This window comes from Carassius carassius, chromosome 7 (assembly GCF_963082965.1).
Source record: "Carassius carassius chromosome 7, fCarCar2.1, whole genome shotgun sequence".
NCBI lineage: Eukaryota > Metazoa > Chordata > Actinopteri > Cypriniformes > Cyprinidae > Carassius > Carassius carassius.
Window position 1 is genome coordinate 28,073,172 of NC_081761.1, and position 61,547 is coordinate 28,134,718.

General features: G+C 37.4%; 4 protein-coding genes and 1 long non-coding RNA gene across 7 annotated transcripts; 2 read left to right on the forward strand and 3 right to left on the reverse strand.

Moving 5' to 3' along the window:
* The first annotated feature begins 1,643 nt into the window (after positions 1–1,643).
* On the forward strand, positions 1,644–12,990 carry slc43a1b (solute carrier family 43 member 1b). Its single transcript, XM_059554428.1, has 15 exons — positions 1,644–1,854; positions 5,404–5,561; positions 5,675–5,861; positions 6,013–6,068; positions 6,265–6,341; positions 8,982–9,074; positions 9,200–9,333; positions 9,459–9,610; positions 9,689–9,835; positions 10,119–10,154; positions 10,989–11,121; positions 11,213–11,342; positions 11,677–11,750; positions 12,138–12,261; positions 12,390–12,990. The coding sequence occupies exons 2-15, from the start codon at positions 5,408–5,410 to the stop codon at positions 12,579–12,581; spliced, it is 1,689 nt and encodes a 562-aa protein (XP_059410411.1). The 5' UTR covers positions 1,644–1,854; positions 5,404–5,407; the 3' UTR covers positions 12,582–12,990.
* A 607-nt stretch (positions 12,991–13,597) lies between these two features.
* LOC132143849 (mediator of RNA polymerase II transcription subunit 19-B) lies at positions 13,598–16,578 on the reverse strand. The gene is made up of 6 exons (XM_059554430.1): positions 16,258–16,578; positions 15,337–15,459; positions 15,023–15,156; positions 14,754–14,850; positions 14,577–14,671; positions 13,598–13,965 (listed from the first exon to the last, which is right to left on the reverse strand). Exons 1-6 carry the CDS (start codon positions 16,460–16,462, stop codon positions 13,900–13,902), a joined length of 720 nt encoding a protein of 239 aa, XP_059410413.1. The 5' UTR covers positions 16,463–16,578; the 3' UTR covers positions 13,598–13,899.
* Positions 16,579–16,892: 314 nt separating this feature from the next.
* Positions 16,893–21,923, forward strand: tmx2b (thioredoxin-related transmembrane protein 2b). Its single transcript, XM_059554429.1, has 8 exons — positions 16,893–17,236; positions 18,198–18,258; positions 18,603–18,716; positions 18,935–19,011; positions 19,429–19,535; positions 20,361–20,426; positions 20,507–20,636; positions 20,771–21,923. Exons 1-8 carry the CDS (start codon positions 17,048–17,050, stop codon positions 20,951–20,953), a joined length of 927 nt encoding a protein of 308 aa, XP_059410412.1. The 5' UTR covers positions 16,893–17,047; the 3' UTR covers positions 20,954–21,923.
* A 729-nt stretch (positions 21,924–22,652) lies between these two features.
* On the reverse strand, positions 22,653–40,503 carry zdhhc5a (zinc finger DHHC-type palmitoyltransferase 5a). Of its 3 annotated transcripts, none has more exons than XM_059554427.1 (11): positions 40,175–40,503; positions 38,028–38,149; positions 35,402–35,559; positions 34,970–35,142; positions 34,726–34,828; positions 34,268–34,359; positions 34,052–34,178; positions 30,396–30,513; positions 29,677–29,789; positions 27,177–28,060; positions 22,653–24,324 (listed from the first exon to the last, which is right to left on the reverse strand). In XM_059554427.1, exons 1-11 carry the CDS (start codon positions 40,327–40,329, stop codon positions 24,114–24,116), a joined length of 2,256 nt encoding a protein of 751 aa, XP_059410410.1. In that variant the 5' UTR covers positions 40,330–40,503; the 3' UTR covers positions 22,653–24,113. The 3 variants fall into 3 exon arrangements, 2 of the variants coding, with proteins under 2 accessions (XP_059410410.1, XP_059410409.1); XM_059554426.1 differs by having other exon boundaries at positions 27,177–28,108; XR_009434291.1 differs by having other exon boundaries at positions 24,184–24,324; positions 27,089–28,108.
* Positions 40,504–40,893: 390 nt separating this feature from the next.
* Positions 40,894–55,282, reverse strand: LOC132143134 (uncharacterized). The gene is made up of 2 exons (XR_009434198.1): positions 54,881–55,282; positions 40,894–41,851 (listed from the first exon to the last, which is right to left on the reverse strand). It is a non-coding gene; the product is annotated as an uncharacterized LOC132143134 (long non-coding RNA).
* Between the last annotated feature and the right edge of the window lie 6,265 nt (positions 55,283–61,547).

The window sequence follows — 61,547 nt, forward strand, 5'->3', positions numbered from 1 at the left end:
TTTCTTACTTTTTCCTGAAATCACCCATCTTGTATATGACAACTTATAATAATCTAGTTAATAAAAGGGTTAAAAATATTTTATAAAGTCTACAGGTGCTTCTCAATAGATTAGAATGTCGAGGAAAAGTTAATTTATTTCAGTAATTAAACTCAAATTGTGAAACTCATGTATTAAATAAATTCAATGCACACAGACTGAAGTAGTTTAAGCCTCTGGTTCTTTTAATTGTGATGATTTTTAATATTAGAATTATTATATTAGAATATGATGACATGCCAATCAGCTAATCAGCTCAAAACACCTGCAAAGGTTTCTTGAGCCTTCAATGTACAGTATAATGGTGAGTGATGTCAGAAAAATAAAGAAAGAAAACATACCTTGGTTTACAATATCTGCTCGGAAGATGCTAGCAGCTCTTTCCCCTCCCTGCTGATAGATGCCCACTAGCTCTTCTGATTTGGCCCAAACTTTGATCTCTGAACAGTGCCCGCCGTTTCCTCTACAGATGCACAAATCACTTTTGCACCATTTGTCACACAGATATGTGGCATAAAAGAGAAGGCGCTCAAAACTTGTCATTTGCAAGCGATAAACTGCTTTGAGACTCGTAGCAGCAGATTCACGCCGTTGTCGTTATACACTTGTGTTTGTGCTAGAAAAAGCATCCAAGAAAAAAAAAATATATATGTAATAAAACATTCTGCAAGTTTGCAAATACCATTTCAAGAATTCACATACTGATTTGCGGATGTACAAAATTTGTCTGTGACTTCACATTTTATATGCAGTGTGTGGATGTGTTTTGCACCATATTCATTGCAGCAATAGTAGCACAACATGTGAGCGTACCAGTTTCTTGATTTGTGACTCGTAGAATAGGATTTGTGCACCTGCAGTGGAGTAAAAGTTTGCAATTTTGTCTGTGACTTCAAATTTACTTGTAAACATTTGTGGCAATTCTCTACAACTACAAATTCCACTGTCACAGATGCTCAGTAGTTTTGCACCAAAAATACCTTCATACTATTGGCCTTACTATGAGCAGATTGAGGGACAATCAATGCATTGGAGAATACTGTACAGTGGACATAAATGAAAATAAACGAAGTTGCTTGTCAGGTTTCAATAACAAGCAACCATATGTTTCAAAATAAGCCTAGAAAACGCAACACGCAACCCAGGATTTTTTCACACAACTTTACAAGAAAAAATAATTAAAAGAGAGAAGCTCAAAGTCGCGTATAATATGAGGACTTGGTAACTCTTGCTTTGACAGTAGCTCGCCTGCTTTGATTTTTTTTTTTTTTCGATTTTTCAGTAAATCAAGCTAACGTTACTTTAGCCGTGAAGCGCAGGTCGTTAGAAGTTTTTGTAGTGTTAGCCTGATAATATTTTCAAGACCCAGCCAAGGTCCATCCACTTGGAGATTTCTCTCGCCACATGTCGTTAAACATTAATTATAACCCTCTCTGCAGCCAGGTAAGGCAACTTTCTTCGCTTATGCCCACATGAGGGCGCAGCTGACGCTGTGAATGATCTCCCAGGCCTCGGCACTCACAATCCAGTCGCGTGCGCTCTTTGGGAAACATCCATAAAATTGAGTTTGGTTTGGAAAGGTGGGGAGGGTCAATGTCGAGGGCCATTTATAGACAAAACGATCAGAGAGAGAGAAAGAGCATACAAAACTTGACATATCCTTTTTAGTTTCCACAAACGTGCAATAAGCCTACAACCTCGACTGCACGAAAAGAAAAACGCTCAATTATAGCAGCACTTAGCGCTGGAAAGGATAAGTAACACTGAGGAACCAGACACATGCCATTGCTATAAATAACAGTACATTAGACAGTGGTAAGTTCACTCTCTCCATGTTTTCAAGATTTTGGAAACTTGTCTCAAGAGACAAGTTAACAAATGAATGTCATGTTTTTATTTTATTTTTATTTTTTTAAACAATTTATTAAGATTTGCAAATGCATAGGCTACCTGACAACATTTTCCCCCTCCCTTAATCATTTAATTTTCTAAAACGATTGTACTTTTGTGGCATAAAGAAGCTTAATTTGTAAATGATAAAGTAAAAGATGTGATTGCATTTGATTTTTTAATCTTGAAATGTATATTTGAGATTATATTTTTATAATTTTGGGGCGTGCGTTTTAGAGCATGATGCATTCATTTATAAACACGTAAGATTACGCAGTCCAATGCAATAATGAAAATGACTATGTAGTATGCATTAAACTAACCTTTCTTACAATAGATAGGCAATTATTTATGGTCTCATGTGCGGGCGGTGTGCTTTTTACTTTAGGAAACTGAAGTGCGCACGTGCACTTACAGTGAGCTGCTGAGCACGCGGTAGCAGCTGCAGTCAGTGTGAAGGAAACAGCTGTGTGTGTGTTTGTGTTTGTGTATGTATGTGTGTGTGTTTGTGTGTGTGTGTGTGCGCGGAGGTTTTTGACCTTTCGAAACTGTTAATCTGTCTTGAGTGGAAGCTCCATTTACTTGGTAGCCTAAATCGTTGCACAGTTAATTTTTTTTTTTTTAAATGATTAATACAGAGGCCATATGGATCACTCTGATGGAGGAAAATAAATATCTCAACCTTTTGCAGTCCCTTGAGAAAAATCATTCGCTTTTCCTCAGAAAACGTTTCGTTCTTCTCGAAGTTCCTAGTGCACCTGAAAAGAGCGTGAAAGAGTCCAATTCAGCCCTTGCGGTGTTCTGGTGTTTAGGGCTCGCGCAGAACAACGAATTTGCATTTTTTTTGCTCTAGTATCGACAAATACACACAAAATATGTCAAAATACCCGTCTTGGAAAGTATGTTCGAAAAAACTTTCGAGTAGTATGTCTTCAGCGAAAGTAAACAGTTGAGAAAAAAATAGTATGTGTATTAATGTTTATCCAAGAAAAAGAAAGAAAGAAAATCACTCACTGCTCTTGACTGAATTACTTTGTAGTTTTAACAAGAATAAATGCACAGTCAAAACAACAATTATTCAGACACCATACATATATATATATATTATATATATATATATATATATATATATATATATATATAATTTTTTTACTAGTAGGTGCAGGACACTATGAAATTGCTAAAAAAAATTAATTACTAATGTGACCTTTTCACACCACAGACTGAACAGAATTAAGCATATGTTAATATTGTCATATTAACAGTTGTATGAAGTTTTGGTGTATTGTAATCCATTACAAATCTTTCTATCAAAGTTATCTGACATTTTCAAGATTAATTTGTTCTGACAGTTTAACACTGAGTTGTTGTCATATTTTATTACCATTTTCTAAACCATAGCAAATAAACTGTGATAATGTGAGAAATGTTGAAGGTGTCTGAATAAATTTTGGTTTGATTATATATTTAATTTTTACAGTGAAGACTATGCAGTGCTATTTTACATTTAATTATTCGGTTTCTGTACCTGGACACTTACAAACTTGAAAAAACTCAAACATTGTGTTAATAGCACAAATAAATAAATAGAATGTACATAAAAATTAAACTATTTCAAACAGGGCCCACTGTACACCCTGCAACGGGGCCCCGCAAACCCCAGCTACGGCACTGCTTATTATTATTATTATTATCATTAGTTTTTTTTTATGCCAAATTTCACTACGTTTCTTGTCATCCTGTAAAACCTGTTAAAAAAACGTTTCGTAGCCTTATTTTAGAAATCCCGGAGGGAGCATGGGAAATCTATGGAAGCACATTTCCATCACTGAATAAAAAAAGAAAAAAGGAAATTGCGACTTTTTATCTCACAAGTCTGACTTTTTTTCCCAATTGTGAGATTTTTTTTGGGGAAAAGACTGATATGTTCTCAGAATTGCTAGTTTGTATCACTCAATTCTGAGAAAAAAAAAGTCAGAATTGCGAGATAATAGTCAGAACTGTGAGGGGGGAAATCGCAATTTTGAATTTTTTTGAGACCCACATAACAACAAAAAACAGGCTACAGAAGTTGTGCTTCTCATCAACACTTAGCCTATGTGTGTAAGTTATGAAGAGTAATTTAAATAACAGCTTTTACGTAGCTTTCACATGTGTCATGAGCTTGATGGTTGCAGTTCAGTAAGTGATGGGTACTCATCGTATAACAAAAGATTCTCTGATAGATTCAGCGAGTTCTTTCAATGAAATATTCATCAGACTGATCCAAATCATTAACTCCTAAATATGAGTCTTTTTGTGCAATTCATTACAACTACATACTCTTAATAGTTGCTGGTCACATTGTATAGAGGGGTGGCAATCTCATATGTGTGGTGTTTCACGTCACGTCACTAATGAACTTTATGTGCTTCTTATTATTGCAGATGTGCTGTATATCAGTAAAAAGTGCACTCTTGCTTAACAGGGAACTGTGTTTTTCTGTTCCAATAAATGTTAGTGTAGAAACAGTTCATACATTGACTGCCTTTCTACTATTCTCCGATATGTCTGTCGATAATATTCAGTTAGGAGTTTGTAGTTAGATTGGGAAGTTATTACATTGTTTTATACAATGAATTACAGTATTTGTCTGACATTTCTCTTCATTCTAGTGGTAATGATACAGATACACTTTACAGCAGGATCCAACTCCATATCACAGCAATGTTTATTCTATGTGTTGGTTAAATCTGGTGTGCCATGAAGGTCTGTGACTATTTCTGGTGTCAGCAGGACAGGGGGTGTGTGGACATGTGCTCTATGCGTAATAAAAAATACCTTGACCTGTTTTATCCATGTGATGAGGCCAAGTAGAAAAAGCTGCGTTCAAAACATAAACTGATATAAATCACGTGTAAATTCACAGAATTTTTTTTTCAACCGAGATACTTGAGCAATCATTTGCATTCTGTCCTAAATCATGGTCTCCCATCTCATTTTGCAACATACTGTAGACATGCTGTTCAAGAATGTACTGAACAAAGAGGACAAGTCTTGACATATATTTGTAACAGTCCTTCCCTCCCCTGAATTCTTCTCATTTCGGCTGTTCACACTCAAGCAATAGATGAATAAACCTCAGTGTCCTGAATGAGTGCAAGTTCATGGTGTGAAAGGGTGTCTGTTCATAAATTCGTACATTAACTGTTGTGGTCTTCTGTACATATTCAGGCATGAATAAGTCTCAGATGCAGGCAGGATTTTTTTTTTTTTTTTTTTGAAGGGGTTGGGTATAAATTTGGTATAAAGTAGGGTCTCAAAGACATGGAGAAAAGTGTCAAATTTTCACTTCCAGTTTTATATTTTATGTTTGCATTTAAATGGATTTAAGTGTTCAAATGTTTTGTGTTGTGTCCTAATGGTCCAAGCCTGAATTGTTGTATTAACATCATGTAGAATTTATCCATTCTTTTGGTTTCTTTCATTCTCCAGTGCAATGACTCCGCCGCTCTCACAGGCCTACAGGAGGCGCTGGTGGATGGCTGTCACATCAATCATAGAAAACCTGCTCTTCTCTGCTGTATTGCTGGGTTGGGGCTCCCTTCTTATCATGCTGAAGAATGAGGGCTTCTACTCGCACCTGTGTACAGGTACATGATTAGAAGATATCCACACTGACAGACAAAGTCTTGTTCAGAGCAGTTTTATAAAATGGCAACATGCAGAGGTTTAATGTTTCTAATTCTTCCTGTGATACTATTAGAGAATGTCACAGAGACTCACACTAATGTGAGTTTGACGGAACGGACGGTTTGGCTGAGCTGTATTGAGCAGGAGGAGATTCTGAATCTGGGCTTTACGATTGGCTCGTTCATCATCAGTGCAGCCACTCTGCCGCTGGGTATTCTGATGGACAAGTTTGGACCACGTCCAATCAGATTGTTTGGCAGGTGAGAGACATACAGATATTAGTATGAAGCCAGATTTCGGTAAAGTTTTCAACTCTAGAAGGTCAGAATTACAGCCTACTTTCAATACTACTCATGCCCTGCAACCCACATCTTGGTCACTTCCACCAACTCTGTTTTATGACTCTTGTAGTTCGTTCTTTGCCTTATCCATGGTTTTGATTGCAGTGGCATCTTATGATCCAAAAGGTCAGTGTTAAGCCACATTTAATGGTTTCAGGTGTTCCACAGCCAGAACCAAAATACTATATACAGCATGTACAGTAGAAGTATAATGAAACTATATATACATACAGACCCATAGCTAAATTATTCCAAATTAGTTAATCTATATATTTAAAGTTTTATAAGCAAAGAAGGCATTGTTTCTTCTTTGCATTCACAGTGTTATCAGCTATCATATTTATTGCTGTGTCCATGAATGGGTTCGGAGGAATCTGTCTAACCTTCACTTCACTCACAGTAAGACACCTGTTCTATATTCTGAAGTCCTATTGAAGTTTTAATGTATTTGGGGTCAGTTTAATCATTTTTTCAGTGGGTGGTGGTCATGTTGACATTCAACTCTCTATTGTTGTTAAAATGTGTGTGTGTGTGTGTGTGTCTATAACACTACTATTAAAAAAGGTTGTTGTTTTTTAATTGATTTAATATATATATATATATATATATATATATATATATATATATATATATATATATATATATATATATATATATTACTACAATTTAAAATAACTGTTTTCCATTTGAATATATTTTAAAATACATTTTATTCCTGCAGTGGCAAGAATTTTCAGCATCATCACTTCAATGTAACATGATCAATCAGAAATATTTCTCATATGCTGATTTGCTGCTCAAGAAACATTTTTTATTTTTATGAATGCTGAAATAATGTTGTCATAATGTTTGTGAAAACTGCACTACACTACCATTTAAAAGTTAGAAGTGAATCAGATTAAAAAAATAAATAAATAAAATAATAATAATAATAATACTTTTATCCAGCAAGGATACATTTCTATTAAATACTGTTCTTTAGAATTTTCTATTCATCAAAAAATTGTGGGAAAAAAAATAAATGTATAGATTTTCACATAACGAATAAGCTGCATAAACTGTTCAGCATTGAACACTGAAAATCCAGCTTCTGATAGCTTTTGCCATGACAGGAAGAAATTCCATTTTAAAATATATTAAAATAGAAAACAGTGATTTTAAATAATATATTTTTCTATATTAATATAAGTTTGTGTGTACATCTGAAAGTTGTTGGAATAATCTCTGTATGCATGTCTGTGGACATGTGTAAGGGGAAATGCACTTCCCGTGTTGCTGGTCACTTCAGTGCTGCACATGTTTTCCATCCCCTCGCTCTACAGTCTGGCATGCCGATCTCAGCCAATCACAGCACAGATCTGTCTTCACGCCCTCTACTCCTCCAAGCCCACTGTCTCCCAACCTAACATGCACTGTCCTTGCTTTCCCCTCACGTGTCCCCCTTATTTTTATTCTACCTAGAATGTATTATAAATGTTCTAAGATGAATTCATATACGGAGTGTATTATGTAATTCAATTCATGTATCCTAGTATTTATGTTATCCCAAAGTTCACAACCAATTTAAAACTTGTTAGTATACAATTAAAATGATCAATTTACAGTAATCCAACATAGATCTGAACATATTATTTATATATATATATAAACAACGGAAATTACAAGATTTACAAATCTGGATTTGACTGGATGATAAAAAGAGGATATTAAAGCAGAAACAGTTTGTTTCTTGTTGTGCTTGACTTGTAGATATGATACATTATTTGCCAGTTAGATCATTTTGTCTTAAAAACATGCAAACATTGCCACAATGTCCCCTTTTTAGTTTATCAAGTGCACTGATCTTTTCCACCCTCCTCTTTCTGTCCTCTTGTGTCTGTGATCTTTGTGTGTTTACTGTCCGGACTGTCAAATTTCATAGTTGCATATTGGCACACACACACACACACACACACACACATATACACATACACAAACACATACGGAGTTGAACTTAGATAAAAAACCTGAATCATGAATTTTATATGAGCTCTGCATGTAATGTATATGAACCGTGTGTATAATATAATGAAACGAGCAAACTACTGTTTGAATAGTTTTAGATAGAGCATGGCATTTCACCCTGAAGGACATGTCAGCTTCCTGAAAGTATTTCATTTCAGCAACCTATTCATGTGCTAAAATATTACGTTTATATTTAAGAGATGGCAATGAACTGTCTGTGTTTGCGTCAGTCTGAATAGCGACATCTATGTTTGTGTGTGTGTGTGTGTGTGTGTGTGTATGTGTTTATCTGCTTGGAGTGGTAGAGCATTGTTGGTACAACAGCACAGGAGTATGCGTAGCTCAGCATTTGATCATCCCCACAAATATATTATGCTATGCTGAATGATTTAAATAAATCAGAGCTAATTATACACTCAGAAAAAAATGGTACAAAACTATCACTCTTTCAAAAGGTATTTACTTTTAAAGTACTAATAAGTACCTTTAAGATACTAATATTTACTATTTATTGTTAAATAAGGTACAAAGATATACCCTAATAACAAACGAGTGGAACATATTCCTGATTTTTAATCACGTATCTCAGCCTGTGAATGTCTGCATGTATGTAATGAAATATAATTTTATGTTATATAATAAATATAATTACATATTAAACAACTATATTTTTATAGTATTAGTAGTTATAATTTAAAAAAAATATATATATATATATATATATATATATATATATTCATAATAATATTATTTTATTTTTGCATATCATTTATTTAATGTACTACTTGTATAATAAAAGCAATTATGTATAATAATTATATTTAAATAATAAATCAATTAAATTCTGCATGTATTTATTATGTAGACTATAACATCACTGCAGGAGGAGTTATGTCTTCGCTTATGTGTGGCTGAAGGCTGTTTTTAACTTCCAGCTAATCATGCTCTCTAGTGGCAATAGACAAACATTACAGTTTGAATACATACATTCATACATTTATTTATGCTTCTTTTCTTCATTTTTGATTTTCTCAGTTGCCAAATATGTTTGGAAATGTGCGGTCTACGATTCTTTCGCTCATGATTGGCTCGTACGCCTCCTCTGCTGTCACCTTTCCAGGAGTCAAGGTAGAGATTGTTTAATTAAGCTACAAACAAGTTCAAGCAACTTAACTGTATTTAGACATTCTGCACAAATGTGTTTGTCTTGCAGTGCAGCATATGAACATGACTCTTTCTGCCTTGTCCTCTAGCTGATCTATGATCTGGGTGTCTCATTTTCGGTTATATTCTGGGTATGGGCTGGGTTTGCCTGCCTCGTCTTCCTTAACTGCTTTATTAACTGGCCGGGAGAATCTTTTCCTGGCCCTGAGGACATCAGATACACGTCAGTACATGTCAAATACATACACTGTATGCCTAAAAAAATGATAAGACCTAAACATCACATACAAAAGATTTGTCTATTGTTGTAAAACCGTGCATTAATTTCTGTTCCTCTTGATTTCACAGTACAATGGTGAAGTTGAGAAGTGAAGTAGCGGACCAAAAGATGACTGAAGAAAGTTCTTTCACTCAGGAGACTTCAAAAGAGCAAGAGGCGACCAAACAGCAACCATCCACAGATGAAGCTCCCAGCGATGGACCAGCTGCTCAGAGCCAGGGCAAGTCTCACAAACACACCAAATGATGGAGAGTCTGATAATAAAATAATCTTTATGTTGTCAATGTTCGGACAGCAGGATCTCCTCCCTTTATCCGTTCTGTGTGCTCACCTATTTTCCTGTGGAGCATCATCACCATGGCGATGACACAGCTCCGTCTCATTTTTTTCATGGGTGCCATGAATAAGATGCTGGAGTTCCTCGTTACCCACGGTGACCCTAATCGTGAGCATCAGCTGAACATTTCAATAATTTGTTTTGAATGAAATAAAAAAATATGGAAGAAAATGATTCTGTTCTTTAAAATGTGTTTTCATAACTTTGCTTATGGACAGATGGGAAAATGTAATGACACAAGCCTAAAGGCGTTTGCTATAGTTTTGCAGAAGCATGTGTTAGTGGTGGGTGTTTGTAAGTGAGTAGTAAAGTTAGTGGTTTAAATTGTCTTTATATTGCATTATTATATTATATATTATTTATATTGCACTTCCTGTTTGTGTCTGTTTAGCCTCAGAGGAGTTGGTGAAGGAGGCAGAGGAGAAAGGTGAGAAAAGTCATATTATTTTTGGTTTGTAACAAACATACTACATACAAACATACAAACAAACACACTTAAAGGGACAGTTCACCAACATGGGAAAATTCTTCATTGACTCACTATCTACTTGTTCCAAAACCTGTATGAATTTCTTTCTTCTGTCGAACACAGAATGAGATGTTTTGAAGAACGTCTGTAAACAAACAGTGACTTTCATTTGGATTGGAAATCAATGGCTACCATCAATTGTCTGGTTACCAACATTCTTCAAAACATTTTATTTTGTGTTAAACTCAATAAAAAATTCAATGCAAGTAACTCAATACAGGTTTGGAACAAGTGAATGGTTAGTTAATGATGACAGAATTTTTGGCTGAACTGTCCCTTTAATGTATCATATTATATTAAAAAACTAAATATCAAACCAGGGAGAAATTTGAAGGAAGATAGCTCAACCAAGCGAACCTTGACCTTGACACCAGTTGGTAAAAATTGTAAAATGTCTCGCTAAAGTTAAATTACTTCTGATAAAATAAAATTTAGTTTCATTTATTTTGTTTAATATGTAATGTATCAGTATAAGTATCAAGCAGTCCAATATCAGAAATATATGGCAACAGTATTCAGGGAAGTGCTTGTATAGTGAGTGGAATATGAAGTGTGTGTGTGTGTGTGTGTGTGTGTGTGTGTGTACTGGTATATATTTATATTGAAGACACAAATGTGTATAATGACATGGGTACAACAATGTCAACATGGTTTATAAGGACACTTCCTCTTTATGCCAGTGGAGAGTCCCAGTAAACCACAAATGCAAGTGTGTGTGTGTGTGTGTTATAGTGAATCTCTACTCGTCCATCTTTGGCACTCTTCAGCTGCTCTGCCTGGTTTCCTGTCCTCTGATTGGCTACATCATGGACTGGAGAATGAAGGAGTGTGAGGACGTGGTGAATTCAGCCAAGGGAGAAAAAAGGTGAAGGTGGTGAAAGAGAAGGAGAGAAATGTTCGCTTACTTTGATATGTCAGTTACATTGTTAACTGTATCCTTTCCTTGTTTTCTTCAGTCCCTCAGGGCCTCAAAAAAGGGACAGAAAGATCCAGAAACTCGCCAACGCCATCAGAGCTTTCATTTTTACGAACACCCTGCTATTCATCTTTGGCATCATCTCTCTCATAGACAATCTACCCGTACAGGTTAGACACAATGTCACAAATTCACTTATTTGTTCAGAAATACTGCAGAATGTTATATAGAATGTATTCATATACAACTCTTCACTTATATTAATTTAATTTAATTTACCATATATGACTTTGCACCAGATATCTTTTTAATTTTTTTTTTAATTATATAGTTTTGCACTTATCCATAATATTAGATTATATAATCATATACATTAAATTATTATTAATAATAATAATAATAATAACATTTTAAAAACTTTTGACCTTGCTGTGTTTATGCTGCAAAACATGAAAATGTTGATGACCATTAATTATTATATTTCTTTTTCTTCTTTCTGATCAGGTGGTGTCATTTGTTCTTCACACTGCAGTCCGGGGTTTTATTCACTCCTGCTGTGGTGGGCTCTACGCCGCTGTGTGAGTTTTTACGTTTTTGAAATGTTTTGAAATTGTGTGTTTGGCATTTTTATTACTTTTTTGTCTTCATAGTTTTTATTACATTTTAGTTTGAGTTATTTTAGTTTCTGTTATTCTAGTACTTTAAACAAAACTGATAAATGTTGCCATGTTGGCATCTACGTAAGTGAATTAAAATAAGTTTAAGGTTTTTTATATTTTAGTTTTCAGTTAATATTTATATTATGAAAATGTTTTTTTGGTTGTTGTTGTTTTTAAATGGGTTTTAGTTTTAGTTAATGATAATACTCCGATTCGAATCCCAAATAACTGTTAAAAATAGTTCCTTAAGTTGCATATGTGTAATATTTGCAGTTCAGTTTATCCTGTGTTTATTTGTATATTTAGCTACCCAACCAATCACTTTGGCACTCTGACGGGCTTGCAGTCCATGATCAGTGCTGTGTTTGCCCTCCTACAACAACCACTCTTCATGTGCATGGTGGGACCATTGAAGGGTGATCCTTATTGGGTGAGACACCAATACACCATTCATGTGCAGAGCAAATGTGTATATACACATTTGCATTTAAGTAGTGCAGGTCAACAGAATCAAGATTTTGGATGAAGTACCAAACATAACACTTTTTGAATCAACAGATCAACATGAGCCTGCTTGTGTTCTCATTGGTTGGATTCCTGCTGCCGGGATACCTCTTCTACCACCGAAGACAAATTACAAAGGAGAATGCAGCACTTGATAGTCTGTCAGTGAGCCAGTCAGCGCAGGAGAGCAACGGCCTCAGCCAAACAAATGATTCAGCAAAATATCAAACCAACGGGAACGTCTGAGGTGGAAAACATTTAGGATTGTGAATTATACACCAGATTTATGAGTTATGATATAATGGCACTTCAGAAACTGAATTATTGGCCTTCATGTTTAGTCAATGTTGAGTCGACAAATATAAAACAGTGTTAAAAAAACAAGCAAATGTGCAATTTAAAGCATCAGACAAGACTTCGACTATGTGACTGGTCAGGAAGTATTTTCAAGGCTTTTATTATCAATCAGAAAAACATTATGCCATGACCTACAATATATAGTTTGCAGTTTTCTCCATTTATTATTATTGCATCGGCACTTTGAGATTTCCATCTAAATGGTAGCAGAACCAGAAGGCGTTAAATATGATCAAAAACATCGACTCTTCCTTCCGTGAAGCACCTCCTGCCTCGTCACTTTTGTTAGTCCGTATGAATAAAAATTTGCTCTATTAAGAAAATCAGTGTTACTGTGCACAATTGATCAGTGCATTTTATACCAAAGACAATCATTTTGTTCATAATCTTTAATCAAAACTTGATCTAACTTGCTGAGATACTATAAAAGGGGAACTTGACCTTCAGTCTCAAACAAAAATGACTGAACTTGTATTCTATCATGTTATGATCTTTATGGATGTGCAGGACACAGACATATTCAAATTCACTAGTATGCCTAGTCAAAAAAATTTTGAAATGAAATGTCCTTCTAAAGGGTTATCCTCATCCTCCTTCCTTCAAGACTCATGTAATGCTCACTTTACCTTGATATGGATCATTTTAATATTAAACCTTTTTTTTTGCCATCCCTCTCTCACTAAACTTGATGGAAATGCAGCTTTATATGACAAATGGTAAATGATTTGTTTTATCGCAGAGGCCAGTTTTGCACTGTATTTTTTTGTTTCAGAAGTGCTGTTTTGAATGTTACAGAACTGTAATCATGTGATCGGTTTCAATGATTTTACTGACTGTTCAACATAATGGTGCTTGTACTGTGCACACAACTGTAAATATGCTTGAAAGAAAAAATAAATCAAATATTTTCTCTCAAATCAGCCCATTTCTCAGCTGACTGTTTTATTTGTAAAAAAAAAAAAAAAAAAAAGGTTTTTAAAAAGTTGAATGAAAAATGATTCTTCATACTCATAAATAGACACAGAGGCACTAAGACACAAAATATAACAGATACGATGTTTACCAGGTGTTCTGGTACATTATATAATGATATACTCTCACACATATATACACACACATCTGAGTCACTGTAACATTAAATCTGTGACGTCTTTAAAAAGGCCCAATTGTCCAGCTTGTGCTTCTCTTCTTCTCGCTCCTCGTGTTTTCATCTCAGACTGCTGCCGCTGGGCTGAGCTCCAGTCATGCCTGGATGATCAGGGCTGTGGCGATTCTGAACATGGACAAATAACAATATTGTATTTTATCAGAGATATCAGGTGTACTACTTATCACGATTGAATTAATAATGTATGAACAAATCAAAAACATACTCTACTGTTAGAAGTTTTACGGTGGGAAATGAATACTTGTACCAAGGATGCATTAAATGTATTAAAACTGACAGTAAAGACATTCATAATTTGACAAGATATTTGAAGTTCTGATAAATACAGTTCTTTTGGACTTTCTGTTAATAAGAGAATAGTGGTTTCCATAAAAATATTAAGCAGTTGTTTTTTTTTACCTTGACAATAATAAGAAATGTTTCTTGAGCAGCAAATCAGTAGATTAGAATGATTTCGGAAATGATCATGTGACACTGTGCCATCACAGGAATATATTACATTTTAAAATATATTCACGTTGTAGTAATATTTCACACCATTACTGTTTTACTGTATTTTCGATAAAAATAAATAAATGGTGAGCATAAGAGACTTCAAAACATTTTAAAAAACCATACTGAGCCCAAAGTTTTTAAACAGTAGCGTAGAAGATTTCTTATAAATTAAGGCCAATTGTAATCTGTAATGTCATATGAAGACCATAACTCCAATTAACCTTTTTCTTCTTCTTATCTTTCTTCTTTTTCTTTCTGTCTGGGTCATCGTCCTTCTTTTTCTTCTTCTTCTTATGGTCTGAATCTGACGGAGTTTCTGTGGTAGAGATGTGAGTTTGACAGTCAATATTTAAGAAAGCAAACGTTCGTTTCTTTGTGTGTTTGTGTTTGACCGTCACCTGGCGGTAAGGGATCCTGAGGCCGAAGATGTTTATGCTTGTGTTTGTTCTTCTTCTTCGGTGGTTGAATGTGCATCAGTCTGTACTGCTCTGGTAACTTTGTCAGAACAGAGAGAGTCATATAAATCTTGCTTGCAAAACAACAACAAAGACATCGACAAACCTCTGAGTACAGTCAAAGCAGAGGCAGCATTAGTTACACTTGCCTCCCTAAATGCTAAGGGGATCCTTCTTTAGCCTCTCTCACAAACAAACAAACACACACTTACAGGGCCAGTATGTAGCCTGAAGCCGGTGAGCATAGCCCCAGTGAGAGGACTGAATGAGTTGTTGCAGACTGGTGGCTTTTCAATGAGAGATCGCAGAGAGCTGTTGTCCTGAATGCCTGGGCTGTCGATCATACCTGGAGTACAGAAGGATCAACAAACTAGGCAGTGGCGGATAGTTAAAGGGATAGTTCACTCCAAAATAATAAAAAAGAAACTAAATGATGACAGAATTTGCATTTTTAGGTGAACTATCCCTTTAAGGTTCTAGAACTACTGTAATATCGGCTGTAAACGGTAAAAGGATGCATACACACCAGGAAGCTCTGGAAGGAAGTTGCTGAGTTTCTCCTTCACCTTCTTTCCGCAGAACTTGTTATAAGCGTGCTCCAGATTGTAGTGTGTGATGAGATTAGTGTGTCCTGTCAGCTCATTCTCCACTGTGAAGAAGACATGAGTGTTAACTGGTTCACAAGGGTGAGATAAACTCTAAAATAACGCACTACCATTACAAAATACACCATAAGTATATTTGGTTACCTTTGACAAATCTGCTGTAATCACTATGTTTTATTTAATTGATAGATTACAACAAGTACCTAACAATAATTACAATTAAAATAATCAAGTTTTAGAATTACCAAAGTTTGAAATGCAAAATGTTCTTCAGGATCCCACTATTTTTAACTAATATATAGCTCGCAGAACAACATGTAATGTATATTCATAATAGAAATTGCCAATAAATTGTAAGATTTTTTTTAAAAATTAATTTTTATTATTTACATGATTTTTTCACTCCGAATCACACATTTATTTTTTTATTTATCTTATCTTATTTTAAAGCTTGTTTTGTCTCAGATGTCCTCTTGGAAGTTTTCTGAGGCCCTCTAGTGGCTAAAAACTATAGCTCTAAATTAAACTATTATTGCTAATAAAAACAAAACCGTAACAAATGAATAGGCCTAAGTGATTTTCTTTTTATTATATTTTTAAATAACAGTGACTATTGTTAACTATTACTATACAGTTTAATATACTATACAGTTAACTATTTTTACTATGTTAATGGCATAACATTTGGTTTGGTACTATGGTTATTATGGAAAAGTACCATGGTTATTTGGACATAGTACCGTGGTATTCTTTGAATTACCATGTAAATACCTGGGTACATGCTAAACAATCACTCTAGCTGACACTCACACAGTACTTTATCATATATTATTATTACTCACGGGGCAGTTCTCGCAGCAGGTAGAAGGGCTCGTTCATTGCCGCGGGTTTCCTGATCGGACCCCCTTCATCCACCATCTGATGCTGGAAACACATCGGGCCCATGTTTTGGGGCACCTGAGGCTTCCCGGATCCGAAGCCGAGCGCAGAGGGCCCCGCGGGACCCTGTGAATCAGGCTGACCATACAGAGAGAAGATCTCGGTCATGATGGTGAACCTACACTACGATGTTATTACTGTGTGGACGTCTGTCTTGGCTTTGCTAACGTTACTGCAGAACGACGAGCTGTTGACAATTGCTTCCGGTTGTTTGGGGAAATTTACCGTAATTTATCAAGCAACGTTACGTGATCTTATTGTACCCAGCTCCTAAACTGCACCAAATAGACTTATATAATACGCCATAAAAATGCATTAAATTGTATAATTCTGTAGTTTTTCTGCATAAATAATTCTATAAGATGAGACGAATAATTAACATTTGTGTCAGTGACGCATGTCAAAATCGTAGCCGGGAGTTCATGTATTACGGTAAAGAAAAGACGCGACATACTTCCTCTTGTCCTTCCCTTTATGTGACATCACGACCAATAAGCGACGTCTGTTTAGGAACGTGACCAATCAATGGGCGCGTTAAAGAGGCGGGGCGAATTTTTCTTCGTCCGCAGTGACCTCTGTCCCTTTAAATCGTTTAATTCATTTGCCGACGATTATTGTCTCGCATTGATAGCGGCGTTGATGCGGACTCTGCTGTCTCGGATCGTTGCAGCACTTGTTTTCTAAAAAATAAAAATGGCTTTATTGACACCTCTCTTCGCGTTTCTGTATCATTTGCCGCAGGTTTACAAATGGCTCCTAAAGCCATACTACATCGCCTCGTTATTTATGTCTGTCGCGTTCCTGCTGGTCCGCAAGACGCCTGGCATCTGCGAGCATCTTTCGACGCAGCGCGAGGATGGAAATTCATGCGATTTCGACTGGGTATGTATAAAGCAGAACTTTGGGGTTTAACACATGGTTAATGACAACGGATACAGCTAACCTGCTTCGTAACAAGGGGACTGGGCAGTGGCCAGCAGATTTTGGGGGTCGCTATTTAGCTGGCAAGAAAACAAGCCCAATTGAAAAAAAAAAAAGAGTTTGGAGTACCATGGATAAAAATAATGCAAGTGGAAATAAGAAACTTGCCAACGTGTCCCTCGTGTGGTGCATCATTCACTGTTGTGTCTTTATATATATATATATATGTATATGTATGTGTGTATATATATATATATATATATATATATATATATATATATATATATATATATATATATATATTCATATTTGATAAAATTATGTGGGTGCACACAGTGGGTCCAAAACCGTGAACACATACAGCAAACATTGGTAAATAGGGGCACCAGGGATGCCAGGTCAGATGCCAGAAACGTTTCCAGCCCAAAGCTTACTCAAAACCCACCCAAAAGGAATGAAAACTAGCTACATTTTTCCCTTTGCAATCATAGCTGACAGCAGATTTATGTCATTAATTCCCTTTAAAATATACATTTTGTTTGATTTATTCTATGTTTCGAATCTTAGCAAGACTTGTTTATATGTAGTATGCACATATGAAATTATTTGATCTGGATTTTTTTTTTTAATTTTAATTTTCAGCACTTTTCATAAAAAATGTATTTCATCACTTTTTCCATAATAAAACTGATATGTCCAGAAATAATATTTTTTCCATATCATATTGATATTTATCAGAATATTCATTAACCATTTTCATGGAAGGAAATACTTTGAGAATTCATGTAAACACACACACACGCACACACACACACACACACATATATATATATATATACTATTGTTTATATTATTTAAGTTTTATATTATTAAGTGTCTTTACTATATAACATTTATATTAATCTCAGCCTTATTTTTTTAGAGAGAGGTGGAGATACTGATGTTTTTAAGTGCTATAGTCATGATGAAGAACAGAAGAGCAAGTAAGAGTTTCTCCTTTCTTAAAACACTCTTTTCCATCTTTGTGCAATTCTTTTCTCTATAGTATTCTTTATTGACATTCAAATGCCAGCAAATAATCTCTTAACCATCATCAGGGTCATTATGCTAAGGCTGAATGTGAAGGTTTTGTTTCTACACTAAACATTTGGGCACCTGTGAGTGTTTGACGGTTGTGTGTGTGTTTGTTGTTAAATCATTCATTCAGTGTTTCCATACACTCCCCCCCCACCAGCTCTGCTGCTCAACTCTACCTCTTTGAGTATGCATTTTCGTATTACAAAACAGTTCGTTATGAAAATATATTTTTTTTTTCTTTGCTCCCCAGTTACCATCGAGCAGCACTTGGGCAACATCATCCTCTTTAGTAAAGTGGCCAATGTGATCCTGTTCTTCAGACTGGACATACGCTTGGGGCTTCTCTACTTGACTTTGTGTATTGGTCAGTATTTTTATAACAGTCACTCAGTTGGAAAGAACTGTAGACTAAAAATAAATATTAGGCAAATGTAATACAGGTTTATTATAGTTGACTAAATCCAAAAAAAAAAAAAAAAAACTGAAAAGAAAATCTAATTAAAATATGAACAAAAACTATTGATACTATAATACCACTGATGTATTGCGATGGCTGTTAATGTTCTCTAATCATTGATGCAGTTTTCCTGATGATCTGCAAACCTCCGATTTACATGGGCCCTGAATACATCAAGTACTTCAGTGATAAAACCATTGATGTGAGTATGTGATCACACTAGCCAGTTTCCATTGGACACAAGTACTTTAGTCATGGCTCATGAGCTGCTGATTTTCAAAACACGTTTGCACAGAATGGAAAAAGAAGGGAAAGATCTGAACAAGATGAATGAGAATGATGTATACTAGAAGAGCATCAGTGCTGGGCACACTTTATTCTGGGGCATCTCATTGCATACCAATCACTAACATCAAAGGGAACTACTGTAGCTTGCGTGTGCTTGGTTTATTAGTAACAGGATAAATGCTCATTACCATTGCAGCCCAGTATTCTTCGCAAATAAGCCATTTTCAAATTTCAGTCACATAGTTGAACTTTAACTCTAGCAGCCTGAGGAAAATGTCGAGTTCAAATATTTGCTAGTGAGAAAAGATGCTCACTTTTCTTTTGTTTTCAGGATGAGTTGGAGAAGGATAACCGAGTGACCTGGATCGTGGAGTTTTTTGCTAACTGGTCACCAGAGTGTCAGTCTTTCGCCTCAGTCTATGCAGATCTGTCCTTGAAGTAAGAACCTGGCTCTTCATTATGGTTTAAATGTTTTTTGTTGGAAAGAAATGATACTTTTATGCAGAATATACATTCAACTGATCAGAAGCTACAGTAAAACATTGATAATTTGACAGGATATTTATTTCTTATCAAGTATCCTAACAAAAAAATTTTTTTAAACCGTTTGATGTAATATATTTTGAGCTATTAATAATAATAAAAAAATCATTAAGCAGCACAACAGTTTTCAAAATCGATATTAATACAACATTTTTCTTGATCAACAAGAAGCACGCAACATTTGTATTGTATTAAAGGTGCAAAGTTTTTGACTCTACTAAAGCATAAAAATACCATAATATGTTTGCAGATATTTAAGGAACATGCTAACAAGATAAGATAACATAATTGTTTATCTGAAAAACAATGCTACAGTCAGTTGGTTTGTAAAACCCGCCCACTGCCAATTTAGCCAATTGGATTTCGGCATCCTGGATTGCCAGTTAGTGGAAAACACAGCGTATTTAATTTCACTCATGGATAAGTGCGCTCGTTCCTGTTTGTGTCTCAATCTGGAAACCTCATGTGGGTCCAGTCTGAGGAGGAGAGGCCGGGTGAAGAAAACCCTCTCAAATATTTTACACTTGGACTGCAATACCTAGTTCAACCACTCGGTGTCAATCCTACATACTGCACATTTAATATTTCATAATATTATGGTTTAAAATATATTTTTAAACCTTACCGACCTCAATCCTTTGACTTGTACTGTACATCCAGCATCAGTTTCTGTGAATTAAAATATTCTGAACAGAAACAATGAACTTCTCTGTTACTCAGGTACAACTGTGCAGGGCTGAAATTTGGCAAAGTGGACATTGGTCGTTACAGTGAAGTAGCCAAAAAGTAAGTAGCTCTGTTGTGTCTCCGAGCTAATCGTAACAGACTTTAACGATGTGCAATGTTTGCTTTTTTTTCCCCCTCAGATACAGGGTCAGCACCTCTCCTCTCTCAAAGCAGCTGCCCTCTCTAGTGCTCTTCCAGGGAGGAAAGGAAATTATGAGGCGCCCTCAAGTGGACAAAAAGGGACGGGCAGTATCTTGGACCTTCACAGAGGTGAGGCTTAATCTTCAAAAAAAGAGACCTTCAGAAGTGGAAAAACTTTGTCAGAAATATCCTTCAAACACCCTCTTTTAATCTCTGTGTAGGGTTCTGTACTATATAGATAAATGTATTTTTCCTATTTCCAGGAAAACATCATCCGAGAGTTTAACCTCAATGAGTTGTATCAGAAGTCAAAGAAGCTTGGGAAGGTCAAAGGAGAGAAGTTCGAGAGGCCCAGCGAATCTGTGTTTCCCCCTGTGCCTGAAGAGGAAGAACCGGAGGCCGAGACCATCACCGCGATGGACACAGAGAGCAAGAAGGACAAATAGAAAGTGCATGCTGCTGAAGAGCACTGTGAATCACTTTGGGACTGGAACAAAATGATCTAATGTTCAGTATGCAGGGAAAGAGTTATAAACAGGATGATTGTGTTATCGTTTCTTTTTTGTATAACGTATTAAATGCAAAATCAGTCCAATAATATAGTAAATCCTTATATTAATATGTATTTAAATGTCGTAATCATTGATATGCTGGACATAGACGTCCAAACAGCTGTTATTTGGGACATTATTCAGTTTAATTTAATCAAGTTAAACCATTAAACATTGGACATCTACCTCTAATATTGTTGATAATTGTGAAGTGATCATTCGTAAGGGGTTATTTTGATGCATATGCATCACATTGGGGAGCAAACTTTATAGAAGTTGTTTTTCTGTTGAATTGTCACTTGTATTGAGTTTTTTACTACTTTTCTGAGATGGAGCTTGTTTGTGTGATGGTACTGACTTCTAGACTGAATTCGGTGGTCCAGAAAGAGAGGGTCTTTAATGCCAACGGTTTATATTTTGAACATTTACTAAATCTGTAAGAGCAAGATCTCAAGATAATATTCTGTAAAATTTAGTTGTTACTCAGTTACACATTTAATTTCAGAGAGAACATACTGCTATAAAAGTCTTGAATGTTTTGTATATTAGGTTATTATTTGAATTTTCTTTGTGCTGAATGAGTTTAACATTTTTATTTTAAACTGACAGGCACGGAAGAAAGCTGCAGGCAGTCTTCACATTTAGACCGTTTCCAGTCCTTTTACTTTCACTGTTGGAAGCTTTTATTGTCAGTTTGGTTCTGTGGAATCTTCTCATCAATTCCCCAACAAAAACTACTATTGTTTTGTTTTAGTTCCCTATTGAGTAAACCAGACTTGATTTTCCACTAATTTTTTATGAATTGATGACTAAAATGCATTGAGTGGTTGTGAAAGGATGTTTCAATAAAACTCTTTGTTCTTCACATTTTGCTCAGCTTGTGCATTAAAAAAAAATTCTCCAAATTTAGATTTAAGAGAATAACCAAGTAGATGTTTGACAAACTGGTCAGAAGCAGAAACATGCACATCTAAATGACTCCAAGTGTTCAGTTAGCATTTGAGATTTGCGTTCAAACGGTCAAAGCATTCTCAGCGACGACACAAAGCCTGTGTAGTAGCTAACAAAAATATACATAAAAGTTACATTAAACACTTCCCCATAGACCTTTGAGAACCAACTTCACTAATTCCAGAGTAAACACAGGTTCATCGCAACAGGCCGTTTAAAACGGAGTCCCAATAAATATCAAATTTATTAATTAATTAAAATATAAAACTCTGTATAAAAATATACAAATCTGTACGATCCAGCCAATGAAATGAGATCTTTTGGAGCCAGGCGGTTTGTTGGCGTGTAGTATTTTACTAGATCAATTTATTTGAAAATTAAAATGGATATTTCAAAATTCTTCAAAAGAAAATGGAAGTAAAACACCCCCCGCCAACACTTGAACGACAAGACACAACAGCTTCAGGTATCTGTAAATTTTAATCATAGTATTATATTTCTTTTTCAGTTTTAAATTGTGTCTGAGCACAGCGGAGATAGAGGGGATGAACCGAGGGCGGGGCTGAGCGGGTGGGGCGTGAACCTGAGACCCGCAGTGACGGATTGATATAGCAATGCATAAAGGGGAAATTAAAGTCAAAACTGATTTATAAAGAGTTTATTACCAATGCTCAAACACACACACACGCATACACATATTCACAACCATGTTCACTCACACTGAACTATACAGTACACGTTCTTTATTTCATACCCTCCCTCCCTTCAATCCATCTTTTGATCCAAAATATTTCTATAAGTGTATTCATTGGCTTTATACAAGTCAACAAATACATTCTGTCTCCTGATTGGCCAGCTCTGATCTAAATGTTGATCAACACCCCTGACAAGACAGACATTGATTGAAATGAGTCCTGCACAACATCACAATCTTCTCAAATGCAACAGTTAAGAATTAAATCATTAAAAATAAAAGGCTTTCACTGATTCATAATGACAGCTAACTTTCACTGATTGGTTCAACTGCTGTCCAATCAGAGGGCACAGATATAGTTTCCCACTGTTCTGTGGCATCGTGAGCAGGAAGCTTTAACATCCTACATGGCTGGCTAGACAAGGCCACCAATGAGATTTGGCTTTCACATAAAACAAAATGAAAAAATAAATCCGATCTAAGAGGCAGCCAATCCAATGTTTATAGGATAAAATTTGAAATATTCCCCACAGATTGGGCTCCACCATATCAAATGCATTTTTATGCTACGATTAACCCTCTGATTACTGGTTGATCACTTTCCAGCTAGAGCGGCCATCAGCTCTTTATCTCTCTATTTGATTAGATAAAAGTCCATAGAGAACAAATATCAGCCTTTGTAGAAAAAAAAGTAAAGAAAAAAGATTTTATCAATAGCCATTTATAAAGTCATATAAAATAACACTTTATAAATTAAATAAAAACTTCCTTGAATTTCCAAAGCCATTGCTCAGAAAACACTACTTGAACTTTAAAAGGCTGCTGTCATTTAAATAATGCTTTAGTCCATTTCCTTATCTTTTCTACTGTTTTGCTTCCCTGGTGCTGATTGGATTTTGGATACGGACGCAACATTGTCACAAGCCAAACACAGTGGTCTGAAATGTCTACTGAATGCCACAGGTCCTTTTTTGTAAAAATCCACTCGGTGATTAAAAAAAAAAAAAAAAAAAACTAACACAACTGATCATTTTTTGTCTATACAGAACAATTTACACATTTATGTTGGATAAAAATCTTTTTTGTTGTTGTAATGTACTGAAATGTTTTCAAGGCAATCTGGTCCTTTGCCATCAAACTGATTATGCGCTCCAGCTCCTTACTGGTGAGGAGTCCTAAAGTCCCACTAATATATCACGGATTGAATGACCCCCTGCTCCTCCTCCTCCTCCTCTATGTCATATCGAACCAAAACCTGCTGGTCAAAAAATAACAGCAGAGGACAGAAGTTTTCAGATCTTTCCAGGAGGCACTAATAAATGTCCACCAAACAGGGTTTTCTCTGCTGTGTCAAAGGAACATGAGTCCATGGCTCCATTCTGGACAACATGGGTCAAACCAGAGTCTCTCTCACACTGATATCTCGTAAGTGGTCCCTCCGACGCCAGTCACCTTCTTCACCCCGCCTCCAGGCTTTTGGGCGGGGCTCTGAGAAGAGCCAGCACTGGAATATGCCTGACCTGGGCGAGTGGACACGCTGACAGGATGAGAGGGGGACGAGGGGGTGGAAGGTTTCGGTTGCCCGTTTGACCGACTATATGACTTCATCTGAATCTCGTCCCTAAAGCAGAGAAACAGAGATGTGTCAGAGAAAGACAAAGAATATAATCTTCATGAATGTATTTAATTGCCCCTTCCATCAATTTAATGACAAAACAAACTTTTGAACAGCTGTGCAAGTACTAAAAAAAACTGCATTCTAATCTAAGTTTTAATGATTTATATTTTAAACAAAAGCTCTGAAAACAAACATATACATACATACATATAAATATACACACACAAATCTCAAGGTTTCCACAAAAATATTAAGCAGCACAACTGTTCCCAACATTGATAATAAGAAATGTTTCTTGAGCACTGGCACTGACTACTGCTGAAAATTCAGCTTTGCATCACAAGGATAAATTACATTTTAAAACATTAAAATAGAAAACAGTTCTAATAATGTTTCATAATATTACTGCATTTTTGAGTACGTAAATAAACTTGAGCACGAGAGACATAAAAAAATAAAAATAAAAATAAAAAAACCCTTTGAGATGTAGTGTATTTTCGAGTAGAAGTAGGATAGAATGTAGAATGCATTCAAACCAAACAAGCCTGAATTATGAAAATTATACAGGTGCTGGTCAAATAATTAAAATACCATCAAAGTTGATTTATTTCACTAATTCCATTCAAAAAGTTAAACTTATGTTATATTCATTCATTACACACAGACTGATTTATTTTAAATGTTATTTCTTTTAATTTTGATGTTTATAACTGACAACTAAGGAAAATCCCAAATTCAGTATCTCAGAAAATTAGACTATTGTGAAAAGGTTCAATATTGAAGACACCTGATGCCACACTCTATTCAGCTAATTAACTCAAAACACCTGCAAAGCCTTTAAATGTTCTCTCAGTCTAGTTCTGTAGGCTACACAATCATGGGGAAGACTGCTGACTTGACAGTTGTCCAAAAGATGACCATTGACACCTTGCACAAGGAGGGCAAGACACAAAAGGTCATTGCAAAAGAGGCTGCCTGTTCACAGAGCTCTGTGTCCAAGCACATTAATAGAGAGGCAAAGGGAAGGAAAAGATGTGATAGAAAAAAAAAAGTGTACAAGCATTAGGGATAACCGCACCCTGGAGAGGACTGTGAAACAAAACCCATTCAAAAATGTGGGGGAGATTCACAAAGAGTGAAATAAATCAACTTTTAGATAATATTCTAATTATATGACCAGCACCTGTATAGGGTCAATAATAAAGTGGTGTGAAATGTGCAATTTTGTGTAGTCATGAATGTTTCACTCCCACGGTTAAATAAATAAATAAAGTATCATAATGTAACCAAAAAATAAGTCACAACACACACTAAAGAATTGCAATATGATAACTGATGATAATATATAAAATCACAATTTGCTTATTATGTCAGATTCACTTCCTGGGATATGATACAGATGTCAGTTAAGAAGCCTCCCAAAGCAGACATCAGTTCAGAAAGCAAAATGCAAAAAGGCAATGAATGAAGTTTATCCAGAAAGGCAAATTCAGCCTTCCCTGCCAGTAAATTTCAATTGCTCTGCCACACTATTTGGAAAGGACACATTTTCTTAAGCCCAGATGCATTGCAGGTTTATTCTAACCATCAGCTCTGCTGTCAGCATGCCACTGAAGTGACCGTTAATGAGGAGCCATCATTGCTTGGCCCTTGGTTTGTTTCCAAATAACAATGTATACATGTCAACTTAAAATATAAAGCGGTTATGACAGAATGTGTTTCATTTTGTTCTCTCCTTCATTCTAAGCAACGATGTTTCCTGTATAGAAGATTTATTCTCTGCTGCTTAGTGAAGGCCAGGTTGATTTAGTTTTAGTTTTAAACAATGCAGGCTTTTCAGAACCCTAAATGAGCACAGTGGTGAAGATTTCTGTCTCAGATCTATCCATTTAGTCATTTTGCCAGTGATTAAAAATGATCTGTTTTGTTTATTCTAGAGTAAACAATATTCAGTTTATCTACCTATGTCCCCATGGTAACAACTTAATCACGAGCATGATGTCTGGAGACTTTACAAACATAGTTTCCATCCTGTCTCTGCACATAGACAAGTGCTTTATTTGATTCCGTTCATGTTTACGGTGACATCATTATATGGCACTGACACAACTAGGGAACATTAATAAATTTGCCACAACAGAAGAATTACATTTTATGCATTCATGCAGAAGTCTGACCCTGTCCTCAATTACGAGAAAAACTACCTGAAATCTGACCTGATTATTCAGAATTATTATTATATAAATGAAATAATATTTATTGTATTTTTTATGCTTGGATGAACAAAGCCTTTGAATTATGTAATAGTTGACTGGACATTTAAAATGAAATGGTTAGAGGATGTTTTAAATTAAATCAGTAATACTTTAATCACATTTTATTTACTTTTTCATGTAGATTTTTATGTTTAGTTTTATGTTTTACGAATATTGTCAAATTGTTTAAATAAATGCATAAAATAACAAAAATAATAGTAACAATATTAATAATGAAATTTACAATCTTACTAAAGATTGGACATCATAAATTAATTATAAAAAAAAGTCTCTGAACTTAAAACATTTTTTTAAAGATAATTGATTTTTCTGCTGTTTTAATACTTTGACAATTATGATTCACAATGTTTAACACAATGACATCAATCAGCAGAAAGCAACAGATGATCACAGATGAAAGCATAAAATTACTGGCAAGTCGCCTTGACAAAATGAGTTTAGAATGATGGGAAAAAGCAGAAGGAAGAAAGAAGTGAAAGAGGTACACTCACAGGAGTCTGGGAGGAGGAGGAGGAAGAGTAGGAGGAAGGAGGCAGCAGGCTGCGCAGAGCTTCGTAAGGTTGATGGGGAGGTACTCACTTTGGCGCCTGTATGCCCCCTCCCCCGACCGAGGCCGAGGCTTTGCGGACCAGGCGGTACTGCATCTCTGCAGCGGCAGCGCTAGAGTAAGACAGAGACTTCCCCAGCGGCGGAGGGTGTGGCGAGTGTGGCGGGTGAGCGCTGGGCGGCAGGGGCGTGTCAGTGGAGCGCGTGCGGTATGGATATGAGGGCTGAGGTGGGCCCGAGTCAGAGAGCAGGGGAGGTCGAGAGAAGCGGAGCGGCCGATGGTGATGGTGATGATGGTGGTGGTGGTGGTGCTGATGCTGAGAGTCGTGCAGCAGACGTTCCCGCTCACGTTCAGGTGGAGCGGGCGGAGAAGTGGTGGAGCCACGTAGATAGCCAGTGTGCTGCGGTGAGGCGAGGAGGGCAGCGCTGGAGGCAGATGGCTGGTGGAGCTCCGTCTCCCGCTGCTGGGCGATCTGTGCTGACAGGAAAGGTGAACTGTATCCAACTACAGGCGTGCGCGGTCGGCCTGGTGACATCTCAGGTGCTGCCGACTCAAAATCTGGGATTTCGGACGATGTGAGCAGGCTATCGTATGACAGACTGCCATTCCGAGGAGCTGGCGGTGGCGTCTGATTGGCTAAGCTCTTGTAGCTGGTGGAGGTGGTGGCTTCGGATGGAGGGGCATTGTGGGAAGAGCGAACACTGGAGGACCGCGAGGACCGCGGGGCCCCTCCGGCGAGAACTGTGGGATCAGAGAAGGAGGGATACGAACGCCCTCCTAGGGAGTATCCGGTGATCCCAGAGCCTGGAGGTCCTCCAGGACCCCCAGGTGTTCGCTCTGGCCCTCTTCGCTCCACTCCACCCCCCTCGTTCCCATCCAGACTGGGCTCAGAGCGATAGCCTGGCTGCTGACTGGACTGGAAGAGAGAGGAAGAGGACTCTTTAAGACTGTCCCCGCGACTCATCTACAGAGAGAGCGAGAGAGAGACAGCAGGCAGAAGAGTTTATGCAGTTTCAAAGGAAATCTGAAAGCTAAATTCAAAGGGATGATGTCAAGGACAAAACCCTTGGGGTAAGGATCTTGTGGGCCACTGGGGACAGATGATTTAGGGAAAGTGCTTTCTATAGCTATAATAAAGAGCCAGCATTGAGACGGACAGGGAGCTAAGCTTGGAAAGGCAGGGAACAAACTTAGACACACTAAAGGCAGAGTGTCATTTTTGCTTTTTGTTTCAACGTTAAAAATCAAAAGACCACAACATCCATCTTTTCTTGCCTTGTGGTCTCTTTTGGCAGGGGATAAAAATCACTGGGGCCTCATGTACAAAAAGCTAGCTACAAGCAAGCATGACATTTACCCTGTTTGGCTTCTTAGCCTAAAATTGTAGATTTGATTGTAACCAACTGAGTGACTGTGCATAATTCATCCATTTAACTTGCAGGTACTTTTTTAGCTCACCTCATGAATACCTAGTTTGTTTCGGTACTAAATGATTTAACCAAAATTGAACATTGTATATGTGATTTTACATCCTACCAGACTGATAAAAGTCCAGGGCCTGTGATTTTCAAAGGATATCTTGTTATTTACAATATTACTGTATGTGTAGTGTTGACAATATTAATATTTAATTTTTTACATATCACAGATACTGGTGTATTGCTATTAAAAGGAAGATAATTGTTCAATTCAGACTTAAACCCAAGCCTGACCTACAGTTATAAATACTATTTAAATCTAAACCTTGTGTAAACACTTCCATAATGGAAACTGAGTAAATTTTGTACATGAGGCCTCAGGTCTTTCAGAATCAATCAAAATCACATGACATGGTGTATTTCACATCTAATATATCCTAATCCAGCATCATAGGGCCAAAACCGGCAGCTATAACCAGCAAATTGTATTGCACAGCCCCTCTGTATGGGTTATAGGCTTTATTAACACTACTAGAGTATAATTAAATTTAACATTATATTTATTCTTTTGTTTTTCTGATAAGCTGTGGCCTTATAAGCAATAATGTATGTATAATATAACCCTTAATCTTTCAAGTTATAGAAATGAAGTAACTACTATGGTGATAAACCAAATACTGGGAGTTTCATAAAACAATAATAACAATTAAATAGAAACTCAGCTGCAATAAGCTGCATATTAAAATGTATGCATATGGGCAGTGGAAAAGACGGACACTAGAGAAAGGAGATGATCATTGGCACATAATAAAACAATAACACACACAGACAAACAGAAAAAGTAGTACAGTGTAAACTTACGGATACTGTTCAACTGAAAGCCACTGAGTCAACCAAATTGGAGGAGGGAAAACAATTTAATGGATTGAAAAAAACGTTAGAGGAAAAAAAAAAGACTTAAAAGTATGTGGCATAAAGGAAATAATAATTACAGTCATGCAAAAGAATGTAAATGATATCAAATTAAATGTTGTGAATAGATATAGATTGTGAATGAACTCACAGACCTCTATACTTTGGATAAACAACATGTAAATCAACAGAGAAAAGTTACCTGGTTGGCATAGGCATGTGTGAGGGCAGTGTGGTTCTTGCCCGGGCTGCTGTATGTGGGCCTGTACTTGAACATGGTGGGGGTGGGCGGGGCTTTATTCAACAGACTACTCTCTGCAAACAAAGAACAGAAAGATCAGATTCAGAGTTGTAAATACATTTGAGGAATGTAAAGGTGAATTAAGCTGAGACAACAGCACTGCAACAGGTTATCCCAATCTTAAGGCCTGTTCACACCAAAGATGAAAACTACAACTATAAAGTTTTGATAATCAGTCTGAATCTATGAAAACAAAAGTTCACACCAAAACTAAACTGATAATGACACAAAGGTACAATATCATTTAAAATAAAAAATTGACAGTCAAAATTGACTTTTTTTTATTTTAATGCACTAGATTGCAACAAGAGAACAGCAGTGCTTGCTTATAATAAACAAAACATTCATGTGCTTTGGTGCAGACGCTAATATAGTTATTATAGTTCAATTTACAGTTATCATTCTTAGTGTGATCAGGCCTTTATAGTTCATACATCTACAGATGTTCATTAATGGCATTTGCAAAAAAATATATGCAAGGAAGACAAGACCGATCACAAAAGCATGTAAGTATTATGATGACATCACTGCTGTTATATATTGAAAGCTTGAATAAACAGGAGCAAAAAGGAGCTATGTATGTTTGTGAGAATCAGAATGCAACTGTAGTTTGCTCTAACCCTCGGAGTGTCCGGCAGGTCCTCGGGACAGCCCAGGGTATCTGAGCTCTGGTTTAGGTGGAGGTGGAGGTGGAGGCTCGGCATCAGCAGACTGACTCTCCATCAAACTGCTCTTAGACTGAAAGATTGCAAAAGAGAGGATGAAACACAAGTGGGTAATTAAACAAAGAAATAGACAAAACAGTGGACTTAAGGTATTTTCTGACTCATATACAATGTCCGATAGAAAAAACACTCATCATGACTCCTCAATGCCAGAGTCACAGTAAAAAATAGTGACACTGTTGACGTTACAGTGCCTGAACCGGCAAACTGTGCGTAAGAGCTGCACATTTTTATTCTGGTCAGGTACTGAAATATGATGAATTATTTATTTTTGTTCTACATTTTTAGTACTTGTTTAGCTTTGGTTTACCATGCTAGGGTTGTGTGATAAATCATTTTACCAGGATTCCGTTTTTTGCTTTTTAGAGAAGCTTCTTGTACCAGTTGTTTTCATGTAAAGAATGTTTTTATTTATATGATAATAATAATAATCAGGAAACTAGCTGAGATCAAATAAAGCACGCAATTTGCATTCTCTTGATTGGTGATTTGTGATTAATTCTTTATCATGACTATGATTTGAGCAAAGCAATTGTGATTATCAGATGAACCATTATTGTGGAAGCCCTATACCACGCAACCCTATTTGTCACAGACAAACAGGTTGCTGGGTGTGGTGACATGAACACACTTTAGGCTCTTTCTCAGGCTTTGGACCATTTGGCGTGGCAACTTTCCATGAGTAACTGGTGACAGCAGACACACCTCTGTTATAATTTGAACTAGGGCAATAGTATCACGGCAGAGGATGCCAAAAGATTCAGCAATAAGACCAGGACTTCTGAAGATAATGGAAGAAAAGTGAATGAACATTTCCAATAATCAGTTCCTTCCTTCAATTTCTGCACAGTGGTGTACATTTATCAAGCAGCTCTCTGCCACACTGTACCTCCTTCCTCCCTCTCACTATCAGTGCTTATAACTCAGCAAGCTACAAGCTGAGCCTTTCACTTTAGTATGTATTCTTAAAGATCATAAATCATTTCAGAGCACAACCTTTCATTATGGAATAAGAAAGTATTTTTGACAGTTTAAAAGCCAGTCTACATTTCAGCAATATTAATGCAAGCCTGTCTGCTTCAGCCATCCTCAATAAATGGCACAAACAGATATTTTTTGAGCTTCGTCTGCCAGAAAGGGGAATTGGAGCCAGTTGCTTCCAAAATAGTCTAAAGCACTCTCTGACCTAGGGATTTTGGCTCCAATGGGAACGTCTGCACCTCAGTGGCAGAGGTAACGCTCACAGTCTCATTTAAACATTTAAAGTCATGAATTTCTAGTTACTAGATAAGGGTTTTATAAATTAATCCAATTCAGAATGACTTCATACTGACTCGTTAAGAACAATTTGTGAATCACTGAACTAGGGCTGTAGCTATTGAATATTTTAGTAATCGAGTGTTCTACCAAAAATTCCATCGATTAATCGAGTAATCGGATAATATGTGTTTTTGCTTAATTAAAGTGCAATATTAATTATGCAAGAGAAAATAAGACTCCTGGGTCTTGTGACGGTCACGGAGGGACCGCACGTTCAACATGGACGTTAATACACACACATACGCACAAACACACACCGAGACTGTTTGGTGATACAAGAGTTTATTGTAATTATTGTTCAGAGAGAGAATGAAATACCTGTAAACTATGTGTATTGTTCCCGTGTAGCATTTGTCCCGTGATTTTTAGAGTCCTGGTAAGAAACAATGGCAGGAATTATTGGTTCCGCTTAGGGTGGGAATCTACCATGTATTAATTGAGCGTGGGGGTTTCAGGGGCATCATGGCCGAGTTGTTGCTGTTATTTCCTGTTTAATGTGAACGAATTAATAACATCAAAGTAGATTTATTAAGTAGAACATCATGCGAATATGTTTATTTCAGACTCTGTATTTTTAAGGGAACATGTGTAAAGTGTTTTCTGTGAGTTTGTCCCTCCACATGTGGTAATGGTGCTGGCCACCAGCAAAAATGTGAATGTCTTTGTAATGGAAGGTAGTCTGTGTTTGTTTCTGCAGTGGAGAGTGTGGCCTGAGGGTTGCAGGTATTTTATTCACTCTCTGATCAATAATTACAATAAACTCTTGTATCACCAAACAGTCTCGGTGTGTGTTTGTGCGTATTAACGTCCATGTTGAATGCGCGTCACAGGCCTCTTAAAATGAACAACTAAGTTTCCTTTTTTGGAAAAAAAATATTTTTATTTTTTAAATGCATAGAATGCAATGCATACATCAAAAATAAACATTTCATTATTACCCATTGTTTCTCTGTCTGTACTTGTACTGTGAACAATGACAATAAAGTTAGTGCATTTAAGTGCCATTCAGTTGGGGTTTTAAATAAAGCATTTTCTGAATTTAATGTATCTTTTAATTATTGAGAATTAACCTTAACTTTTTGGTAAACAAAGGGGATTTACTATTAAAAAAACATGGAAGAAATGTTGTGTGATTAAACCTTTAAAAAAAAAAAAAAATGTTTTTTTTTTTTTTTTTTTAGTGGTAGGCTATGTACATTCTCCTGAACAATAGTCTTTAACTGGACTTTTATTTTGACGGGTTGACGTACCTTTACAGCTCTGTGTATGTGATGTGATGCTAGTTTTACTCCAATCAAACGGTCAAATGCTCATGAAGTGACTCTCAGAGCAGTTCTGGAGATGTTGTTCATGTGTTCACATCCTAGTGAGACAGCAGATGCTGAAATCACCTCAAGCGTCACGCGTGCTTCAGTGTGTGTAAATAAAGGAAGACGCGCTTCTGCTTCATTCATTAACACAGACACGCAGAACATGCAGGATTCATATTTAAATAGTCTGTTCCGGCTTAATATTTACAGATATTAGTCCATATCGTGATTTGATGTAAGTGCAATGACCTATTTTTGATTAATTCATTCAAAATTTGGCAAATTCCGTGCCATCCCGCGTTTAACTGTAAATTCCGTTTTTATGACTGGATTCCGCAAATCCCCTCCGCGTTTTCTGCATCGTGGAAATCATAGGGCCCTAGTTGTGGTATGCCAGCTCTATCTTGCAATGTACACACGCCACGACGTTCTCTTTACGTTTGCCCGCGCCCTTAAATCAAAACACTGCTGACTCCTTGCAGTATGCGATTTCGGAAGCAGCGCTTCTGTCTCCTTCCGCTTTGTGGGTGACGTAAACGCGTTGTGTCACATTAAAAAAAAAATCATTCGAAAGAACCTGACGTGAGATTTAAAATAAATTAAAAGAGGGTTCGAGGCAGAGGAATTTGCCTCGATCATTTTTTGTAATCGAGTTACTCTAGTTACTTGAGGAATCGTTTCAGCCCTACACTGAACAATTTATCAGAAAGAACAGACTCTAAGCAATAACATGCACACAAAAACACAAGAGTAATATCTACAATTTCTTTAATATCCTTGGCTTTCTCTGGCCTGGAAAATACAAATTCAAAAATCCCTGATGCTTCATACCAGTTAAGAGACTGTTCTTCCAAAAGGAGAAGGATGGAGAGAAGCCTTAAGACACTTAAGAAAATAAGTAAAAATACTTTATTTCCTTACCCGGTGAAGGTCTCCTTGGATTCCGTTGTCGAGCACCTTGGCTGCCAGTTGAGCCTCAGTAAGCTGCGGTCGGAGGAAAGGAGGCTGAACAGACACTGTCTGAGCTTTCCTCTTTCTACCAAGATACCTGAGAGATCAGAATACAACACTGTGTTAAAACCTCAATAAGAAAATACAACATATAGGTCAAAGTTGTGAATGTAGGAGAAAACGTACCTGGGTGCCTGTGAGCTGCACAGAACGTGTGAAACGTTCCTCAAGCAGCCATTTGTGAAGGGGTTCACACCTCCCCGGAACTTCCCTGTTACCTACAAACACAGAGTTGACCATTAAACAATAACGTTACTAGTTACTTTATTAGTGATTTGTCATAAAACATTTTAAAACAACAGAAAAAGATGAAATGAGGCAGTAAGGAAGAATAGTGAAAGACAATAAGATACAAAAGTGTGCACATGTGGTTAATACAAAGAGGAGGAGAGATGGGCAGAAACTGGTTTGGGAAGAGGATTAAGATGAGATTACTATCTAAAGAAGAAGGGCTGAGAGAAGGTCATATGTAGGATTATAAAACTGCTTAATATGGATTTTAATTCCAGTTTACCAACAACAACATGGTTATTGACAGGAAAACAAACACGACAACAGAAGATTATGATTGTGCATGTCACAACCTGCTCATTGGTGGTCCTGCCCCTTGCCACCAGAACGACATGGAAACCAGTGAGACCTGCCACTGGGATGAAGAAAAGCCCAGCGACACACATGACAGCCATACTGATAAAGGGTCAAGGAGGAAACTGTAACCTTTCATTCAAATCACCTCTCAAGTTCAGTTCTCACTGTTGCACAGTCTGAATTTTTGGCCAAAGGTTTTGGAGTGAGCACACATAAACTGAAACAATTGTTTGAGGATACGTGACAGCCGAATGCACTCGGTCCAGCTGCTGGGTGTGGTAGAGAATAAAAAGCAGGCCGAAGCCAAATACGCCCATTATGTGAGCCGTCAAAGAGAGCAAGAACAGGAAGAAGTAACGGTAGTTCCTCCGGCCGATACAGTTGTTGACCCACGGACAGTGATGATCAAAATCCTGCAAGGAGAGAAGAGGCAAGTTGCATATGTGTGTGTGAGTCATAATGGTGAAAAAGAGAGAGAGAAAAAAACTTAAGGCTGTCCAAAGCAAGCTCACTTCTCTACTCAATTAACACAAATTGATCAAGAACTGTAAATGTTATGGAATTGCTATGTTTTGTAATATCATTTGTTTCGTCATTACACATACTGAAGTCACATCTAAACACAACCACTGGAATAAGGTGTGTGTTGTGTGTGTGTGTGAGTGTGTTTACCTCCACACAGTTGTCGCACACGGAGCAGTGTGAGCAACGTGGGGGTCTGTAGAAACGGCAAGTAGAGCACCACTTCATCCGCACTTGAATGCCTCGAATCTCCACAGTCTTATAAAGAGGAGCTCGGAAATCATCCTCTTTATCCTCATCTTCCTCAGCTACAACACACACACACACACACACACACACACAGTTTAACAAGCCTTCCTCAGTGGATCAAATTACAGTTGTACTTTATTAAACTCCTGCTTAAAAGTCAACAAACCTGTTTACTTTATAATCATTGTGCTCTCTAACACGCATATTCTTGTGCACAATTCATTAGTTCATGTTACTCCAAATGAATGAAATCGGTCTTTATAATATTTCATTATAATGCAATAAAATAAACAGCTTTTTCGAGTGACGTCACCTAGGCCACACAAAGAAAAGAACTTATAGCCAATTAATATACAGCAGTTTTTCCCCTTGTTGAATATTACATTTCACTCAGAAATATTAGGAAAGAGAAATGGACTGGGAGTGCATTTTCATGTTGACTTTAACACAGTGTTCTGTAGTACTGATTAACACTTAAAATTATATATTTATTATTTTTTTGGAGCTTAAACTTCAACTTATTTTAGTTAGTTTGCAAATGCAAAATTTCTAATCTTTGTTAAAAAATATGAATTCAATAAGCTCTTCATCTAATATACATTTTATTTTATTTCTATTCAAAATATTAGAAATCATTTTTGCTAATTTTAGTAAATAAAAACACTGCTTAAAGGTTCATTCAGCTGATGTTTAGTACATCAAGGTCAGTTAAATGAAAAAAAAATATATATATATATTATACATATACATACATACATACAGTCATGGCCAAAAGTTTTGAGAATTACATAAATATTAGTTTTCAAAAAGTTTGCTGCTAAACTGCTTTTAGATCTTTGTTTCAGTTGTTTCTGTGATGTACTGAAATATAATTACATGCACTTCATACATTTCAAAGGCTTTTATCGACAATTACATGACATTTATGCAAAGAGTCAGTATTTGCAGTGTTGGCCCTTCTTTTTCAGGACCTCTGCAATTCGACTGGGCATGCTCTCAATCAACTTCTGGGCCAAATCCTGACTGATAGCAACCCATTCTTTCATAATCACTTCTTGGAGTTTGTCAGAATTAGTGGGTTTTTGTTTGTCCACCCGCCTCTTGAGGATTGACTACAAGTTCTCAATGAGATTAAGATCTGGGGAGTTTCCATTCTGGTCCCCGATCCACTTAGTTATCACTTTTGCCTTATGGCACGGTGCTCCATCGTGCTGGAAAATGCATTGTTCTTCACCAAACTGTTGTTGGATTGTTGGAAGAAGTTGCTGTTGGAGGGTGTTTTGGTACCATTCTTTATTCATGGCTGTGTTTTTGGGCAGAATTGTGAGTGAGCCCACTCCCTTGGATGAGAAGCAACCCCACACATGAATGGTGTAAGGATGCTTTACTGTAGGCATGACACAGGACTGATGGTAGCGCTCACCTTTTCTTCTCTGGACAAGCCTTTTTCCAGATGCCCCAAACAATCGGAAAGGGGCATCATCGGAGAATATGACTTTGCTCAGCAGTCCATTCACTATACTTTCTGCAGAAGATCAATCTGTCCCTGATGTTTTTTTTGGAGAGAAGTGGCTTCTTTACTGCCCTTCTTGACACCAAGCCATCTTCCAAAAGTCTCCGCCTCACTGTGCGTGCAGATGCGCTCACACCTGCCTGCTGCCATTCCTGAGCAAGCTCTGCACTGGTGGCACTCCGATCCTGCAGCTGAATCCTCTTTAGGAGACGATCCTGGCGCTTGCTGGACTTTCTTGGACGCCCTGAAGCCTTCTTTACAAGAATTGAACCTCTTTCCTAGAAGTTCTTCATGATCCTATAAATTGTTGATTTAGGTGCAATCTTAGTAGCCACAATATCATTGCCTGTGAAGCCATTTTTATGCAACGCAATGATGGCTGCACGCGTTTCTTTGCAGGTCACCATGGTTAACAATGGAAGAACAATGATTTCAAGCATCACCCTCCTTTTAACATGTCAAGTCTGCCATTCTAACCCAATCAGCCTGACATAATGATCTCCAGCCTTGTGCTCGTCAAGATTCTCACCTGAGTTAACAAGACGATTACTGAAATGATCTCAGCAGGTCCTTTAATGACAGCAATGAAATGCAGTGGAAAGGTTTTTTTGGGATTAAGTTAATTTTCATGGCAAAGGAGGACTATGCAATTCATCTGATCACTCTTCATAACATTCTGGAGTATAAGCAAATTGCTATTATAAAAACTAAAGCAGCAACTTTTCCAATTTCCAATATTTATGTAATTCTCAAAACTTTTGGCCAAGACTGTACATACATACATACATACATACATACATACATACATACATACATGTATATATATATTCATCGACTGAAATACAGTCTGAAAAATAGACTAAATGAAGAAGAGGTGAAAAACATTAAGTGGTTAATATATAAAGTGGTTTGTTTTTCCAATAAGACGTTTTTCCACACATTTTACTGCAGCTGTATACTCGCGCACACACACACACACAGACAGACACATCATATTGAAGATTTCTTTACTACCTCTAGGGAAGATGCCAGGATCCATAAAGGTGGCCATACAGAAGTTGGCAAGAACAAACAGAAACATAATGCCATTGTAGATTGGCACAGCGACGGAAAACTGCTCTGAAAGCCAAGGGCACCTGTGAGAAAAAGAGGCATGAATGAGACACAGAATGAGACTGAAATCACACACTTCATGTATGCTTTTAGATATCTTTGTCAAGTCTGCTTAACCGTCCTTATTTAGGAAAAGAGCTGGTTGCCAAGGGAACACACCGACTGATAATGTTTTAGCCACATTCTTACAATAAGCAATACAGATGCACAGATAACCATTTCTCCTGGGAGAGAGAGGGTACCACAAAACATACGATATGTGAGAAAACAAAAACAGGCAGAAGAGAGAAAATAAAGAGGGAAGTGGCACTTTATGACAGATGCTGTCCTATTTTCATTGGCTTTCAGGGTTTAATCTGAGGGGTTGGTGAGAAGAGACGGGTCAGAGGGGGCAAATCACAAGAATGAACAGACGTGACACAGCATCTGACTTAAGCCCCCCAGATTTCCTCTTGTGTGCCAACTGGAAGGGAAATGTTTTTTTGCCATGATGACTATTTCATGTTCCTGTTATATTTACAGGTCACGAGTTGCAGAATACAGGGCAAAAGAAGTCAACATGAAGCTGATGTGATTTCTCAATTTCATTAAATGAAAACAGCGCTGACTGCACTTGAAATGCTGATGCTGCATAAACACACCGTCCTCATGTATCATTAAGGATTTCATCATTAAGACCTTTTGTTTATGTAACCATGCAATAACATCAACATCATGTCCATTTCAGTGTCAATACATCAATCTACTAACTTCGCAGGGGACTTTGGTCAAGTCTAGTGTACTCTTAACTGTAAGTAGTATTGGCAGGAGGAAGGCGACTCCTAAGACCAGAAATTCTTTTTGTATTTACATCAGTGATACATAAATCCTAAGTGGAAAAATCTTTTATTTTACTTCATGTAAGAAATGAAGTAGGACACACAGACTAATTTACATTACAGTCTTTTGAAAAATATAGAAGACTGATCTTGTCATCATTTAAAACACTTAATATAGAACATTAATAAGCAAAGTCTTTTAAAAGTCTTTTAATACAATACATGCAAGATAAATTCTGAAAAAAAAAATTCTGATATTTAAGCTGTAGCCTGCTGTATTGAACATTAACTTATGAACTGAGGATATTATTAGAAGCGTAATGCTTAGATGTATGCTGTCAAAAATCTCAACAACAACAAAAAAAAAAAAAAGATTATTCTAGTTATTTTAACACCGAGACTAGAACAATCTCAGATGTGGCTCATTTAATGATAAAAAGGCAGGTGTTAAAATACTGTCCTACCTTGCAACTACTGCCACATAATCATCACCAGACAACTTCTTTTGCAAAGTAAAATAATGGAATCCTGTGCACTTGAATCGTTTTATACAGGATTTTATTGAAATTCATCTGAAATAAATCTGGTATAGCGGTGATAAATGATAACATAGCAAAGGTACATTAAAAAGGACATGAATGGTTTTGTCATTTTTTTTTTAAATGTTGAAATAAGAACGAGAAGCATATGCTGTCACCTCTCATCCCTCTATGAACATCTTTTGTTCAAACTAATTGTTCCTTCATTAAATATTAATTAATTTTACAGATATACTTGTACAGTAACAATATGCACAATATATGCAAACTCACAATGCAAAGCTTTTAGAAATGATGTCAGTAGTTTACTGCCTGCACATAAACACTATAATCTACAGGGTCGGCCTGATGTTTACACTCATATGCAATAAAGATAGCATTCAAATGTTACACCCATTTTATCCAAAATAATTTTCACCTAGCTTGTGTGCACAGTCCTACTGTGAGCAAGTGAACACATACTGCTGTGTTGTAGAGAATAAGACTTAATCTTAATGTACCGTGCCAGCAAAAATCAGTTCCAGGTAGAATAATTTGGTGCTTCTGAATGAGTTGTAGGCAAAAACCTGCCATTACTCACTCCAGAGCACATCAATACACGTTTAATCACTGTTATTTACCAGAACATGTTGACTCATCCATCATAAAGGATTGCAGCAATCAGTGTTAGTAAACGTGTTTGTGTACTCACGTGAAGCAGAAGAAGAGGGTGGTTGCTCCGACCAAGAAGGCTGTTGCCGCAGAGACTGGCACATAGCGACTAGGCCGGAGAGGTCTTGATGGAACAGTGGGGTGGGGTGGAGAAGTGGGTCCAGACACACCCCCACTCATGCTGCCGCTCGTCATTACCCAGGGGGCAGGATGGCAGCGTGCTCCGGAAAATTATCCGTTTGGAAGTGTGTTGGTGTTGTCAAGACAGCACAAACGCAAAGACAGACTAGCGGAGAAGTCGTTGTCCTTTCAGCATTATACAAAGAGGCCACAAGATGAGCATTGTTGCAAAAACACAAAAAAAAACTAATTTTCGAAGTTTTTTAAAAAGAAGTAAACTGAAGAAATTTGGATTTTTAACAAATTGAGTTAAAGTTTCTGATATTTAAACACTTATAAATTATTAGTATTTAACAAAATAAAAAAAATGCTAAATTTTGGGGTCATTTAAAACAATAAAAAAAACAATAAAAAAAAAACATTTGATTTCAAAAGGCTGTAAAAATAATAATTTGGGTTCAATCAGTTCTTTAGTGGTGTTTTAAAAATGTATTTTAAACATTTGGTGCTACTGTATAAAATAAGAGGTAAGAGGAGAACAATGGGTATGAATTTGCTCTTTTTTTCTTTCTTTCTTTTTTAGATAACAAATATTTTAAATATATATTTCAGTTTGATGTTTTGATAAGCAGCACTGTATTCTATTAATGTTCTGGAGTTTTTCTGCTGTGGACTGGGAGTTGAAAAAACAAAGACCAAAACAGATAAAAAAAATAAAAAAAAATGAAACTGCAAAAGACAAAAAGAGGGACAGGAGGATTTTTCTCTGTTTTGGTGCAGTTCAGTTTTGAAGGGAGCAACGACAATGAAGGAACCAACCGTTAACAATTTCCCCCCACCATCCACACTCAAAAAATATAAAAATGTCTTTCCTTCATTTCAACCAACAAGTGTGCTACAATGCACCTTAAATAATGGAACCTCAAGTGTCTCTCTCCTGAGTCGAAGCATTGCTAATCCACAGTTTCGTTTCGAAGGACAGGCCAGTATCTTCCCAAGTAAGCAGGCTTACACCTGCATGGCTGATTAGATCAAATTTTCGCTTTTTGAGTCAAGGTGCATTAAATGAGAGGAATGCTCCACCTAAAACACCTCTCTTAATGGAGCTTGCACAGAGACAAAAAAAAAAAAACAGGTGAAAGAGCAGCGCTTAGCTTGCACACACCTCAAAACTCCTGGGAACCGATCCAGGTCAGTGGAGCGATTCCGAAAAGACGACTTTGGAGCTCAGAGGAATCCTGGGATTCACAGGTGAGTATGTGAAGACTGAAGGAGGATGAGGTCAAACAGAAAACAATGGACAAGAGTTCAACTTCTCCCTTGGGACACTTCAGAGACTTCCTTGAATGTGTACGTGTGAGTTTATCAGGCCCAGCTGCCGTCTTTTAGAAGATGAGAAGGCATTACATAAGTAGCTCAGGGGGACGCGGCCTCAGGGGAGTGCCTTGAGCCATGCCTGCGCTTTCTTCTCTGACACTGTGAAGTTCTCTCGTCTTTCAGCTGACCATACGCACACTCAAACACAGAGTATCCACACACTCAGCCAATGTTGGGGCCTTCCAGTGGGTGTGCTGGAGAGAATGGAAATAAACTCCACCTGAAAAGAACAAAAGAGGAAAATTTGAGCAACAACTTTTAAATGATAGGGCTGACACAAACGACAAATATATAAAGTATTCTGTGAGTTGTGTGAAAATGTACACTACAAATAATGATTCTATTATGCTATTTTGGTGCTCATATTGGTGCAATAATGATTCTCTTAATGCTGGAACAGCTTTTGATGTTTAATATTTTTGCAGAAACCACAATTAATTTTCCCAGCATTCTTTATTTAATATTATGTTCAAATAAAACAGCATTTATTTAAAATATGAAACTTTGGTAACATTCTACATCTCTTTAATAGCATTTTTAATCAATGAATCAATTGCTGAAGAAAAAAAAGCTATTATTAGCGAAAACCTGACATCACAGGCCAGCCTGGGGAAGAACTCTTTCATTGACACTAAACCAAAGGGGAGAAAACCCCTGACCTTAATTACAGAGACATCTGTAGAGCAATCCCTAACCTGTTTCTTCTTTTCACAAAACACACACTGAAATGACATCACATAAGCTTTCACTATCAAATGTTATGCAAACAAAGGTGATGTCTGAATGTTTGCAAAGCCTCAAGGCTTTCTGACATTGCGCGCACACATTAGGGCTGGGTATTGCTAACTACATCACCAAACAAGCATGTACACAGTGATACTATCACGGTTGAATTGCGAACCTGCACACATTTTTATTTGATAAAAGTTAATTCTGCCAACTTTCAACATATAGATGCCTCACAAACACGAAAGCTTTTTTTAAATAATGGGTTCTCTATTATCTGTAAAACTTAATTTATCCAGTCTACAGTGTGTATTAGAAAATACACAATCACAACAGAGAGGTGATACTGCAAGAGGAGACGACTGAAAATAAAGGAGAAGGATGTTAAAAGCAACAGCCGTTAGGTGACAGCTGACAGATGTCCTCATTAATTAATAAATAAAGGGGTGAAGGTGCAATTCAATACAGTAACTAACTCCTCCAGGGAGAGTCTACCATTACGGTCTAATCTAAAAAATAAATATTTATATCTGTCACCAATACTCAGAAGATATCATGCAAGTAATTTTTATTTTTAGGGTAAACCACTCTTTTAAACTGCCATGACTATACGTGAAAGCAGACAGACTAAACACATTAACCTTGAAATGCTAAAGCATTCTGGAAAACAATTAATAACAATACTTGACCTTTCTGTGTGATGAATGTACTGGTATTATGCACGAACATACATTTTGGAGGTTTTATGACCCATTTTAATTGAGTCCAACCTTTATGACCAATTCAACAGTTAACACAGACCTGTGCTATTATTTGTTGTCCCAACACAATTTTAAAAAACCAAACCCAAATTGCAGTTATGTCAAGTCATAAACCATTCAGTTCCAATGTCATTCCAATGCTATGCTGAAACGCACATTCACCTCATTTTTTATCACTATTATTCACTGGCACAGTGTGATCTATGCTCAGTTTTGGGACAAATTTTCTTTTAGATTTGTTGAATTAAGCCTGTTCAGCCAAGAAGTTCAAACAAATTTCAGACAGCCTTGTTATTAGTTCAGCTATGCCTGACATTTGGTAATCTGACCCAGGGTTTGGTCTAAAAACGCCATAGCTACGTAACCCCGCATAAGGTCCAAGGGACAACACTGCAAAGCAATTCAGGGTGGAGCTGCAAATCTGAACAGCTTGTAGACACTTTCCTTTGGACACTCTGATTCTAGATCAGCATCCACTAGTGCAGTGCATCCTACAGCGAGAAACTTTGTTAAAGGCTGTATTAACCGCTGGATCAGGGTCCAGTCAATGTGGTTGAGTCAGCAACAGACAGGAAATAGTCTGGCTGACATTTTGACCAGTATTTAGGAAAGACTTGGTATGGGTTCAGTGTGTATGTTAAGTGAAAGAGAAAGAGTCTACAAGAGAAAAGAATGCCAGAGATGAATCATTAAGAGAGGCCCGTCTTTCTTCATTCTCTTGCTTTTACTTTCATTATGGTCACTGTGTTATAATCATAAGTGAGGCTTATAAATTGTAGTTACATTTCCATAACCAGAAAAATATTTGCAAAGCCGCATTGCCTACACTGGTCCATATGGAAATAAGATTAATGATTTTAAAAAAGAAATCTATATATAAACTACTTGACTATGAGAATGTTTAAATAATATGTATCATTACCAACTAGTCAGTTGACATCCATAATTGTCCACTAATCATGCTTAAAGGGGTCACGAACTGCCCTTTTCTATTATTTTGTACTGTTTTCTGAGGTCCCCTTATAATATGATCAAGATTTGAACAAAAAGAGAGCATGAAGCATGAGGTACACCAAGCCAACATCAGGCCGTCGGTGAGCGTCTGTCGGGCTAGTTTAGTTTGGTGTGTTCCACATGTCGCTTCTCATCGGGCACGCGTTGGCGGCAGGGACTATCGGGGACATCGGCGAGAGTGAGAACTCTAATAGGATGTTCAATCTATTCGCGCATAGTTGGACACTTGAACATTTAAAGGTATATTTGCTCCATTCGTGCGTGAAATTCCATCCACAACAGATGCGAATTCGCATCATGGGAGTTCACACAGCATTGCGATTTCAACCACCATTTATTTGGATAATTTTCTAAATATTACTGTTATGGTGTCATGAAATGTAGTTTTAAAAGTATTTCAGGCGAGAATGTAGTTGTTTAAAACTCAAACCTGCTGTTTATTTATAAAGACAGCACCTATTTAAAAATATGTTTCACCGATTTCGGAGACGGTGAGCTCCACGCAATCAGCGGGAGCTCAATGCTCATGTATCAGCCTAGAGCGGTCTCAACTCGGCTAGTTCTTCTGACATTTGCCACTGGCTCTGATGTCTCTTTAGTGGTTTAATGTTCTAATGTCACGTGATTTTTCCCAAGTAGGGCTGGGTATTGTTCAAAATCTTTCGATCCGGTGACAATTTCGATATCCATTTCAACATAAACACAAATACATTAAACATAAAACTTTTATTTTTCACCTTAACAAATTCTGGTAACACTTCACACTCAGGATAACATTATTAATACAACTGGTTGTGCTTTTTGGATAGGGGGGAGCCATTCAGGGGCGGACTGGGACCAAAAAGTGGCCCGTGGACTTTCTGGCACACACCAGCCCACCTCATCATAACGCAAGTGGGGCCTGTTTTGATGTAATTTATTAATTCAATATTTAAGTAAACAGTTTGGAGATTTTAATCAATAGGGCAACTGATCCTCCGTTGAAAAAAAAAAAGCAGCTGCAGCTGTTCATTTAGCGACTCCTAGTGAGCGATACATGCTCATCAAGACACAAACATTCTTCTAGAACTCACACTTTGCATTCAGTTAAAAGATCCATACAAATCATGCATGAAATAGAAGTTTATAAACTCAAACGATAGCTTTATGTGCTTTACAGATGAACTTGCAGTCTTTATTCATTCGAGATGTTCAATAATAGATAATCTTTGGCTCGGTAATACAAGTTCATGATCCGATTATTGAACCGATTCTTTTGAGTCAATCTTTTAAAATAATCATTTATTTTGTTTAACGAAACCAGTGTTTCACAAACTGGATAGATCGGAGATGCAGGGCTCGCAAAATCGTTAGCCCCACGTCCCGGGGTTATTGTGTTTTCCAGTCCGATGGGCTATTATGAATAGTGATGTAAAATTCCTAACTTGATTCACGATGTTCACTCGCTTGAAGGGGTGAAATTAGGGATGCACCGAAATGAAAATTCTTGGCTGAAACCGAAAACCGAAAAAGAAAAAAACCAAGGCCGAAACCCGAAACCGAAACACTGAAAGAAATTATGCCAATTATTAGTACCATTGCATTTATTGCTATGACCGTCTACTAACTTTACTAAAATTAAGACATTGCAATTGCATAAATTAATATTAAAGTTTCAAAGATAATTACAATTACATAAATTACTAAAAAAAAAAAATACATAATTACAAATTATGCAAATTGCACATTGCAACAATGCACAGTATTAAAATAAAATTCAAACTAAAAATGTATCCCACTCATGTGTATATTAAATAATAATGTACAGGCCTACTGGCCTGCAGAAAGGTTTTTAAAAAATTAACTGTCTTCTCATAAAAACAAAGTGCATTTAGGTGAAGTGCATTTGAAATTTTTCTCTGTAGGACTAGAAAGTGCATTACTTCTCCAGTAGGCAAGACTGTTATCACTTCTGGGGATGGGGACTTCAGACAGATAACCATCTAGCTGTTGAGCAGTTGAGCTTGTCATCTGCCTGACATTTGAGAAATATTTGAGAGAGTGTATTTAAATAGGGCCAGGGCATAAATAAACATTTTATCAAATTAAAGCAGAAATCTAGCAGAAAATCTAGCAGAAAAATCTGATATTATGTATGTGTGTGTGTGTGTGTGTGTGTGTGTGTGTGTGTGTGTGTGTGTGTGTGTATGGGGGGCCATACAAGCCATAATTCATTCTGGCACTCTCACACACATACATTCTCCATTCACATACATACATTTCTACTCTCACACACATATATTCTCCTTTCACATACATACATTTTACTCTCACACACATACACTCTCCTTACACATACATACATTTCTACTCTCACACACTTACATTCTCCTTTCAAATACATATATTCTTGCTTTACACACATTCTCCTTACACATACATAATTTTTTTTTTTGCTTTCACACACATGCATTCTCCTTTTACATATATATATATATTTCTACCTTTTTTGGTATCCATTACTTTCTGTTTAAGCAGGAAGTCACTCTCAGACCAGGAAATACATGAGCAAGACCTGCTCAGCTCTTCCTCACAATTTTACAGTTATGCTATTTTCTTTTAAAGTCATCCTGTTTTCTTTTCAAGTACATATTTTAAGTTTTTATTTTTAACAAATCATTATGTAACCTACGTGTTCTACAGATCTGTGTACAAGTTCTAAGACACTGATTTTGATCGTATTAACAGGGCTTAACGCTAAAGACATTTTCTACTGGTCCGGTTCGGCCAGTGGTTAAATTTTTTCTTTATTTGCCCTGGCAAACTTTCACAGGACTTGCCACAATCAATCAATCAATCAATAAGACTAATTGTTTTCATTGTTGACTGTAACATTGTATTGTAATAAATAATAACCACTTTGCACAAATAGGTACAATAGTTCAAAGATAAAACTGAAATGAACCATGCTTTTTCAGGTCTTTCAGGTAGGCCTAACTATTCCAGTAAAGGATGCACTGATCAGGATTTTATTTATTTTACAATCAAATAAGCCGATTCCCATTCTCGTTGCCAATTTATTTAGTTCTTATTTATTTATTTTTTTTACATTTATTAAATGTTTATTTTGCTCTGTTACTGGCCAAACTAACCTTGAGCAAACAAACAAACAAACAAAAAATATATGCAACATGAAGCAAGTGCACAAAACAAAAACATCAGATTGGCTGAATTAATGTTTTATTTCCTTAATTATATGTGTGTCTGCACTATGTTTGTACTTTATGTACTGGAAGCTCCTGACGAAATTTTTTCTGTGTGTAAAGGTTTGGCACTTGGCAATAAAGCTCTCTCTGATTCTGATGAAAATGCTAATTCAATCTCTGACAGCAGGTGGCGCTTATAGATCACTAATCTAGCACTGAGTTATTGCTGCACGCAGAGCTGCAATTGAAAAAAAATAATTAAATAAGTAAATGAAAATCTAAAAATAAATAAACCGCAATGAGTCTTGAGTTATTTAAATAATATAAAGATATCGCTGTCCCTAACTTGCAACCTCCCACTTTATTCACTTCCTAAATTAAATTAAAAAAAAAAAAAAACCTTGGATGCTTATAATACATCTATCTGGCAACACGACTGAGGCTGAGCTCGCGTCCTCAATCACAACTCGCTCAAAGGACGAGGTCATGTAACAATAATAATATTTATTTATTTTTTTAAACCCAGAATAGCTTGCTGAAATACATCTGCGGCTTCCTCATCTACCTCAGCCATGCAGATCAAAACCTGTCACGTTGAGCCTGATCGCGCCTAACCTGCCTTCCGTTTCAACTAAACGCCTTCCGTTTCCACTATACTCTCTCTCGCACATACATACATTCTTCTCTTACATACATCTATATATGTATGTATGTGAAAGGAGAATGTATGTGTGTGAGAGTAGAAATATATGTATAAGGAGAATGTATGAGTTTGAAAGCAAAAATATATGTATTTGTAAGGAGAATGTATGTGTGCGTGAAAGCAAAAATATATGCATATGAAAGGAGAATGTAAGTGTGTGTAAGAGTAGAAATGTATGCATGTGTAAGAAGAATGAAAGTGTGTGAAAGAAAAAATATATGTATCTGAAAGGAGAATGTAAGTGTGTGAAAGCAAGAATATATGTATGTGAAAGGAGAATGTAAGCGTGTAAGAGTGCCAGAATGAATTAAGTCTTGCACGGCCCCTCATATGTGTGTGTATATAATGTCACATATATAGTAGCCTAAGAACAAAATAGCCAACGAATTATTATTATTTGAGGCACTTTCTTGCAGAATTCCACTGAACACATCAGACAACGAGGGTGCATGCCCCTCATCTGGTGCAGACAGAAGTCTTTTTCTGCGCTCTGATCTGTCTCCTGCGCTTGGCGCTTCTCCGTCTCCACGCGGGTTCTCCGCATCCAGCGCGGCCTGGATCATTTCTCGTGCGCGCTGCCTTATTTCCGCATCCAAGTAACGGTCTTTATAAAGCGGATCAAGCATTCGCGATGAAGTGCAGAGGATCCGAAAAGATCTCAGTGAAACGTGTGCTAACAGACTCTAATTTTCTTTGTTTTCACTTCGTGGTCCGTCTTAATCTCTTTGTTAGGAGACGCTTTAGTGCTGCGAATAAAGGAATAAGAAGAGAGAGAATGTTCTCACTGGTGTGAAGTGAATGTGGCGGGGAGCTCGTGGTCTGCGCTATGCAGGTGCACGTGAGGGTCGCGGTTTCTGTTTGCGTCATCATAACATTTCGGCCGTGTTGTTTCGGTGATAAAAGTCTATCGGCCGAAAACCGAAAATGCCATTTTCAGCCGCAAATTTTCGGTGGCCGAATTTTCGGTGCATCCCTAGGTGAAATGCATCGTAGTTGATCATTTGCACTTGTTTCTAAATATTGCTGATTCAAGCGTTTTAAACAATTTGCGCATGTTCGGAGCTTGCGCTCACTCATTGAAAGCACGCGCTACGAGCAGCATTTCAGACAATGCGCGTACAAAGAATGAATTCATCTTTCGCGTATCGTAACTTCTGAATGAACAAATACAGACACAATTATTTAAAAAAAAATGTCTCTGCATGTATTCTCGTAAAACACAATCGGTTATGTTTTAAGTGAACGTATACAGTGGCCTGCTGCTCAGAGTAATTCGCTGTACCGGATAAATCTGTCTCTCTCTCTGTTATTTAGACGATGTGAAAGGGGGCGTGTTTCAAGATACGCAATGGAGTAGACCAAACTAAACAGTGAGGGAGGGCAAAACACTCATCCAAACAAATGCTTCATTAAATTGGTGGTATTGCCGGCTTTGGTTGCAATGCTCTTATCGCATATGTTGCACTTTGCTGACACTTTTATTAAGTGTAGCCACACTTTAGACCTTATTGGCATTGTAAAACGGAAACGTTTTGAGAAAAAACAACTACACTTGTGTTGTGTGACTGCGAGTATCTTCAGAAATCCTCCCCGTCACGTCACGTGGTGGTGGACAGCCAATCACGGCGAATTTAGGTCCTTACATGCACGTATGCTACAAGCTCACACAGACACAGCCGCTTGGCAAAAAATAATTAAATAAAAAACCGGCCGCTTAGCTTTTGGAACTGAAATTTGGCACCGAAAGATAAATAATTTTTCGATACTCATAGTATCGAAGTTTTTCATTCGATACCATAAAGGCATCGAAGTTCGGTACCCAGCCCTATTCACAAGCATTCCAATATACAAATATTTTGATGATAACGTGAGCCAATTAAAATTAAAGGTATCAACATAACTAATATTTAAAATAGTAAGCAAGCAATGCTTTGTTTACGTTTTGTATATCAGCGTACATCTCGGACATCCTTTTTACAATTTCTCCTGTTAAATAACGAATATTTACTATTGACAGCTGCTAATATAGACAGCTAATTCCTCTCACGCAGGCGCAGAATGCACGTTTTAGCTTGCAACTTACTTTATTTTTTATTTTATCCTTACTTCAGCCGCTACGGGTGATCATACCAATAACTTGTAATCTTTAGAAGAATATCAGAATCATGCAATGAGCAAGTCTGCATTTATTAGACACTTAATAATATCACATTAGTTTGTACTTTTAGAATCGCAGAATCTGCTGCGGTCGTTCCCTCACATCTGCAGCAGAGACCTGAACCACGAAGTTGGTCTCCAGATCACACGGTAACCAGTTAAACCGTAACACCGGAGAGCACCAGGATGTTTTCCTCTGAGGTGCTCGTGCATCGCAGTTGTGCTGCCGTGGTACACCATATTGGTTTTGCAAAGGGAACAAAGGGCCATTTTATTTGGCCTCTATTTAAAGTATTCCCATACTTTTGATAACAGTGGTCTCTGTTTTTGTGATAGAATGCAACTTTCTCCATTCCCAGTATGCCATTACGCGAGATGTAAACAGTGTGACGCGTCGTTGCAGCACTAGCTCTTATTATTATAATTTTCATCATAATAAAGTATATCTATAATGAAATGCTAATCGACATTATCACTGTTTAGAATACAATGGAATATTGTGTGCCTTAATTATTCTGTTTAAGAAGCCACATCATCTCACAGAAGGAATTATTTCAAACACTCGACTGACGTTATGAAGTGAGTTTGTATTAAAAACGTTATTAAATGTGATATTTTCATGTGCTCCCAGATGAAGCAGCATTTACTACACAGAGCTGTAGTTCACTGAGAAGATACATAAATAGATGTCATTATCGTGAACAATTTCGTAAATTTCATAATCCTGTCAAAAGACCCGGTACTTCGGTACCAAGTCGTTACAAAAAAAAAAGAAAATGTCACGCTACCAGGTTTCTTTAAGTACTGGTGATACAGAGTACCCGGTCAGCCCGGTTCTTAAAGCATACAGCACTATGATTTCCGCGAAGCAGAAAATGTGGACGGAATCTCAAAATCCAGTCATGAAAATGAAACTTACATTTTAATATGGACAGTCACAGAATTTGTCAAAGTTAGCATAAATTAATCAAATCAAATCTCCATATGGACCAGTATCTGTAAATGTTAAGCTGCAAAAGTTGTTTGAAATATGAATCCTGCATGTTCTGCGCGTCTCTGTGTGAATGAATGAATGGCAGAGACATGCGGGTTTGTTTACTACATAGACTGAAGCGCATGACGCTTGCATTAATTTCAGCATCTGAGCTTCAGAGTTCTCTCTCCATCAAGCAATCTGAACTTTTCAGTTCATCTCAATGGACGCACAGCGCACCTGTATTTGATGCTCTGTAAACTCTTTGTGAAGGCGCTCGACTAACCGTCGCTTTACTGATAGCGCTGTTTCTCACACATGCAAAGAGAGAGAGAGCGAGAGTCTTACCACGCTGAATCGACACGCTATATGTAAACTATTCTTTGTTGTCTTCTCCTGTCAAAATAATTATTCATATTCATTTTCGAACAAGCAGAACACATACCGGTAGTGGGCGGAGCTAATGCGCAAATGGCAATTTCATTGGCTGGCGCTGATCTCTTACTGTCCCTGTTTTGATTTCAGCAAATCATTTTGACCGAACGCAGACAACTTGATTAATATTCATGAACCCAGCAGCTCATCAATTCATAGTGCATTGTATATACATTAGTATGATAGTAGAATTAGTAGTAGTATTATCTTTAGGGAAGTCGTGGCCTAATGGTTAGAGAGTCGGACTCCCAATCGAAAGGTTGTGAGTTCGAGTCCCGGGCCGGCAGGAATTGTGGTTGGGGGGAGTGCATGTACAGTTCTCTCTCCACCTGGAATACCACGACTTAGGTGCCCTTGAGCAAGGCATTGAACCCCCAACTGCTCCCCGGGCGCCGCAGCATAAATGGCTGCCCACTGCTCCGGGTGTGTGCTCACAGTGTGTGTGTGTTCACTGCTCTGTGTGTGTGCACATCGGATGGGTTAAATGCAGAGCACAAATTCTGAGTATGGGTCACCATACTTGGCTGAATGTCTTTTTTTTGGGGAAGTCATGGCCTAATGGTTAGAGAGTCGGACTCCCAATCGAAAGGTTGTGAGTTCGAGTCCCGGGCTGGCAGGAATTGTGGGTGGGGGGAGTGCATGTACAGTTCTCTCTCCACCCTCAATACCACGACTTAGGTGCCCTTGAGCAAGGCATCGAACCCCCAACTGCTCCCCGGGCGCCGCAGCATAAATGGCTGCCCACTGCTCCGGGTGTGTGCTCACAGTGTGTGTGTGTGTGTGTTCACTGCTCTGTGTGTGCATTTCGGATGGGTTAAATGCAGAGCACAAAATCTGAGTATGGGTCACCATACTTGGCTGAAAGTCACTTCACTCACTAATAATAATTAATATGATCTATTACTATTTTTTTTACAGAAACCCTCAATGACCAAAAATATCTTAAGCATCACCACCAGTCTTAAGTTCAGTTAAAATGATAAAAATGCATTCATTAGGCCTAGAAGTTAATTTTTACATAAAGGCATTGTGCTAGAAATATTACTATTATTTAGTAAAATGTATGTGATACTGCTACTACTGTTGAAAAAATTTATAAAACTTTATTTTTTAAAGAAATGAATCACAATATTTCTTCCATGTTTTAATTTTAATAGCAAATCCCCTTTATTTACCAAAAATAAAATGTGTTTAAATTTCATAAATTGAAAGACAAATTAAATTTGGGTGAAACTTGTTTACTGTTTTTCATAATTATATTACTTGTAGAAGAACTTTAAACACAATTGTAAATAAGTATAAAGAATGGCATTGGTTTTATTTTTAGTGCTAAAAAGTTTTTTTTTTAATTAGCATATTTTTGTGTTTTGCTTTGGTACCGAAATTGGTACCGAGAACCGTGGATTTTCACTGGTATCGGTACCGAATACTGAAATTTTGGTACCGTGACAACACTATTTTGTGAACATACCCAACAACCAAAACAATGCTATGTGTTGGGGAAAATGTGCTTGTGTGTGGTATTTTAGCAGTTCACAAAACTCGTATTAAAACAATCTTATCAAATGTGTAAAGGAGTCAAAACAGTGGCATGATTTCCATAAGGAGATCTGCTATAAGGACACAAATGTTATGACACCTGTCCTGGACCAAACTGTAATAGGCAACATAGTTCTAATAAAAAGAAGAATTAGGTCTGCTTGAGAATCCTGTCCTTTTAGGGTCAAGTATTTGTGACATTACATACTGTTTTAGTTCCATTTAGATGTCTTCAGTCCATGTTGCATTCATATATCAGCTGAACTGCACCAGAGTTTGTTTGGAAGCAGACCAATAGGTGGATCTCGGTCTGCTTGTTGGGTGCACACCAGGGGTTTGATGGCAGCGTTTACACTTACTCAAATGAACCGGACTAACAGAGCAATTAAACCAGAGTTTATTTAATCAAACCAAACTTGTCAAGTGTGAACACGCCCTAAAAATCAGGTTGCATTTGGAATTGCTGTCTGACACATTTTGAAACTCAACACAAAATCATGCTTATGTTGCTGTTGGACTATGCAATCCTGTATTTTGTTTCAGGTCACACACCACACACACACACACACACACACACACACACACACACACAAACTGAGTGTGTAATGATTCCTCCACTTTATTACATCCTTTTCAAGCAAGTTCTTTCTCTTTCTCAATGACGCTCACCGTCCTCTCACAACAGAATGACTGAAACCCAAAGCCATGTGGCATTACACTCCCTGCCAACTGAGGCAACCTGCATTTCAACCAATCCACTAAATGCCTGCAAATTTTACATGGTGACAGCGAAGCAAATCATCTCTTTGATTCTATGGGGGGAGAGAGAGATCGGTCACATATTCCTTTGAACTTTTTCATTGTCCAGACACGCCCCTTAAAAAAAAAAAAGACAAACACCAGATATGACCTGGTACAGCTTATTATGCGGCCTACACATAACTACACACAAAAAAAATACAATGGACCACAGCCAGAAAGCATTTGATTTCCACCAGCACAGCTCATATTATCAAGTTCAGCACGGTTTCATTCATACGTGAGTCACTGATTGTAAGTAACCTAGTTAGTGCCCTGCCATGATTTCATTTGAAAACACTGACTGCTATTTTCACTCATTGTTAACTGAAGTAATAATAGGACATTAATTAGCAGGTGATCTGATGAGAATGAATGACTCACACATGATTAAAACCACAAAACGTGCATAACTCATAAATATGATGATCTCATTATGATAAAGGTGAGAAGATTAAATGGTTCAAACGAATCAAAAAGCAGTGCGGCGTTGTCTTACTTTGAGGCGGTGTGTATCTTTTGGGTGTGTTTCGCTGCAGCTGCACTGTTGTCATCGGTTTTAGGCCCTGACAAGAATTTGCGCGACTCTTATAACGTTACTGAACTAAGCATCGGGATTACAAAAAACAGTATTTAACCCGCATATTTCAGACTTTGCCTGAAAATGCAACGAGTAATGTAAAGTCAATGTAAAGTCTATCTGTGATCACCACCTTAAAACACTTAACGTTATCCTGCTACATGAGGAATGACAGTAAAGACGGGCCTAGAATAAATGACTCGCATGTTAAAAGAAATCAATATGTTATTAGATATCGATGCGCTGGATTGAAATATAATCAAAAGTAGTAGTAGCAGCACAGTTGGGCAGGACTATTAGCATGACAGCTAGCATTAAATCGCCCCTTTTTCAAAACCGTGTTTACGTTAAAATAAAATGCCACCCCTTGCGACCTACCCGTCAGTTCATTGGCGTCGCTGCTTTAGAGGATTGGTATGTGTGACATCGGTTATCCTCTTTGATAGATTAGATGTTGGCTTTAATCTCCGTTTCGATCTTTGGGTGGTGGGGTCTTGCCGACGGCTCACTTAGCCAGTTAGCCTGCGTCCAAACTATCTATCTTTCGCCTTATTTCTGCAAACACTCGAGCTTATACAATGTCATTCAAGTTTTTGGTCCTCTCGATACTCGCTTAAATCTAGATTCTGTCGCGTACGACCTGCTAAAGCTCGCGTAGCTGAAAGCTAGCGACAGGTTTATCGTATTTTCACGCAGCTCAGCGCAGCGGCACGAGCTCCGGTCCACATCCACGAGCCTCCCAGAACAGTCTGACGTCTCCGCCCTCCTCTAAGATCATTGGCTGAGAGCTGCTGTCAATCCATCCCGAGCAGCCAATGAAAAGACGCAAGAGAACGTTTGACGGGAGGGACTTGTCAAATTCATTCCATTCTCAGGTGTTGCTGAAAGAGTGTAAAGAACGGACACCTGAACGCAACGCTGGTGTACATGAACTATGAGAACGAGCAGTGTTATGACTAACAGATTGTTCATATGTTTATAGATACTACTTTTTTTGTTTTAACATGTAACGAACTGACAGACATAAACAGCTTAACAGTGACACAGTGACATTAAATACGTGTGTCTGAGAGGGAGGCAGACAGACAAGACGCTTGTGTTGCTCTGAGGATTAAACGGACAGCAGGAGTTTTACAGATAAGCGTCTGACCACCCCCCCCCCACCCTAATATCCACACAAATCTGACCAACATCTGTCACACCACCTCTTTTAGACCAAATACTGTAACACAAATCTACTGCTCTTTGTACAATACACATAAAATACAAGCACCCTGACAGATGCCAGGGCTAAACCAGACTGTAATTTCCTGTGAAATATACAGGAAAACATCAATACTCTGAAATGCCAAGATATGGTCCAAATGACAAAGAGTGTAAAAATAGAGCAGGCAACTAGAATACAGTAGTTGTGTTTGACAGTGGCATATCATATCCTAAATGATGTGTGACCTTTTTCAAACAAGTTCATCATAACAGACTGTTAATCCAAGATCAGTAGATGCTCAAACAGATCCTGAATTTGGGGATAAATCAATTTTATGTGGTCCTCGAGCTGGAACAATAGGGAACCAAATGTTGACATTCTGGATGTTCAGCTACAAATAAAGGCTTACTCATTATCACTTTAAAAACCATCAAGGGAATTGTAGTCTGTTGATATATTTGCATATATATATTTGCATATAGTAACCCTTATAATGAGCTATTGTAACGTTATGGTGAGCACAATGAACTGAGGTGAATCTGAGTGAGATTTATTTCAGTAATTGCAAATAAAGTTAAAACAGGTAATGGTTAATTATTGAAAATGGAAAATAAGTATAACAAAACAAGCAGAAATTCAGGTATATGTTTTACGTATTTATATACTATTACTATTATATACATACAAAAAATTAAAATAAAAACATGTACAGTACAGACCAAAAGTTTGGACACACCTTCTCATTCAAAGAGTTTTCTTTACTATGAAAATTGTAGAGTCACACTGAAGGCATCAAGGGCTATTTGACCAAGAAGGAGAGTGATGGGTGCTGCACCAGATGACCTGGCCTCCACAGTCACCGGACCTGAAATCAATCCAGATGGTTTAGGGGTGAGCTGGACCGCAGACAGAAGGCAAAAGGGCCAACAAGTGCTAAGCATCTCTCGGGGAACTCCTTCAAGACTGTTGGAAGACCATTTCAGGTGACTACCTCTTGAAGCTCATCAAGAGAATGCCAAGAGTGTGCAAAGCAGTAATCAAAGCAAAAGGTGGCTACTTTGAAGAACCTACAATATGACATATTTTCAGTTGTTTCACACTTTTTTGTTATGTATATAATTCCATATATAATTCCACATGTGTTAATTCATAGTTTTGATGCCTTCAGTGTGAATTTACAATTTTCATAGTCATGAAAATAAAGAAAACTCTTAGAATGAGAAGGTGTGTCCAAACTTTTGGTCTGTACTGTATGTTAAAGTAGTCTGTGGCACTATGACAAATAATCTAATAGTGTAGCATTATACCCGTTAAAATCTCAGTAAGGCACGTCACAACAACTCTATCTATCAAAGTGCAATGTGTATTTTAAATACAGGTAAAATGCTGGTAAAAAATACAGAAAATTCCTTCATATTAGCACAGTACACTGTGCCCTGTTTTTATGGACTTAACTGAGTATAGCAACTGAGTATATCAAGTTTTACTAGTAAAATGTAATTGTTAATAAATGTGTAACTTTTCAATAATTCAGTGTTATAATAAAAAAGAAATGCAATAAAATATATTTATATTACTTTTACAAATAATCTATATTAAATGTTTATATTATTTTTACGAAGAAATCGAAATGAACATATATATTCTTTGCTGAGATTTGAGTAATTTCAGTGTGTATTCTACGCAATTATGCAGTTTTGCGTCATGGTTTCATTATGACATCATCATACAATGATGTCACAAAATCATTTAGCAAAACATTTACCTGCCTTTAGCAACTTTACCTGAAAATTAATTGGCAACACTGGAAGACAATGATGAGACCATGAGAAAGACAAAGCAGCAGAAATTAAATTTATCTCTGTCTGCGTTGCTAGGCTAACGTTACTTGAACCCAGAGAAGTGAAGAGACTTGTGGCTGAGTATATGTTCTGGAAGATATGCAACCTGTCAACAGGAGAATCCCTGGCTTTTAAGCTTGCCAGCAAAATCCCCGTCAACAACCCCAGCGATGGCAAGGTAAGCTAACGTTGCTATGATTTATATTAGGGATGTAATGAACCCCAAGCCGCTGAAATCGATAACAATGTAATGATTCATATTGATTATGAATATATCTCTGACTGTCTTAAAAAAAGTTTAGCAATTAGTTTCTTCTTGCCTCTGTAATGCATATTAAAGTGGCTGCTTTGTTTACTGGGGTTACCCAGGAAAGGCTGTATTGCTGCTGTTCATAAGCGCCACCTGCTGGAAGAGAGTGAATTTGTATTTCATTCAAGCCCGTCTGATGTTTTTGTTTCGTTCAGGTATGTTTTATGTTGCATAGCTTTAAAAAACTATTTCTAAATTATACAATCTAATTTAAATATAAATAAATAAGCATATTTGTTTGGATCATGATTAAAATGCAGTGGTTGCCTCCAATCAATGCATGTTTGTGCTTTGAACTGGATTTAAAAGACAATATAAGAAAAAATATTATAGAAATGATAGCATTATAGTGTCTATTGTGTTGGCAATCGCTACCATGATTGACCAGATTTTGATTGTTTGTCTACTTTTGTGATTCTAACAGGGAATGTTACTCATTGTGCCATGAGCCTTCACTGTGCCTTTTACATAATGTTGTTAGTAGGCTTGGGGGGCCTACACAGGCATTATGCTATACAAAAATATAATGCTAAATAGCATTTTTTTAATAATTATTTTTATGTAAGTATTTATTTATGCTTTACATTTCTGTTAGTGTATTTATACAAAGCCTGAATGTATGAAGTGATGTTTGTACTATAAAAATATTCACATAGTCACAGCTAAACAGTGGAATATTCTAAAATTTAAGTGATTACATCTTAATAATACTTTTTATTTTCATGTTTGTATTCATTGTTTGCTTCTTGGATAACGAGCCATATCACGCAGTGTTTTCAATAGATGGTTTCAATCCAATTCAATTCAAGTTTATTTGTAAAGCGCTTTTTACGATACAAATTATTACAAAGCAACTTTACAGAAAATTAAGTTTCTACTATATTTAGTAGTAGCTTATAAGTGGTGACTGTCAGTTTATGTGCATATGACAGGATTTTTCAGAAAAATTAATAAAAAGACGTAGTCAACCAGACCATGAACATTATTAACAGCAATTAGGATATGATGCAATCACACTTGTAGCAATATTTGTTAGTTTTAGTTCTGTTTGTTGTTTCAAGGTTAGCATCATCTGAGGGGTTTTCAATTCAATTAGCTATAAACATAAAGCTGAAACTAGTGTTTTCACTTCTGTTCCTTGAATCTACACTACAAGATTAGATATGAACATATCTTTCTTATGCTTAGAGCGTTTAAATATTCCTTATAAGGCTTTAAGAATCCTTTGATGATATTTGTACAATGCTGCCCCCGTATGGCTAGAATATGTATTACTATTATTATTTTGTGGCAAGGTATGTATCATAGACTTGTATGAAGAAAGAAGAAAGCCCAATATTTGAAGTATCTAAAAAAAGGAGGTAAATAAATATACTATTCATTTCTTAAAAGCTTTTATTAATATAAAAATCACTGAAATTGTTGACTTGTATAAATATACTGGAATGTTTACACATCAACCATCACTTTTATGCCTTCCGACTTTCAATTACTTTATTTGTAGTCATTGTTGCTTTAAATCTTTTTTGTGAATATTATATGCATTTTAGGTTATGAAATGAAAAGACAGATTACAAACAGACAATGCATCCCCATTGGCCTAATCTAGAGATTTCCAATATTACTAAAAATCACTCTGAGCAGCAGAGGGAAATCTGGGTCATTGGACAAGTCTGTTGCAAACTTTCACCTCTTGAGGGCATCGAAAGCCCATGATAAACTAGAAATGATTATCAGGCTCAGACAGTGAAGCAAAAGTCTTTTTAAGTAAAACAATTTCAATTTCAGATGTCAATTTCAGATGTCTTTATCTCATGCCTCAAACAATTCTCATCAAATCACAGTTATCAGATATGGGTGGTAAAATTGCTGTCTGCCGGTCTGTCTGTCTGTCTGTCTGTCTGTTTGTCTGTCTGTCTGTCTCTGTCTGTCTGTCTGTCTGTCTGTCTGTCTTTTGGTCTGCCGGTCTGTCGGTAGGCCTGTCTGTCTATCTGTCTGTCTGTCTCTCTGTCGGTCTCTCTGTCTGTCTGTCTGTCTGTCTGTCAGTCTGCCGATCTGTCTCTCTGTCTGTCTGTCTGTCTGTCAGTGTGTCTGTTGTTCAGCTGTCTGCCGGTCTGTCAGTCTGTCTGTCTGTCGGTGTGTGTGTCTGTCGGTCTGTCTGTCTGTCTGTAGGTGTGTCTGTCGGTCAGTCGGTCGGTCTGTCTCTCTGTCTGTCTGTCTGTCTGCTGGTGGGTCTGTCTCTCTGTCTGTCGGTCTGCCGATCTGTCTCTCTGTCTCTCTGTCTGTCAGTGTGTCTGTTGGTCTGTCTGTCTGCTGGTCTGTCAGTCTGTCTGTCTGTCGGTGTGTGTGTCTGTCGGTCTGTCTGTCTGTAGGTGTGTCTGTCGGTCAGTCGGTCGGTCTGTCTCTCTGTCTGTCTGTCTGTCTACTGGTCGGTCTGTCTCTCTGTCTGTCTGTCGGTGTGTATGTTGGTCTGTCTGTCTGTCTGTCTACCAGTCTCTCTGTCTGTCAGTCTGCCGATCTGCCTTTCTGTCTGTTTGTCTGTCTGTCTGTCTGCCGATCTCTCTCTCTGTGTGTCTGTCGGTGTGTCTGTTGGTCTGTCTGTCTGTCAGTCTGCTGATCTGTCTCTCTGTCTGTCTGTCTGTCTGTCTGTTGGTCTGCCGATTTGTCTCTCTGTCTATCTGTCTGTCGGTGTGTATGTTGGTCTGTCTGTCTGTCTGCCAGTCTGTCTGTCTACCAGTCTGTCTGTCTGTCAGTCTGCCGATCTGCCTCTCTCTCTGTCTGTCTGCCGATCTCTCTCTCTGTCTGTCTGTCAGTGTGTCTGTTGGTCTGTCTGTCTGCCAGTCTGTCTGTCTGTCGGTCTGCCGATCTGTCTCTCTGTCTGTCTGTCTGTCTGCCGATCTCTCTCTCTGTCTGTCTGTCTGTCTGCCAGTCTGTCTGTCTGTCTGTCTGTCTGTCGGTCTGCCGATCTGCCGATCTGCCGATCTGTCTCTCTGTCTGTCTGTCAGTGTGTCTGTTGGTCTGTCTGTCCGTCTGTCTGTTGGTCTGTCTGTCAGTGTGTCTGTTGGTCTGTCTGTCCGTCTGTCTGTTGGTCTGTCTGTCGGTGTGTCAGTCTGTCTGTCTGCCAGTCTGTCTGTCTGTCGATCTGTCTTTTGGTCTGCCGATCTGTCTCTCTGTCTGTCTGTCTGTCTGTCAGTGTGTCTGTTGGTCTGTCTGTCAGTGTGTCGGTGTGTCAGTCCGTCTGTCTGTCTGTCTGTCTGTCTGTCTGCCAGTCTGTCTGTCTGTCTGTCTGTCTGTCTGTTGGTCTGTCGGTCTGTCTGTCTGTCTGTCTGTCTGTCTGTCTGTTGGTCTGTCGGTCTGTCTGTGTTTGTGTAGGATGAAGAGATTTGATACTTTAATAGAGCACAGGCTGCTCAGCAGATGAATGGAGAGAGGCAGCGGATGACTCATTATTGTCGGCCATCTTGAGAGGGATGATAGGGGATCCGTGAGTGTCCCAGGGCACAACTCTGCATCTGTCCTAGGTTATTTTTGACTCACTGAGATCCTTCTACGCACTGCCTAGACAAGCACGAGCAAAAATAGGCTGAGGCGGGAAGTGGAACAAAGAGCCAAAGAGTTTGAAGAGGAGAGATGGGTGGAGAAGGAGAAGAGGCAGGAGTTTAAACAAAAGAGAGCAGGATGACGAAA

Excerpts from the sequence above, each read along its gene's own strand:
- slc43a1b (XM_059554428.1), top strand. The coding sequence starts at position 5,408 with ATGACTCCGCCGCTCTCACAGGCCTACAGGAGGCGCTGGTGGATGGCT. Across the intron at positions 9,075-9,199 it reads TCACCTTTCCAGGAGTCAAG|CTGATCTATGATCTGGGTGT; the intron begins GTAGAGATTGTT and ends CTTGTCCTCTAG. Across the intron at positions 10,155-10,988 it reads GAAGGAGGCAGAGGAGAAAG|TGAATCTCTACTCGTCCATC; the intron begins GTGAGAAAAGTC and ends TGTGTGTTATAG.
- LOC132143849 (XM_059554430.1), bottom strand. The coding sequence starts at position 16,462 with ATGACCGAGATCTTCTCTCTGTATGGTCAGCCTGATTCACAGGGTCCC. Across the intron at positions 15,157-15,336 it reads CTTCCTTCCAGAGCTTCCTG|GTATGATCGACAGCCCAGGC; the intron begins GTGTGTATGCAT and ends TCTGTACTCCAG. Across the intron at positions 13,966-14,576 it reads AAGATAAGAAGAAGAAAAAG|AATCGCCACAGCCCTGATCA; the intron begins GTTAATTGGAGT and ends GTCCATGTTCAG.
- tmx2b (XM_059554429.1), top strand. The coding sequence starts at position 17,048 with ATGGCTTTATTGACACCTCTCTTCGCGTTTCTGTATCATTTGCCGCAG. Across the intron at positions 17,237-18,197 it reads ATTCATGCGATTTCGACTGG|AGAGAGGTGGAGATACTGAT; the intron begins GTATGTATAAAG and ends TTATTTTTTTAG. Across the intron at positions 19,536-20,360 it reads TATGCAGATCTGTCCTTGAA|GTACAACTGTGCAGGGCTGA; the intron begins GTAAGAACCTGG and ends TCTGTTACTCAG.
- zdhhc5a (XM_059554426.1), bottom strand. The coding sequence starts at position 40,329 with ATGACGAGCGGCAGCATGAGTGGGGGTGTGTCTGGACCCACTTCTCCA. Across the intron at positions 35,560-38,027 it reads TCCTGGCATCTTCCCTAGAG|CTGAGGAAGATGAGGATAAA; the intron begins GTAGTAAAGAAA and ends TGTGTGTTGTAG. Across the intron at positions 34,360-34,725 it reads GCAGGACCACCAATGAGCAG|GTAACAGGGAAGTTCCGGGG; the intron begins GTTGTGACATGC and ends CTGTGTTTGTAG.